The 72,089-nt window shown below is 44.0% G+C and overlaps 1 protein-coding gene across 2 annotated transcripts; it reads left to right on the forward strand.

The window, feature by feature from the left end:
- The first annotated feature begins 14,174 nt into the window (after positions 1-14,174).
- tcf21 (transcription factor 21) lies at positions 14,175-19,241 on the forward strand. 2 transcript variants are annotated; one of them, XM_085997575.1, is made up of 2 exons: positions 14,175-14,819; positions 17,625-19,241. In XM_085997575.1, exons 1-2 carry the CDS (start codon positions 14,343-14,345, stop codon positions 17,712-17,714), a joined length of 567 nt encoding a protein of 188 aa, XP_085853701.1. In that variant the 5' UTR covers positions 14,175-14,342; the 3' UTR covers positions 17,715-19,241. The 2 variants fall into 2 exon arrangements, with proteins under 2 accessions (XP_085853701.1, XP_085853702.1); XM_085997576.1 differs by having other exon boundaries at positions 14,190-14,801.
- Positions 19,242-72,089: the final 52,848 nt, after the last annotated feature.

Raw genomic sequence — 72,089 nt, forward strand, 5'->3', positions numbered from 1 at the left:
CTGATGCACCAACGTTAGTGAGTGGCTGATCGTTCCATCATCACCACACCGAAAACTGCATGTTCCCATTTCGGTATCATTCCTTTCTCCAGTGGTACTGTGACTACAGAGAAATAAGAAGTCAGTGTGATGAATATGTACAAACTCAATGAGAAGAAATGCAAAGGCCTCATGGGAGGAATAATATGTACAGTAGGGACACACATTTCAAGGGCATTCAATTATAATTTGCAATAAGTTATTTGAACTTTAATAGACCAATGATGTGGTCACATTTGGAACATCATGTGCAGTGTTGAGAACACGGTCTTTAACAGGCAAAATGATACATTTGGGAAGGTCGAGAAAAGAGCAACAAGGATAGTTCTGGGACTCAGGATTCTAAATTGTGATTAGAAGTGGAAAGATTAGAAGAAATATTTGTTACCATGCAGTGGTAGATATGTGGAACAAACTTCCATCAAAAGTGATTAATGCTACGTTGATTAACTCCTCTGAAAAACAGCTGGATAAATATCTGGCTAGGGACAGAAGTAAAAGTTTAAAGGATATGTACAGTTAGAAATGATCAAATACTCTATGGAACACAATGTTTCCTGAGCTGCTTGAACCATGGAAACGTAATGCCATGGAATGCAACCAAAGATGAATAATGTAGGTTCTGAGTTCAGATAGATAGTTTAGGCTTTCACTTGGTTACTGTTAGGAGTCAATTTATGGAATGTTCCCTCAACTGATTAAATAAATTGGGCAATGTTCATGACAGGACACATTGTTTGTTGAAAGAATAGGAATGAATGGTCAAATCACCCTTTTTTTGTTCACTACTTTCTTATGTATTTGATAATAAAGGAATCTGTACCTTTTCTGTGCATTAGCTCCATTCATTGATATTGTTAAAGTAAAATAACAGTTTGGTCCATCATATGTGGAACAGATAGAGGGATCGTTCTTTCTACATGGTCTTTCTCACTGATATCTTGCTGAATGCCCCTCTGATTGGTAAGGTTGTGCAGCATGCGGCACACCACAAGCTATGCAGACTTTATATGTGAAATCTCTCCCTCCAGAGATCAAGTTATTGACTTCAATGGAGAGTAAAATCAGGCGGGGTGTAAAACCAGCTTTGCACCCAATATCATAATTTTCCCATGCGCAAGTTATGTTAAAATTGTCCCATATATATGTTAAAATTGTCCCATATATATGTTAAAATTGTCCCATATATATTTGAACTAAGATGAATTAAGTCTACTTGTGTGTCTGGCTCGATCAGTGTTCTTGTAGCATCTGTTGTTTGGGTAAAGGGGGAAAGCATAGTTTCAGACTATCATCTCCAAGAACACAAGCTTTCAGTTAGTTATCTCATTCAAACAATACAGGTATAAATATCTAATTAAGAGTTAAGGAGTTGTTGTTGTCCCAGATATTCTGTATTTGCCATGTGCATTCTTTTTCTGGATATCACAGGTCATCGGCATGTTGTCCCCTGTATTTTTGACACCCATATCTCTATGTGCAGAAAGTCTACAACACCAAACACTTTGCAAAAGCCAGTAATGATGTAAAAATGTTACCATCTCTCTAACTGCTTTTCCATACTTTTGTGAAAATGGGTGAACATTGTAGAGCAGTGCACCAATCACCTCATGAATAAAAATGGACATGATAACTCGTCTAACGTCAGAGATATCATCTCCTGGTGATTGAAAATATCCTATAATTCAGAAATTAATGGCTGCTGTCATTTCAGAGCATTTAAATTACCTTCCAGTATCAGATATATCTTTGCTGAAGCCTCTCAAAATCCTGAACCTCAATATACGCTGCTCCGCTGTTAGGCTTATAATGTGCATTAAAATTTTATTGATTCTTTTCATTAAGGTAATACCTCTTCCTATTTGTTCTTTTTTATATGCCTGCACCTTCCTTATATCTTGTTTCTTCCCCAAAAGGATTATGGCTGTAGCGGTATATACAATTGCCATGCGTTCCGTCCTCTATGAAGAATATTTTTGTGTTCTGTTGAAGGCCTGGTCTGGGTGCGAATTATAACTCTTGCAGAGCACATCATAAAAATATTTGGAATTTGCAGGGTGTCTAAAGATAATTAGATACATGGTATTCCATGCAAAATGAACATTGGAGAGCAGTGGTGTATGGAAATCAGGCACTAGGGATCAGTGATGTATGAGAAACTATACAGCAGTCTTGATGGACTGATTGGTCTTATCTTGTTCAATGTTTTCTTGTTCAATGTTTTCTTAAGTGCTGAGATTGTCCAAATTCACCTCTATATGTCCTAACAGTATGATACTCAATTGCCTTTTTGCATTAATTTACTTTACATCCAAGAAATATACTTCTTGGCAGATACACTATTACTGGGATGTGGAGGATCACATTGAAGAAGCATACGTTGTAATGTAAGGACACTTATGCCTGCTGGAGCAATAAATTATTGTCAAAGTACTATGAGCATTTGTTCATGTTTGTTGGGTATTAGGGGATAGGAGATGGGTTCAGGATTTCTGGGGTGGCTTCTTTGGAGATATGTCTGATACTAAGGTGTAGGCTGCTGGATTTTGGATGAGTTGCAGCTTATGCAGGAGGGAACTCGGGAAGCTGATAAGGAGGTGACAAAGACATGGATGAATGTTCCGGCGGCAGTGAGGGTGAAATGAGGACAGAGGCGGGCAATGTTGTGGAGGTGGCTAGGATGTGGGGTTTGAAGCTCAGCTCAGGTTAAATCAGGACATTGAGGTTGCGCACTGTCACATTCAGAAGGAGGGAACCATGGGAAAGATTAGAGTGTCAATGGGTGCCAAACACGATGGCTTTGGTCTTGGCGATGTTAATTGAATAATGTCCTTGCTCATCCACAACTTGACATCAAATAAGCAGTTGTACTGAATCGTGGTGATTATGGAGCCAATGATGGTGCCGAGGAGGTCGAGCTGGATATTATTAGTGTATATATTAAAGCTGTTCCCGTGTCTCTGAAAAGTACTGCCAAGGTGCAGAATGTAAACAAAGAAAAAAAGAGGGCAAGGATGAAACCTTGTGCAGGTCAGGAGGAGAAGCCAGTGTAGAAGATGTGCAGGCTGAGTTGGGATATGTAGGACTGGAACCAAGTAAGAGCAGTGCCACAGAGGCACACCACAGAGAAGAAATAATGGAAGAAGATTGAGTCGTCGAGTATATTAACTGGTTGGAGAGGGCGAGGAGGACAATCAAGGATAATGCAATTACAGTCATAAACAATGTCACTGGTCACCTTGACCATGACAGTCTTGGTGCTCTAAGCATGGTAGAAACCAAACTGGAGGGAATCAAAACAGAGAGTAATTGGAGAGATGGGCCTGGAGCTGGGTGGTGACAACATGTTTGAGAACCTTAGAGAGGAAAGGGAGGTTGGCAATAAGGCAATAGTTGGAGAGGATAGAGAGATCGAGAGTGGTCTTCTTGAGGAAGGGGATGATGACAGCATTCTTGAAGGGTGGAGTCAGAGACTGAGGCAAGGATGCCTTTGATGACATCAGCCAGCATTGGGCCAAGGAAAGGTAGTTATGCGATTAATTGGGTTGAGAGATAATTGAGGGCACAGGAGGTGATCTCAAGTAGGAGATGTGTTTGGTGAGTGCAGTGGAGGAAGATGGATAAAGGCTGCACATATGAGGTCAGGGCAAGGGAATGCAGGATGGGTGGGGATTGACAGGGAAAAATAGTATATTCAAGACTGAGATTGATAGATTTTTGGGCACTAAGGGAATCAAGGGATATGGGGATAGGGCGGGAAAGTGGAGTTGAGGTCGATGATCAGCCATGATCTTACTGAATGGAGGAGCAGGCTCGATGGGCCGTATGGCCTACTCCTGCTCCTATTTCTTATGTTCTTATAGAAGGCTGAAGCAGGAGATAGGGAGGCTGATGCAGGGGAGGAGGCACCTGAGTGAATAGATTCAATCTTTGAAAGGAAAAATATCTATGAGCTTCTCACATTACTGGAGATGAGGATGGGGGAGCAGAAGAAGGGGATAGGTGGAGATGGTTTCTCATCAAGAAGAGGAGGCTAGATAATCCTAGAGCAGTAGGAGGATAGGCAGTAAAGAGGTACCATATTGCTTAAGGTGATCAAGCCACATTTGTTGGTGAGCGAGCAGGCCAGTCATGTGCCAGGTGTGCTCAAGTCTGGGCCTTCAGATTTAAGGCCAAGTCAGCCTTAAATATAAACCCAGCAATTTAAATGTTTTTGTCCCAGAATCACGGAGCTTTTCAGTACAGGACAAGCTGAAGATTAATGCTGTAGCAGTTCCGTTCTGCAAAGAATTATAGCATAAGTTCTGTTTATTCATTTGTCATCAATAAATCAGTCATTAATACTCAATTAAAGTGTGCTCATATCCATAACAATCCCTCCTAACATTAAAATAATGATATAATGTCACAAATGGGAACTCAAAACAAATGAAACATTCAGTGAAAGTTCAAATTATTAATGGATCTTATTTCTAATTGACTTGGCAAGTTTGTGAATATTACTTCAAAATGTGCAAAGATCAAATGTCATCATGAGTGGAGCTAGATCAAAAACTCCTCAGTTATGTGGGGGAATGCACTTTCCTTTAAATTTTTGCTCCTCGAGATGATGGATTCCTAGTACTGGAAAATAAAACATTTTCCATTTTAGGCAACATTAGGCACTTCAAGGCCAGGTATAAAACAGTTAGATGCAGCTCAAAATTGCCTGAACTCAGTCCTAACAAAGTGCCTGAACTCCATCGCCGAGGATCACTTTATACTGCACGAGGTGACATTTTCCTTAACAGTCACTCTGAGTGATTGGCAATTAGCAGCAAATTTGGGGCAGTTTTGACCTAAGGGGCAGAGCACATTATAAACTGGGCTGAGGCTGCTCAAACTCACATCACATCACATAGGACTGACTAGACAGAAAAGACGTTCATCCCATTAGTCTGTGTTGGATTTGAACCCAAGTCCCAAAGGTGAAAGTCCAAGGTGTCAGCCCAATGGCATCCAGAGAAATAGTTCATTAATACAATATTACGATCCCAGACTGAACATGGGTATTGTTCTATAGGGGGTAGATTTTAAAGAGAAAAAATCCTTTTGCTGGATTATAAAATCAACTTGACAAAATAAACAAAAATACAAAAATTAACTGTGCCCACAGCTCAGATAAAGTTCCAGGTATTTTGGAGAAATGTAATCAAATAGCTGACCTCGCTGATGTGCTGCAACTGATGGCCTTCATCTTTGAAAGGACCATTAACATTTTCTTTTAGCCTGATACATACGAGACTACTAATCAGCAATCCTCAGTTACAATTGACAATCAGACTCTAAGAAATTGGGCTGCATAAAAAAGGTTAGATCCTTACTACACTTTATTTGAACGCAAATATACGACCAACATAGTTGTAGTTAATGGCCCAGAAATTCGGGTCTCCACAGGTGAGTACGCGCTGGGTACTCACGCGTAGGCCCAACAAAAGTGCCGGTTTTATGCATGCACTGCGCATGCGCGGGAAACCGGAACTTCCATTCCCTTAAAGGAAGGGGTTTAGAGGTCGAACGCGTGCGCCGGAGAGGCAGTGCGTGCACTTGGAACTTCCGTTTTTTTTCCAGGTTTCTCCGGGAGGGTAAGTCCCCAGGAGTTACACTTTTAAAAGGCAGGCACAAGGCCTGCTTTTAACAAGGTAAGTGGTGAATTAATTAAAATTAAAACATTTTTTCCACAGGTTTAATATTTTTAAATACTTTAAAGAAAGGCAAGTTTATTTTTAGCTGTTAGAAACTGTAATTAATTTTTTCAAAAATGTAAATTATTGTTTAAAATAGTTATTTTATGTAATTTATAGTTATTTTAAAAATGTGATTTAAAAAAATGTATTTGAAGTTTTAGTTATGTTTTGGGGCTTATAGTATTTATAGTTTTGACAGCTCTTCCTGTCAATTTTATGAATGGGCATTTCCCTGCTACCATTGGCTCTCCATGGCCCACGTGATCCCAGGGGACCCTTCGTTCTAACTGCGCCCCTGGGATACGAACGCACTGCACGCCGGCAGTTGGAGGAGGCCCAGGATCGGAATCCCACGCGACCCACAGCTCAACGGCCGGCGCGCTAGGTAAGTGCAGGTTGGAGGCTTGCACCCGCGGGAAGCCCCCGACCCAAATTTGTGGGCCAATATAATGAAAAGTCCACGTGATGCAAAAGGCCCAAATAGAAAAATAGAGCCCTCACTGCATCAATCATTTGTTGGAACAAATGTTTACATTAGAATAATTGTGTAGGATTTATGTCTGGTAAAATAAAGTCTTGAGTAAATCAACAGAATTGATACAGTGACTGAGATTTGCTGTACACATCACCTTTTATATTTAATAAAGTTACTTAAAAGAAAATGGCTGCTCCCCGGTTTAATTCCTAGCCTGTGTTGAGTTAACTGATTTCAGTCAGGACAGTAGTGGGACATTACATGGTCTCAGCATCCCCAGGATAGGAAGGTAACAACCCCACTTTGACCACTATTCAGCGGCCACTTCTGGAAGTGAATCTGTGTGGGTGACAGACCAGGGTGCTTGGTTTGATAGTTCCTGTAATTGAATAGCCTGCTAACACTTACTAAATGGACTCACACTTGAAGAAGGCCACTAGTTTGGGGTACCAGAGAGTCACCAATGCTGTCAAACTGTACTCTATAATGACTCGCTGCCTTCAAAGAAAGGAGTGGTAAGAGGAGCAATTGGAGGGAAAAACTACTTCAAATAGCACAACATAATTGCGCTGCAAATTTGTAACTATTCTACTATTCCCACTGTAACTTTGGTGGGAGTATGTTGGAATATCCAGAAACTGGGCTGGTTCCAGGATGCACTGAGTCTTGTCCTTGTGCTGAACCTTCTGGGATGGCCTATTGGGGCTGGAGCCCCTACCCACTCCAACTATAGCCATTGGTGTAGGAGAGTGTGGGGCCAAAGATGGGTACCCCTACATTTGGAGATGCCACATATGGACCTTCAGTGGCACCCGCCGCAGCATCAGCAGCGGTAGGCAAGACTAAGTGTATTTCTCCGAGAACTGATTATTGCAGAACCACCTGGGGCAAGTCAGGATTGTAGCTTGGACCCCTGAAGAAAAGGGGGAGGACATTTTTGTTAAATTTTAAAAGTGGTCCTCTACAGGAAGGGCCAAATGGGCTACAAGTGATTCTTTGTGATGGGACCCAGCGCTCCCCTCCATAATTGGGTACTCTTTTGATGGATTTTCTGGCCTCTTTGGTTCTGGATGTTCCCTTAGCAGTGTGGGCATCTACTATTGGAAGGCAAATTAAGGAACTTCCCCCTGACCCTAGAAAGTTCCCCAAGGTCAGCAGCAGAGTTGCCACTGGCTGCATCTTGGCCCTTATGCCAACATGCGTTTAATCACTGATATTTGGGGCCAGTGATTTTTGTTAAAACAAAATGTTGCTCTTAACAGAATTATAACATATCTAAATCACCACACATAGAATTATTTTAGACAACTATTCCTAACCATGTTCACAAATTTACTTTTTCCTCCATATTATTCCTTGTCTCCCAACCTTCACCTTCAACTATGAGAGTGGGGCATGCGAGGTTGACAGTTGTCAATGCAATTTCATAAATCATCAATAGCAGCAGTGGCTGATCAGTGAGAGGAAAGGGTCAAAAGAGATATTTTTAAGATAACCAGTTAGCTGTTAATGTCATCACTTTTCAATGAACATGGAGTTACAATATATTACTACAAAAACATAGGAGAAGGCTCCCACATTTTTAGTCTGCAATGCACACAGGTAATCTACTCAATCCAATGTGTCTGAATGGATGATATACACTCTCTAATGCCATCTTATCTTTACCCTGAAGTAAAATGTTCAATTTTTATGAAGTACAGGTAGGATCGAATTCTTGGCTGATATTGGGCTAATGTCCAATTTCCACTTCTTTGAAGATCAAGTGGTAAATCTGCAGCCAACCTCTTCTGGAGTTGAGAGTGCATTATAAGTGCCAACTGTTAAGTGGTCTGTTATTTTGGAAGGAATGTGGTCATTTCTTGTGATGTGACAGTCTGCAATATTTTGGCTCAAGTTTCAGCTCTGCTGCAGTGCTTGAATTTTACATGGTCCGAAGCAAAGATCCTCCCTTAAAATCAAATGTTCAAGCCTAGACACATTTAATAGGAGCCTATTTAAGACAACTCTAGGACAATCTACAGAGGATGTTTCTGAGCAGCAGCTTGTGGGAAAATATACCATTGCATATCAATCTCACAACTCCTAAGTGGCAAAGATAAGCAGAAATTATGACATTGATAATATGAAGGCTGTATTTTTTTCCTGTAGCATTGTTCTAAAATTGGAATTCTGAGGGCTTTGAGTAAATGCTGGGGATTGCTAGCTAGTGGAGCAAATGTTGTAATTCCAGGACATCATGATTCAGGTAGTGTTTACCAGCAGAGACCTGAGGGTAGAAATTGGACCTCATTGCACCAGTTTTATGAATGTAAAGCAGGCACAGAGGGCAAATTTCAGGAACAACTGTTCTGCGGCCCAAAGACGTCCGACTCGATATTGGCTCAGGCAATTATTCAGGCATCTCTGCATCCACCTAAAATAGGCTGAGGCCTTGTACATATGTAAATGAGGGGCTTAGCGCCTGTTTTAGGCCCCCTTGCAGAAATTGCATTGCGCTGAGCAGAGCAGGAGCCAGGCATGCTGTGCTCAGGATTCTTCAGTGGCCACCAACTAAAGGTCAATCTTTAATACTAAATAAGCACAAGTGCTCTCTTGACTCCACAGTACTCATGATTGGCTCATTCCCTATTGCCTCTCCAACCCCTCCTGGAACTTACCTTAGGGCTGCTGTTGGTGAAGTAGGTGGCACGATAGTCATCTATTTAAAATGGACGAACTGCCTGTGGAATGTAAATGAGATCTGAGGCCCAATTTTGGGCTAGCCTTGGACCTCCCTGTTTGGGCACACATTGATAGCATGCCGCTGGTTAAGTGTTTGAAAACAAGTCAATACCAATTTATACCCCTAATCGTACTATTTGAATTATATTGAGTGGCATAATGGATTGGATAGTCAGCTTGTGGATTGAGGGGGGCATTGTATACAATACCATAAGCTGAGAGCCAGGGCTATGAAATGTGAAACTTGAAATTGCTGCACTTTCATGATCTGCTGTTCATAAGCCTCAGTGGTTGGGCCACCTGAATTGGAAGATGAGCTGTTGTAGTGTGGGTGAAAATCAATGAGTTCCTCTGGTACTGGTGCGTATGATCTTGGGAGGCCATGTGATGGGAGGCAGAGTCTGTCCAGTGCTGTGAGTCTAGAAATTAAAGCTTTGTAAAATTAGAATTTAAGGTCATAAAAGCAAGATGATGTGTGATATGTTCATCATGCAGTGATAGATTCCAGAGATTAGTATAAATGTGAATTTGTGTTGCTGTTTGTGACAATGAGGTTCAAGCTAAGACCGATTGAAATGAAATTGAGATCTGTTCTGTTTCAAATTATAAAATTTGACAATACCAAAAGCTTTTTATAAACACATCAAAAACAAGAAGATAATCAAAGATGGTGTGGCACTATTAAGAGATGAAGACACAATATTATAGTGCAGAACAAAGACATGACAGAAACTTAACAAATATTTTGTTGTGTCAGGTAATTATAGACCATTTAGTCTCACTTTGAAAGTAGCGAAACTGCTAAAGATCATAAGAGATAACGTTAGTGAACACTTAGAATTGTATGCACTAACCAAGGAGGGTCAACACAGATTTGTAAAGGGCAAGTCATGCTAAATTGATTCAAGGAAATTACTGACTGTAGACGAAGGAAATGCAGTGGATGTTGTACTTATAAGACTTTCTTTTAGTTCAGTTATAGTACAGGACCTGGGTCAATCCGGTGTTTTGGACTTGCCATCCATCTAAATTGCGCAATGTGATTCAGGTATAAAGTCTCTTGAAGTGCAGTAAGGCAGAAAGTTTTAGACCACAGCTTCGACCTCACAAGTCACCGTTCCCCGTCCTTCCGCGGCGGATTCCCGGTGGTGGAAAGTTTTGCTTCTCCAAAGTCCTAGAACCGACAGCCGATTCGCCCAACAGAACTGCTTCAGGCCTCAAAACCTAGAAATCTTTACCGACAAGCAGGGCTGAGGTGTTTAAAGCCGTATCATTCTCAACTAACAGCAAATCATTTGTCACTTTAAGGCCACGGGATCCCGAAGAATTGATTGGGAAATTACAACCTGGCCATCCTGTTAGACCCAGGCTTGTAACTTCCAATCGTTCTATTGCCGAGGGTAGTTGTAGAGTAGCCTACAACAGAGATTAACTGTCATTCTTTTACATATATTTTATAAAAGTGATAACCATATTGTTATTAATGGTATTAATCCATCTATACATTGAATATTGATTTCAATAATTTTGATGGTAGTATGGTCTTTGGGTTTGATTGGCACATCATCCCAAATCAAACAGCCCGCGTTATTCGATCACGTTAAATGGTTCTCAGGTGGACACCGTCAGCTACCTCTTCCCGGAAAATCAACTCTTATTAAAACACTAGTTAGTATTTTCACAGTAGTCTCAACTCAAAACCACAGGGATCGAGCTGTCACCAGCTCTGTCCGGATCGGGAAGAGTAGAAAACCTATTTCAGAAATAAAATTAAACTCTGGTGGTATATAAAGGAAGGCGGGTTAAAGATGTTTGAATGGAAGGCGCAGGTTATTGGTGTTCAGAAGGATCTCTAAGGAATTAAGGGGGAAAAATTCGCTAGCGACCATAGCGCCGGTGATCGGTAAATTCAGTTGTTAGCGCCCCAAGAGGGGGGTCGTTCCACTTCCTTCTTAGAGACTAACCCGGAATATGGGACGGTGCGTTCTGCAGCGCTAAACACTGGGCCACCCAGCGCTGCCGCATGGAAGGGCTCTTCCCCTCATTAAAGGGGAGGGCCCAAGCCCACAACTCTGGAGGGGGCCCTACCTAGACCACTGGGGAGCGTATGCTGTGCCAGCAGCCCGGCACTCAAGAGGAGTGCCAGGCTGCCAGATCGCAGCATGGACCCCGTGTTCAACATAGAAACATAGAAGGTAGGAGCAGGAGTAGGCCATTCAGCCCCTCGAGCCTGCTCCGCCATTCAATGCCATCATGGCTGATCATCCAAATTCAGTACCCTGTCCCTGCTTTCTCCCCATATCCCTTGATCCCTTTAGTCTTAAGAAATATATCCAACTCCTTCTTGAATATATTTAATGAATTGGCCTCTACTGCCTTCTGTGGTAGAGAATTCCACAGGTTCACCACATTCTGGGCGAAGAAATTCCTCCTCATCTCAGTCCTAAATGGCTTACCCCTTATCCTTAGACTGTGACCCCCGGTTCTGGAGGCAACGGGCCGTGACAAGTAAGTTGGACGATTTCCCTCCCCCCCCCCCTGCTCGCCACCTCCCCTTTACTTATCGCCCTGTGAGCCTCCTGCTGCTCCGTTCCTACCCCCTGAATCGGTTGCAGATTCAGGGGGCGCGGGCCAATTTTGCAGACGGGGCAAAAATGGGGCGTTGCACACAGTGATGGCGTTGTTACCGCTGCCGTTAAACTCCTGCTGAATTTAACGGGAGACGTTAGCGGTGCCGCGCCTGGGTGAGAACTCGTTTGTGCCCCATTAGGGGGCACTAACGAGAGGCGCACATGCACTGAATTTCTAACCCTAAGATTCACTGTCAGCTCAGTATCTGAGGTCACAGGTGCAATAACAGACACAACAAAATGTCAACATTTAATAATAAATAATGTTTATTACCACATATATTTCCAAAGTCGTGCAGATTATAAAGTGACTTAAAATAAAACCGAATTATAATTACTATATAAATAAAAGATGCCCAATGATTAATGCAGGGAATGTTCAATTAAGTATATAAACATCGAGGACTACGTGACCATTTCGGAAAGACGAGTACTAAACATTTCTTCATGACACCCCCTTCATAGTCTAACTCAGAACTCCTTTACCGTCGCCTCATCTCACTTCCCTTTGCTCAGGTTTGGATGAGCTGCTCCCAGACTGAATCTTAGCTGATGATGAGCCATTAATCTCCTCAGTCATGGACCTTCTTCTCTTCGTTTACGAAATCAATCATTTCCACCATAAATCTTATCTGCGGGCAGTCATTTCCATCTCCACCTGCACAAACAAGTCCACGAACAGAGAATAACAGGCTTCATAAATCTAGCACCGCTGCCTTTACAGTTTCAGGATTTACTGCCCAGTTGTTTTACATTCCATAAAGCACTGGTCCTGGCGATATATTCTCAGAGCGCCAAACTGCAGCATATCGCAACTCGGAATTCAAGCAGCAGCGAGGTGTGAGAGAACAGTCCCGATTAAATCGATGAGATCAGAAAGGAAGGCAACGTGATGGAAATAAGGAATCAACTAACGGGGAAATTCCAAGCCTGCACTTCACTCACCTTCTGAGCTGAATGTGTTTTGTTGCTAGCTGTCTAGAAGGTAGATTATTTTCACCGTAACACACATTAATGTGAAGAAGTAACGCAAGGTGTAATCGTCCCTCTTGGATCTGTCATGTTTCTCAGTAGCAGTTCATCAGCCAAGGTTCCCTCAGAAATTCAAAGTGGAGCTTTCGGCTAAAGTCTTAAACACAGGCAGGAGGTAGAGAGCCATCATTTACTCAAATGCAGTTCCTTTTTGTTAACCCAGGTATTTCAGACTATTTACAGTGACATCTACATTATCTATTCGTCATTCCTAATTGGTAATCGTCATGCACCTTGAGCCCTGAAAACAAAATTGACCAAGCTCGCGTTATACACAAACATTTCCAAATCCTGGTAGAATCAATGGTGTTTTTCCTGGAAAAGTTTGGCCCAATTTTTTGAAACCAAAGAACAAGCACATACAAACATCCTGATTTACAAACTCGAAAGATACTTCAGGGACACAATTGTTCGAATTTAGGTCCTGGGCCTGTTCCCCCAAATCAACACAAAAAAAGCAAAATGTGCAAAAGTATTTCTGAAACTTAAACTATACATCAACATGTTTTCTAAAACATGCCGGAAGAAAGAGAAAGAAAGACTTGCATTTCTATAGCGCCCTTCATGATCCCAGGCCGTCTCAAAGCGCTTTACAGCCAATGACGTCCTTTTGGAATGTAGTCACTGTTGTAATGTAGGAAACGCGGCAGCCAATTTTCTCACAGCAAGATCCCACAACCAACAATGAAATAATGACCAGATAATCTGTTTTTTGAGGAAATCTGTTGGTTTAAAAAAAATACGGGTTGTAAGCTTGTTCTGATCTAGGTGTCTTAACACGTTGTTTCTTTTTCCCCCAAATACAGGTGGACACATTGATGTATTAAAATCAAAACTGTGACTGGCCGAGCTCTGAATGTTTGGGAACACTGCAACAGAAATGGACAGAGCAAAGCGGCCGCTTCACACTGGGGCCCACTCGAGTACACAGCACCCGGACTGTCACACTGGGGCCCGAGTACACAGCACCCGGACTGTCACACTGGGGCCCGAGTACACAGCACCCGGACTGTCACACTGGGGCCCGAGTACACAGCACCCGGACTGTCACACTGGGGCCCGAGTACACAGCACCCGGACTGTCACACTGGGGCCCGAGTACACAGCACCCGGACTGTCACATCACTCAGAAGGGGGTTTAGTGGTATCATCACGGCGGGGTATTATTTTGATAATCGTGAAACGACACCTCAGCATCGAATAGAAAATACCTTTCGGCTATAGAATTATGAAAAATCTGTTTAAAAAAATTCACCCATTTGCAGAAAACTTTAACATAAAATATGTAATAATTCAGTGGGAATAATATAAACAAATTATGAATAATTTTTCTTACAATCTCCTTTAATATAAATATCTTGAACTTCACTGAAAAGCTATGAAAATATAAATGTCACGTTATATAGATTTGGTTTTAAATGTTTTCAAAACTAACCACAGAAAAGCCGGTTTCTTTAACCGTTCATGGAAATGTATACTCACAGAACGAATTGCGCGCATCCAGCGTCTGTCAAGATCGAGTGGACCCTCCTTTCATATCGCTCGGCCCCGCCTCCAAACTCGCGAGATAAATTGCGGGTGTCGCTCCCAGATCGCAGGGTCTTCAATCAAACTGAGCCGAGGAATTCACTGCAGCTGAAAAGCTCCACATTCCTAACTTCCTCGGTGTCTTTTCGATCATTAAAAACTCAATTTGCAGGAGATCGTGGCGATACCATGTCCACTGGGTCCGTTAGCGATGCAGAGGACCTCCAGGAAATGGAAGTGCTGGGCACAGAGGAGGAATGCGATGGGATAAAGAGGAAATCTAACAAGGATTTCTGTACCTCCAACGACAGCAACGAAGATAGCTCCAACTATGAACACGAGTCCCTAAAGAAGGGCAGAGGGGCTTCGGGAAAGAGGCGCAAGACCGCCTCCAAGAAATCTCTGAATGGGGTGACCCAGGAAGGGAAACAAGTCCAGCGCAACGCCGCAAACGCCAGGGAGAGGGCCAGGATGAGGGTGCTCAGCAAAGCCTTCTCCAGGCTCAAAACCACCTTGCCCTGGGTGCCACCAGACACAAAACTCTCCAAACTCGACACCCTCCGGCTGGCATCCAGCTACATTGCCCATCTGAGACAGATCCTGGCCAACGACAAGTATGAGAATGGCTACATTCACCCAGTCAACCTGGTAGGATTCCACCTTTTGGTAAAACAGAGGTTTTCTCATGGTTTTTTTTTTAAAGACTGTGTGTAAGTATGTATGTTCGGGAGTACGTGTTAGTGGATGTTACTATGTGTTTATATGTGCACGAATTTGTCTATTGACCCATGTATGGATATATGTATGTATGTATGTGGGTATATGAATGGATTTGTATATATGTATGCATGTGTGTGATTATGTGAATGAGTTTGTATGTCTGTGTGTGATTTTGTATATATGTATGTGAATGGGTTTGTATATATGTGTGTATGTATGTGTGTGTGTACGTGTGTGTGTATATGTGAATGGGTTTATATGTGTGTGATTGTGTGAATGGGTTTGTATATATATATGTGTATTTGTATGTGTATGTACACGAATCAATTCGTAGAGCCCTCGCCCAATAAATCAATCCTTGTGCATTCAGACCATTCGGCAGTTTTGTAATTATAAAACTGACCAGACTTTAACAGATAAGGCTGTGGCTTTAAACAGACAACTCAGAGACAGCAACCCATACTCGCTTAACCGAATCAGAAAGCCCGCTTCAATTTAGGAGTTGAAGATTATTGCAATTCTTTGTGGTCAGAAAAAATGATTTCTCCAAGCAAAGCTACCAAAAGTCGGAACCTTAAAATGAGTAATGAGAGGTTTATTTTGCTCCGTGTGTGAAGGTAAAGAAAATCCTTTACCAAACTGGGAAGGTTTTTAATGGCAGTTTAGTAAAAGAACTTTACAAAATTTACATAGAGAGTAAAATATACTCCACAAATTGAACGGGCGCAGAATCAAACTACAATAAATGACAATTCATGTCGTTGTATGTAGGTTTGCTGTAGAAGCACTGTATGCAAATTACAATTAAACGCAAAGGATTTTTGACATAAGATGTTTGATGAGCCAGCCTGATTAGCAAAATAACCTAAAATATCTCCACAGCATAAATTTCATAGAGATACAACCCTATTGTACATGCATTCCATAATTGCCCCAATAAAATATACACCGCTTTTATAGTTGTCATATTTAGTCACAAATCACTTGAATTAAAGAATAGCTAGTAGATCTAGCTAGTGATTAATTTCAAAGGGTGGGAATACATCTTAAAGTTTTTAAATCTCTCTCGGACTGGAGCTGAATTACTTTACTGTCCTATTTAAACAATAATGTTCAACCGTTTTTTTCTTCGCCTCTGCACAATGTTCTCAGCTTTTGCTGATTTACTGTTGCATTACAATAAAGCCATGAGGAAGTTTGTAAAAACACAGAGTGCAGATATTGTGAAACTTCAGTCATTGTCTGTGGGTCACACAATATCCGCTTGATACTTAGAAGAAACCTCATTTTATCCATTTCACTCAATTTCTGAAGTCACCTTCGCCCATTGTAATTGAGAATAAATAGTTTTCCTAGGAGATTTCCAAGTCTATTAGAAAATAATAAGATTATGTGGACTTTAAACAGTTCCTCCAGTGTTTAAGGAAATACGATTTGCAGTTTTTCGGTTAAAATGGCAGCATTGTTGTGAACTTCAAATCATCTTCAAAACTACAACCTCTTGAAAAATCACCTGAACATGTTCCCGTTTAGTGAAGCGAACAAGGACCAGAATTTCTCAGTAACGGTGAATTTAGGAACTCTCTATGGATATCATAACAATATTTATAATACCAGTGTATTATCCACATTTTGTCCACAATCCATTTTTAAAGCCATTAACAAAGTGATCATTATGGGTTTTTTCTGATTGCTAAACCCTTAGTGATATAGTTATTAAAAAACTTAAACGTTATAAACCGTTTATCGATAAAGGTGGGAAGATTGTAGCTGTACTGTGTGTAAGCGACACACCTTTCCCCCTCAATAGTTATTCCCTTGAAGTGTTTAAAATCGGTACTTTTTAACAGATTTTCACCTGAAATATCTTTAATTTTTTGTGAAAATTCCATTGGTTTCATTTACTAAATATTCAGACCATGATTTTATTGAATGAACCTGAGGATTGAAGTTCCTGAGATGTTATCGCGTGTTGGTTCACATGCTGGTACTATTTTAGTTAAACCGGACTATTTTAAATAATTAACCGCGTCAATTAGATCGCTTCTTTATAATATTTGAAGTGTACGAACAGGGTCTGTGGCAACAACACGCGATCAACACACAGTCTAAACCCGACCTGCTTTGATTTATGGAATGGATTTGTTGCCCGCTGAAATATTTACACCTAATACTCCGGGAAATACAAATTTAAAGCTTTTTTATTGAGCAGAAGACGTCACCGATCATCATATGTATAAATATATTAAAACAATCGCACCCAGAGCAATATTTGAAACTACATTTTCCGTTGTCTGGACAATGGTAGTGATTTGGGGGTCACTTTTGAACATGCTCAATACTAGTATTTTAACGGCATTTAAACATCTTATAATGTAAAGTATCAGCAATCAGAGTTTTCATGCTGTTTCACCCAGTTACTTTATTTTTCCCAACTGATCAGTAGTAAATGGTGCCTGGTTTCAGCTCGTTGCGTGTTCATTGTTTTCACCTCTACATTCCGGTAATGATAAATAAATAACATCTCTTGGGGCAGATTGGGTTAGACTTGGGTGGAGGTATGTTGTCTCTTCAGTTGCACGCTCCATGTCCGGTCCCCCTCCACCTTATTAAAACAGTCTGAACTATCAAGATATAAACGATGGTATAAAATGTAGAAAGCGCAGGCTGCACCAGCAAAGAACAAATTTCGTTTGGTTTCTTGTTTTAATGAAGAAATACCAATCAACATTTCTTTTCTTTTTATTTCAGACGTGGCCGTTTATGGTGGCGGGGAAACCAGAGAATGAGCTGAAAGAGGTTGTTAACACGGGTCGTTTGTGTGGGACTACAGCGTCGTGACTAAAAGAAAATGACAGTTAAAATAAAGGCGGAGGATAAATGAGAAACCCAAAACAAGGGAGAGACGGCCGGAGCCCTGTGACATCCCAGCCGGGGCTCTGTCACAAGAGAGTGTTCTTACACTCCTCGCGTGTCGATATTGTTCCAGTACTTTGCTGGTCAAAGTGCGAAAGGGATCTTTACGTCTTCACTTATAATAGTGACCAGACTTTAATGTTGTCGGGCAAGATAATGTAGGTACGTTGAATTTCAGAGCTGACTTTGATAGTCACTTGCTGTGTAAGGATGCATCATATAAAAGATATATATTTTCTTTAACCGCAGGTCTTTCCAAATCATGTAAATAAAAGTTTGCTTTATATTTAAACGTCTGGGCATATATTATATTCTTTCCTCATATTAGGCGAGGCATATTTAAATATATATATAGATATGTGCGTGTGTGTGTAAGTTACGAGCGTGTTTGCGCTGATTGATTGTCTAACAGTCTTTCCAACAGACCCCGAACCTCGACAATAGACGCAACGAAGTGACAACAGTCATGATTTGTTTATTTCTTCCACTAAAGGGATAAGCAAGAGATATCTCATGTTATTGAGTCAGGGCTCAAAGAAAACAAACATCTGCGCTAGCTCTGCATCCTTGGAGTTTGCACGATTGCTGACCCTGTGCGAAAGAAGAACAACTGATTTAAAATTAAGCTAAGAGGTTTCATTAAAAAACCTTTCAGGTATATCGCTTTGGTAACAAAGGGGCACTTTACAGCTATAGGCTTTAAGTGGCAGGTGTTCATAACAGTAACAAAGTAGGTCCCGGAGAGCAACGAACTGATCTTCTGCCAACTGCAGGGAGACCTGACTGGTTTCTAGCCGAGATGAAATTATAATGGACTATTTTCTGATTCTATTGCCACACGGAAGCATTATTTCCCATTTTAGACACTCCTATCTAGTTAGTAGCCGAGCCACATAGATTAGGAGGTTCCAGACTCAATCCCCAGTCTGTGCTGTTAGTTGATCTCAGTCAGGTTGGCAGTCGGCAGCACCTTTAGTTTAGGGAGGGGAATACGTGGTTCAGATTGCTATTCAGTAACTGCCCCCTGCTGTTAGTCCACACACGCGGACATTGGGTGAGCACAGGATCAGGGCTCAGCTGTGACTCCACCCCCTCCCCCATGGCTACTTGGGCAAGTTATCAGAGGACAATCAGTGTCTGTAGAATTATACCCCAGTCAACATCGTCAAAGAGAAAGGGGAGGGCAGAAAACTGGTGAGCAAAGAGAGAGGAAAAAATAAAATGTGATTTTAGATAGGTAACTTTAGTGCAGTGCTCCATGGACATAAGCTCATATCACATAGTAAGTTATCAATCCCAGCCATTCTTTGTATGGAAGAATCAAGCAGAATGATGGAAGGTGGTAAAGTCTAACATTACCACCTAGGCTGTTCTGACACTTCTGTTAGCAGATGGCTTACAGTGATATTGAAGAGAGCTGGAAGCTGGTTACTTGCTCACCCATGGATGATACATAGCGACCACAGAAGGAATAAAGAAAATGTATGGACTTTGGTTAAATAATGTAGGCTAATATAAGTTGTATTATTACTGTACACAGAGCTAGTGAAGCCTTTTAACCTGTATAATTGAATGTTGATTCAAAGTATTCAGATTTTGATTTAATTCAGCTTTCTGAGAGTGAAATGTATGCGAAAAGCCATCTCAGTGTTTTTGTTTGGAGCAGAATTTTCACACTTTTACAGCTTTTTAACCCTTAAACTTTTGATGGTTTCAAGGAATTCTGTTCTCCTTGGCAAGACTTTTGTTCAGTTTCTGTGAAGCTAAAAAAAGTCCACTCATTATCATAACAGTGCTGCTTAGATATTAGGGGAATTAACATAGACTTTTAAAATGAAAATAAAATAAAAGTTTTTTGAAACTTTATTTCTATTCTTCCTTTTGTAATTGTTTCTATTTGTTCTAAAATATTTACTATTGTAATTTTTACTTTAAAATATTACTTCTTTATACCATGGTTTTAACTTTATATTGGGTTTGAAATGCATTTCTTCTCCTATGCTTACACTGGCCTGTGCTCCAGTTTTGAGCTGGACCGCACACCTCTTAAATTTGTTCCCAGTTGGCTACAACCCATACGACCGTTTTTCCAGCCAGTCAAGAGACTGAACATCATTGCTAACTCTATTATCTCACTGGGATTACTAGATCAACATTTCAGATCTTTGTTGGCTTTCCTGTTCCAAGTACAAAGCATCCAATGAGATAACTGGTTGGCAGTCTAGTAGAGTCAGTGCACCAAAATAACTTATCTCATCAGTAGCAGCCCAAAAGCTATAACTGTTTTTATTTGGACTACTCTGGAAATCAAAATTCTCTGAAGTTTGCACTTGACCTTTTGTTCCCATTACACAGTGCTTTGCCAAATCTCATCTATGTGCATAAGAACATAAAAATGTAAGGGACAACCTTGACCAGTCGTATTCCGCAGATGACATTTTCATGGTCCCAAACACATAGAAGCCAATGTTCCAGATCATTGATCATCAGTGCATACCTCTCAACCTGTAAAGGGTGACATTTGGGTTGGTGCTTGGTGTGGGAGTGCAACTTTCTGTAAAACTGGCAAATCAGCTGATTTTGACAGTTTGGGAGTTTTGTCCACTGCAGCTGTTTTTCTCAGGGACATGCTGATTAAAATGGGATGTTTAAGAGGTACACATCTATGTCCTTATAACCAATTATACTGTTCTTAATCAGTCTTGCTCTTTTTAAAAGGTGTTCATCGATGTAACATTTTTGTGAGCCTGTTTCATACATCTACTCCTATTTCAATGCTTCTTTCAAGCTTGTTAATCTTGCGCTCATTCACAGTTTTGCAAATCACCTACCCACATCTGCATTATTTGTAGCTTTCAACATCTTAATGATCTGTGTCTTGTGCCCTCTCAATCTTCCTTTACAAATGCATTTCTGTAACATAAAGTGCTGTTATATTGACACTTTTGTATTGCTACAAATTACTTCCTGCTTTGCAGCAGTGCCGTAGTGACAGTATGACTCGAAGACATGCAGTGTGAAACTCCTTTGGGATGGCCTTCGCACACCGCTTGGTTTTTATGGGCCAGTAATTCCGGTCCCAACGCGTGAGTACGGACGGGGTACTCACGCGTGGACTCGTTGGAAGTGCCGGATTTCAGCATGCACAGCGCATGCGCGGGAAACCAGCATTTCCTCCAAGGGGTTCAGAGGTCCAATGCGTGCGCGCAGGACTCTGCGCGCACGCGTTGAACTTCCTTCTTTTTGACAGGTTTGCCCATGTGTAAGGGCCTCAACTTTTTAGAAATGTAAAAAGGAGACGTAAGGACTTGATTCTTTAAGGTAAGTGGTCTATTATTTAAAATTATAACATTTTTTCCACAGCTTTATTGTTTTTAAGGACTTTACAGTAAGGTAAGTTTATTTTTAGACCTGATTTCTTAAAAAATTATTTTTTTCAAATATTTGATTAATTGTTTAAAATAGTTTTTTTAAAGTTATTTATAGTTCATTTAATTAGTGGGATGTTTTTAAAATTTTATTTAAAGTTTAAGTAGTGTTTTGGGCGCCCGTAGTTTTCATGAGTTTGACAGTTCTTACTATCAAACTCATGAATTAAGTTTTCCCTCCCCTGATTGGCTGCCCAGTGCTCACCTGATCCCAGCCGGCACATCGAACTAACTACGCCGCTGGATCAGGCAAGCACAGCGCGCCGACAGCTGAACCGGGCCAGTGACAGGAATTCCAAGCAGGCCCAGGCTTCAGCTGTCAGTACGCCGGGTAAGTGCACATCGGGGGCTTGCACGCGCGGCAAGCCCCCGAACCTAATTTCTGGGCCAATGTCTGTGCAGCTTAACTCCAATATGGCGTCCGGCTGGATTAAAAAAGTACTTGGGGATCCATTCAATCTCCTGGGCACTTTATAAATTTAGGCAGAGTCTTTTCTAAAAATGTTTTCGTTTTTAAAATAGACACTCCCTCCCATGCTCTCAAAACATTAAAAAAATCAACTAGTTGGTGTGTGCAGATCTTGCTCCTGGTGGCAAGATTCCAATTGGCAACCAGGCAATTTAATTAGGTCTTGGTCATTGCAAATCACTCTCAACCTACTGTTCGCAGATACAGCAGAGTATTTGAGTTTTAAATGCTATAACCATCCTTGTCAATCCTATCCATTTCTGTTTGCAAAATGGTTGCCGCATTTATCTACATAGCAACAGTCATTGCACTTCAAAGTGATTAATTGGATGTGAAGTGCTTTGAGACATTTCTCAGAGCCATAATAAGGTGTTGAATGAATGCAAGTCTTACTTTTCTTTATCTATATATAATCTAATCATCAAATTTTAATTTATCTTAAAGTGAGGATGGACTAAGTAGTTCTGATTGGGGGTGCATTGTATGAAGCTTGGAATTCCTTTGAGACCCATGATACAGCTTCCACTGGAACCAGGGGAAAACATGATATAATGAGAAATGTGTAGCAATGAGATTTCATTGTGTAGTCGTCACTTTGAGAGAAGGCTTCCAAAGTCTTTCCCCCAGACATGTTTAATGTAATAAAACCTAGAAAGTCCTTAGTACCAGTTTTCTCAGTGAAATATCTATACAGTTAATTACAGAGTATTTGAAACACATTTTGCATAACTAAAATGAGATGTAATAATATTGCATGCAATTTTATTATATTTAGTTTTTGTATTCTATGCTTTTACAAAATATTAAGGAATTTCTTCCTTGTATTTATTTAAATGTGAAAGCTTTAAAACTGAAACATGGTATATGGCCCCTTTATATTGCTATTATTTACTCACTAGAACTTAATAACGACTTGATCTATGTGAACTAACTGCAATGTGGATCTGACTCTGAAAATACAATTTTGGTTTGTTGCTTAAAGCGTACTTTCTAAAGGCTGGCTGTCTCAACGCTGCTAATATGGCAACAATAACTCAGTGTGATATTCAAACAGTGTGATCCTTTACAACTGCCTAACAGTTTGGAGTTATGGCCTAATCTGTTTGTAAAACCTCTTTAACTGTTCAGGCTTCATGCAAGTAATGTTCAGTTAACAAAATATTCACTTTCTGTTTTTATTTGATGTGGATTTTAGTTCTGGGCGAGTAATCCCCCTTTTTCAATTAATTATAAACCTTCTTTGTTTACCTAGCTTCGGCCGTTTGCATCAAAAGCTAGTTTAAGATCTGCTCCCAGGCTACTATCATTGCCCTCTATTGTCATCTGACAAGATGCATCAGGAACTTTCCAGGCTTCACTCTGCTCTTTAAATTTCTGTGCTCTGTTCCTTTGCAGCTTCTGCTCAGCATCCCCCTGCTTGACCTGGCTATGATTAGGAACTCAGTGTAACGGGCATTTAAAGCTACATCTCTCTCTGCTCCAAGCACTAAGAGTTAAATCACTAATTCTCAGCAGCATAGAGTCCCTTACTACTGGTTAAATTTTCAATGGACAGAGGAATTGTACTCCAACTCAACATGTTTTATTGCGCCATTTATTAGTACTCTATACTTTGCATGCCGATCTTGATTGCTGCATGGTCTCAAAGAGGAAATTGTGATTTTAATTATTTAGCAGCACCAGTTTATGAAAATTATTTTTCAATATTCTGCCTATAAAATAAAGATATAAAAAAGATGGTACAAAAGGTGGACATACTTGTGTGAGAATGAATCTGCTTTAGTTTGTGGCTATGGTAGTTTTATATTCTGGTGATCAGCATGGGATTATGCCTCAGACTATGGCACTTCAATCTGCCAATCCCGGTTGTCATTTGTCAGTTTTCAGGTGAGTGCTTTAGTGGCAGTGCCATAGCACAGCACTGTTTTACACTGGGGAAGGGGGGAATGGAGATAAATTCCTGCTCACTCTACCACAAACAGGCCTTCTGTTGACTGGGTATGAAACTCTATTGAAGTTTATACCATGGAAGAGTATGTGACCTGCTCTCTTGCTAATGACAGATATATGGAGATGACATTTTGGCTCACATAAAAGTAACAAATCTTTTATTTAAAAGCCATAAAATCTGTGTATATTTATATAAACACAGTCATAGATTACAAGCTAAGCATAGTGATGCCATCCTATCCAAAATAGATTTTAGCATAAACAAACCTGGGAGTACATAAATGCAACAATTCAAAATCAGTTTCTTAACAATATATCAATATCCGAAGTCAAACTGAGAATTGGCAATTCTATTGAAACTTAATCTTTTTGAAATGGGGTAGAGTTTGCTTAAAACAAAACAGAATATTTTAAAATATTAAAATAACCACAACTATTTCAAAAACAAACTTCTAATCTTTAAATGTTATTTTGTTTCTTTACAATCAGTAGAAACCATAGCAGCAGGGAACCCATTTTCAACCAGATCCCTTAAGGCACATTGTTTATTCTGTGAAATAACTCTTTACAGTAACAACAAATCTTTTGGCCTGTAGTCCTTCTCCTTATAAATTCCGTACTACTCTGAAGAAATATGCTATTAAATGAATGTTGGTTAGATGCACTTTTCAGAGCCATTTCAAATCTTCTTCAGTGTAGTTTTTCAGGATTAGAGTTAGAGCCCTACTTCACAAATTACTGTCAAAATGCAACATGTGCTTTACATAATGCAAACATATGCAGTAAGAACTCACACTACTGGATAAATTCTGTAGATTTATTTGTACAGTGCTTTTGAATTTTGAAAGTTATGTACAGAATTGGATGTGGTGTAGGATATCTGAAGAATTGAAATCGGATAATGGATGGCCTGAGTAGAACTGATCACCAGGCCCTACTGTCACAGTCCCAATTTCAGTCTGTATGTGATGAAACTCTTCCAGTAATCATGGCAAACATTATAGTATGAGCGGAAGTGTTCGATTCCTGATGTACAAGATGTGGGGCAAAGGGCAAGGGATAACAAATTGCACAACAATGTATATGTGTGGGAGAACACCCTTTCTCAACAGCTGATAGAGGTTTAATTGGCAATTCTAATTTTTTCATTTTTCTGTGATAAAATTAAACCACTCTGACATATTGCAATGCTTGAGAGTTCTTGCCACATGCCAGCAGTTAACTGTATTTATTCTTGCATACCAAGGTACCCTTTGGCTATCCTTCACATTTTGGATGCAGAATAGGAGGGGAGGAGACTTGGAAGTTAGCAGTTTGTATCCCTCCCCTTTGTTATGACTCTCCTATTAACTGATTTCTAAAGTCCTGAGCTCACAATGCATATGTAGATAGGTAATATTCAATGTCATTTTAAATAGTTAAAAAATTAAAAAATAGCTTGACATAAATGTCTTAGCTGATCTGTAATGTTCTGCTCGTTCATTGGGAAAGCAGGTCATAGATTTCAGAGAAATGACAGTTTATGTACAGTAAAAGTCAAGCTTGCAAGGCATTCTTCAGCTCAACTTACTTCCTTTGTAAGAGACACACACGATATATCATCCAGAGATGTGGCAAGCATCTACATCATCCTGGCCAGACCACCACTGAGAAAATAAACTTGGAAGCATTATCCCAGCACAGCTGCATGGCTGCTCCAGATCTGCAGAACGTTGCATTGTAGGAGGAGAGTCATTAAAGAGATAGAAAACAAATTCCCATGGATTTTGGGATCAAGCTAATTCTTCAGCTGGATATGTGCCTGAAATTTCACTGAGTTGTCCGGATACAACATTTATCTTAAATTTTCAGTTATGCCATTAAAACTAATCATAATGCTCGAAACATATTGAAATATTTTAACTTTAGTCCAGTATCGTTAAACTTGCATCAAAAGTACAAGGTTCATAGTCAGAGGTGTACAGCCCATTCTAATCAGAGCAGATTGTAGAGTTTTCCAATCTGTTTTCTGACTTTCCCAATAGATAAGGCAGGGGAGGAGGCTGCATTGTCAGATAAATAGATGGCCCAGCGGCACAAAAAATATTATGCATTAATAACTATTAGACTGGTAATACACAGGTTCTCTGGTGGGATTTTTATATGGTGAGTTCCTGATCTTAGCGGCACCAACTGGCTGAAACACCTATTGGAAGCACTGGTACCCCCCACAGGATGGGAGAGAAAAATGGATAGTAAGTCAACCTGCACAGCTCAGTAATGGCAGATGATCTGTTTCCAGATAGAGACCTGAGAGCGGTCTTAGTTGGGCAAAAGTGCCTGGCATGGTAAGGATGTAAAAGAAACTAAGAGAAAATGAAATGAATGTGGATATGAAAAAAAAAATCTATCTCTGTTTCCATCTGGATTATGCTATTGGTACCTATGTGGTTGAAAGTGTGCCACACACTCTAAGTTCTTTGGAATGGAAGATTAATTAATACTATTTTAGATATTAGAGATATAAGTAGCTAGTAAAGTAATATTTTAATCATCTAGCAGTCTTTAAAGCTGAACAAAGTGACATAAATATTGGTCAATTCTAAATTTGCTGACAGCACAAATTTCAACATAATCAATTGCTTATCTGATTAGGAACTGGTACTGGGCGGAGTATGCTGTAGATGGAATGCACCACCAACATTTTATTTGTCCATATATTTATGATTCTGACATTATTTTCGCATCATGTCAATATTAGTGTTTAGGAGCAGCCAGATGGATTGTGGAGACTTTCTGGTCCTGTATTCTCCTATGTTCCCACGTTGTTTCTATGTTGCACTAACATCATGAAATAGGAAATCGCTCAATCACTTGCCCAACTGTCTTCATAAATCTTACTTCAGATGGACTGCTGGACACTGTTGGATAAAATAAAAACAGTTTACTGTGACAGAGAGAGCAGGTAATAATTCAAAATAACAACAGAAAATGCTGGAAAAACTCAGCAGGCCAGGCAACATCCGTGGAGAGAGAAACAGAGTCACCTCAGGTCGAAAGCCTTCATCAGGACTGAAAAAGCACAGGAAATGAAACAGATTAAAAGGCCAGTTTGGGGGCTGGGAAATGGGGATGAGAGAACAAGAGAGAAGTGAAGAGACATTAAGAGGTATTCAAAATGAGACGAGATGGTGATAGGACTAGTGGAGGGGCAAAAGACGGCTCTAGATTAGGTGTGAAATGTGCTGGCAGAATGGGAGACAGCTACCATGTGGGAGAGAAAAAAAGGGGGAGGGCCAAAACAAAGGTGTGGATAAAAAATATATGTAAAAATGTAATGGGGCCGAGGTTATGACCTGAAATTGTTGAACTCGATATTGAGTCCAGAAGGCTGTAAAGTGCCTAATCGGAAGATGAGGTGCTGTTCCACGAGCTTACGTTGGGTTTCCATGGAACAATGCAATGTAATAATTCAATGCAGCCAGGCAAACAAACCATACTGCAACCAAACAGATGGAATTTGTCCTGTGTCAATAGGTTTGACTTTGCACATATGAGGCAACTTGAACATCTTGAGTTATGAATAATACTTTACAGAATCTGCACATCACTGTACCTGGCGTCATCACACACCTCTCATTACATCTCAAGCCTCATTCTCTTCATACATAGTGATAGTTAGAAATAGAAAGAGAAGAGAACCAATCAGCTGAAAGCTGCCCCCACTCCAGTCTAATTGTACTAGTTAACCTTATCTTGCAGGTTCTCAATCTAAAAGAATAGCTTCTCCAAAACTGGCTTCATTCACCATAGTTTCTTTTCAAAAAATTTCATTGGGCTTCGGAGTATAACAGCCCACATCGCTCAGATATTGCAATGCCATCAACAATAAGCTTTCTTTGTTGACTGCAAATTTCTTCTTAATCTGGTTTAAGTGCTTAATGGACATTTCACTGTCTCTCTGGGAAAACAATTGGTAGATCCACAAAGTTTAGAACTCTGCTGCATTATGTTTCAAAATTTGCTTTTTCTAAAGTTATTAAAAGCTTTCATTTTTACAGCCAAACTCTCAAAGGTTTAGCCATCAGTTTACAAGGAAGACACAACTGTCACTCTCAGAAGGCTTGGCAGATGACATAATGGATTAATGTTCAAAAGGAAAATGTTCAGATGGAAAATATTCAGTTGTTTAATACACAGCAAAAATTCAACTTGGAAAACTTGAGGATAATGGGCTGGGCCATTCTTTGTGGGCCTAAAGGAATATTTTGGCACTAACTATGCACGAACTCCACATAGTCACTGCATAGCTGTAATATTCTACATTCATGCGCAGTAATTAAGCCATCCAATGGGATATAACAGATAAAATGCAAATTTAATAGCATATCAACTGGAAATGAAAAATGTGACCTTTATTAAGACAGTGCTCTGACAGATAATATGTGAAAATGGAGTGCAAAATCAAAGCAACACAGAAGGTAACACAGCAGAAGCTTTAAGTGTTGGAAATGCAGTTTATTAGAAGAGGATAGAATATTACAGACTTCAAAAAAAAATTACCTATACCAACTGGCCATAAATATGCATCAGCTGAGACAGCTTAAAAATAATTAAACATTTTACAGAATTAAGAGGGATACAGAAACTACCTTGATGCCTTTAAAAGGATGGCCGCAATAAGATAGATTGAAGAAGAAAGGGAAAAGATGGAAATGTTTCACCAATAAAACTAACTGCTATTGAACAGAAAGTGGCCCCACGTTTCAATTCCATAAGTGAGGGGATCAATTTATTATTCCTCAGATTCTGACAATTTTTAAATATTTTGAATTATATGTCAATTAGCATATAAAATATTAATCACATTACAATTACCAGATTCCAATTTGATGTAATACTTAAAAAAAATACCTCGTCAGATGATGTACACTCCAAAGTCATATATTCATAAAATATAAATTCATATTCGTACAAATGGTTCATCCATATTTTCATTTATGCCTGCATCTTTAGATAGTGAATCATTATTGTTGTGCCTGCACCTACAAAATACAAATTCAGCCAAACTTTAATACTGTGGGCAAGTTCCAGGTGTGGAAAAGGCTGCGATGGGGAGCAATTCTGTTGGTTGGACAAGTTTTAAAGCCCTGCAACAGCAGTTATTTTGAAAATTTAGATGCAGCAAGCTCCTGGGGAAGAAAATATGTCTGAAAGAAGTAGCATTGGCCACTGCATGACTTACCTCTCTGCTGGAGCTACCGGCATTCTTCTAAAGGAAGTGAAGCAGATGAAGGAGTCCATCTTTGGCACTGAGTACTGCAGGCCAGCAAGAGAACCAGTTCAATAGAAATAGGAGGAGGTGGCTAGTGCAAATATCTCCTCCACAACATCAGTGCAGGAAAAAGATGAATGACTCATCCACCAACCTCATGTGTGAAGCCCTTAATGATGGTTTCTCAACAGTGCAGTTCATTATAAGATTGTAGCAATTCCAGGGATATCTGCAGTGGAGCCCCCTCCCCACCCCATGCCAGATGCCTGAAGGATGCTTCTCCCATGGATGCTCAGACGGCATCCAGAATGGAGCAGGCTATCTCTTCCAGCTTTAACAGACTTGGGGATTGTTTATAGAAAACCATGATCCAGAGCTTCACTGATGTTATTGGTGACATTAGATCTACTGTAACACCAATCAGTGACCATGGCGTGGCACTGTCCAGGAGCAGGGGTATGGCTTGAATGGAAGGGGATGATGGTGCTAACTCTTAGGACATCAACACATTGGGTCATCCCATCAGCTCCCTAGTAGTGGAAGTGGCACAGTCTATAGCAGGTCAATTTCTGGACTAAGCTATTGAGATATAAAGGGATACCTCAATCCCAAGAATTATGTAGAGCAACCAGCCACCTAAATGAACCTAGAACCTAAATAAAGCAAAAGGCTAGCGTTGAGAACACATTTGTCACTCACAGTCATCAAGAAGAAGCACCATGGAAGTAAACACTAGGCACTTGCATACATGACAATAGTTTGACTTTAAAAATCTGGTATCGTTGAAGCTGTGTGTAGAGTATTCCTGCAAATGTTTTTGAACACGTTTCATTGGATGGCATGAATGGGATTTTTGTGAGTTGTCTGGAAGATTAAAACATTGTAGATGAAAACCTATTGTGAAGAGAACAAGAAGATGTAGTCAGCACTGTTAATGCAATGGCCACATTTGCAAGTTAAGGAAAAGGTGTGCTGTATGACAGCCTGGCGAATGGCTGTTGCAGCCAGTCTTGAGTTATGTTTTGCAGCCTGTTCATGTTCCTTCTGATCCCCTTCATTGTCCCTGATGTGTCTGTGAGTCTTTCTCCTCTGTGGCCTCAATGGGATTGCCCCTTTTTACATAGAATATACAGCACAGAAACAGGCCATTTGGCTAACCAGTCTGTGCTGGTGGTTATACTCCACACGAGTCTCCCATTCCATCTACCTCAGCTCAGCCTTTCAGCATATCTTTCTATTCCCTTTTCTCTCATGCACTCGTCGAGTTTCCTTTTGAAAGTATCTAAGCTATTTGCCTCAACCACTTCCTGTGGTAACAAGTTCCACGTTCTAACCACTCTGAGTAAAGAAATTTCTCCTTATTTGCTTATTGGATTTATTAGTAACTATCTTGTATTTATGGTCCCTAGTTTTGGATTCTCCTACAAGTGGAAATCTTCTCTCCACATCTATCCTGTCCAGCCCATTCATAATTCTAAAGATCGCTATCAGGTCACCTCTATGTCTTCTCTTTTCTAAAGAAAAAAGCCCCAACCTGTTCAATCTTTCCCAATAGCTGTAATCTCTCAGTTCTGGTGCCATCCTTGTTAATCTTTTTGCAATTTCTCCTGTGCTTCTATGTCCTTAGTATAGTATGGAGACCAGAACTGTGTACAGTATTCGCTAAGTGCAGCCTGACCAGGGTCCTATACAATTTTAACATGACTTCACTACCTTTGAATTCTGTACCCCTAGAAATAAATGCCAGTGTTTTGTTAGCATTTTTAATTGCTTTGCTGACCTGCGATGCTGCTTTAAATGATTTGTTCACCTGTATCCTTAGATCCCTTTGCTCTTCTACCCCATTCAGTTTCTTACTTGCTAAGGTACAGGTGATGTTTCTATTTTTCCTACCAAAGTGCATCACCTCACATTTATCTATGTTAACATTCATTTGCCACTTGACTGCCCAGCCTGCAAGTTTTCTAATGTCTTCTTTTATTATGCTACATTCTTCTTCAGTGTTAGCTATACCCCCCAGTTTGGTATTATCTGAAAATGTTGATATTAAGTTACTTGTTCCTAAGTCCAAATCATTAATGTAAATTATGAATAACAGTGGTCCCAGCACTGATCTTGTGGAACACCGCTTTCTACCTTCCTCCAATCTGAATAACTACCCTTTACCCCTGCTCTCTGCTTTCTATTTTTGGCCAATTTGCTATCCATTTAGCCATTTGTCCCCTATCTCCACATGTCCTAAACTTTATTATGAACCTACCATGTAGTACCTTATTGAAGGCTTTTTGAAAATCTACATATATGACATCTACTACATTACCTTTGTCTACTCTTTCTGTTACTTCTTCAAATAATTCTATCAGGTTAGTTAAGCATGACTTAGTCTTTCGGAATCCATGCTTTTTTAAATTATATTTTTGGTCTCTGGATGCTCTTCTATCACTTTTAGTATAAATTCCAGTATCTTTCCTATCACTGACATTAAGCTGACTGTTCTGTAATTCCCAGGTTGTGTTCTATCTCCCTGCTTGTATATATGAATGGCATTCACTGCCTGCCAGTCCTCTGGCATTATACTCTCATCTATGGAACTTATTGCCTCTGCTATCTCCTCCCTCGTTTCCTTGAGTATGTGTGGGTGCATACCATCTAGATCTGAGGTTTTATCCTCTTTTAATTTTGGTAGCTTGTCAATTATTTTCTCCCTTTCTATCCCGACTGTATCAATATTCTTTTTAAGCCCATCTTCTAGTGAAGTGCCTATTTTGTTATCTTCTTTAGTAAAAACTGAGGCGAAGCTGGGATACAATACTTCTGCTATTTATCTGTCATTACCAGTGAATTTATCTTGCTCACCCATTAGTGGCCCTATCCCTACTTTAATTTTTCTTTTTTTATTTATGTGCCCATAGAACACTTTATTATTTCTTTTTATATTCCTTGATAATGTGATTTCATAATTTCTCTTTGCCTGCCTGATGGTTTTTTTTTTTAACTTCTCTTGTAAGTTCTTCATATTCCCTTTTGTCCTCCTCTCCTTTAGTATCTAAGTACTTCTTATATGTCTTTTTCTTTAGTTTCAATTTTCCCTTTTGTTCTTTATTCATCCACAGTGCCCCATAATTAGTTTGCTTGTTTTTGTCTTTTAGTGGAATACATTTCTCTGAACCCTATTGGTTACCCTTTTAAAGATTTCCCACTGTTCTTCAAGATTTTCTCCCAGTTTATCTTCTTTAGCTCCACCCTCATTTCCTCATAATTTGCTCTTTTCCAATCTATTACCTTAGTCTTTGTCCTACTTATATCGCTCTCGATCCTAATCTTGAGGCTTACTATATTGCGATCATTACTCCTAAGCTTAAGGCTCTGCATCAGAACCAGTCTGCTGGTCCCTGACGGAGGCCGCGAATCGGCTCAATCAGCCCATGCACTCCAGCAGAGTGCCTAGCTGATCGATCACAGCCCAGGAGAAGGAAAAAAAATTAACCCAAACAATTAAAAAATTTTAGGCACTTACCTTGGCAACCTCCCCTTTAACTTTCGCCCCCGAAGCGCTGGCATCCTGAACACTGCCTCCTGCAGCTGCTGGTGTTTTTGCCTGGCAATGCTGCAAGGGGCGAAACCGAAGTTCGGGTCCGGGGTGCTGCCGGGGCGTTACGCACGGCAATGACGTCACGATCTCGGGGTGAAGGAGATCGGGGTGCAACGCCATACCGCCGCCGCAAACCTCCCACCGAATATCGTGGGAGGCGATATTCTCACTGTGCCTGGGCGGTAAGTGGTTAGCGCCCCATTATCGCCCCCCAGAGGCACAAAGGTACCCAATTTCTCTCATCTTATTCCTTCCTTTAGTTTGTCCTTTACTCTCTTTTCCTGATTCTTTAATTGTTAGGTTTCTGTAATTTCTAGCAGTTGCCCCCCTCCATGTTATTAGTTTAAAGTCTTATTTACAGCCCTAATTATTCTTTCCTCTCAGACCTTTGTCCCAGCTTGGTTCAGGTGCAGCCCGACCCAATGGTACAGCCTCTTCCTGTCCCAGGTCTGGTGCTAGTGCCCCATGAAATGGAACCTCTCCTTCTCACATCACTCCTTTAGCCATGTGTTGACTTTCCTAATCTGTTTGTCCCTATGCCAATTTGCACATGGCTCGGGTAATAATCCCGAGATTATTACTTGTGAGTTCCTGCTTTCAATTTATCTCCTAACTCCTGATACTCCCTTAGCAGGTCCTCTTCCCTAATCTTTCCTATGTCGTTGGTTCCAACATGGAGCACAACAACTGGATCCTCCCTCTCCCTTTCCAGATTTGTTTCCAGCCATTTTGACATGTCCCTTACCCTGGCATCAGGTAGGCAACACATCCTTTGGGACACTCGATCGTGACGGCAAAGAATACTATCGATCCCTCTAATTATAGAATCCTCTATAACTACAACCTTTCTACTCTGCAGCTCCTCCCCTTAAACAGCCTCCTGCTCCATGGTGCCTTGGTCGGCATTCTGGCTGTCCTTCCCACAGTCTTTCTCCTTAGCCTCACAGGCATCGAATACTTTGTACCTGTTGGACAGGAACAGTGCCTGCCGGGCCTCCTTCACTACCTCTCTTACATTCTCCTTACCCAGCTGACTGACCTCTTCCTGCACCTACGCTTTCCTCTGGTGTGTGATTGTACTCTGGAGTAAATTATCCAGTAATTCCTCCTCCTCCCTTATGTGTTTTCAGCTCAGACTCCAGCTCAAAGACTCTGAGCCGGTGTGTCTCGAGGCAGAGACAGTTCTTGCAGATGTGGTAGTCTGGGACAGTTTTGTTGTCCACAGACTCCCACATACTACAATCCCGATATACTGCCTGCACTGCCATGGCTTTATTAATTAATTCATTAATTTATTTATGTTAGTTATCTCTAGTTTATTTCTTGAACTAATCGGTCCCTTGGGTCCTAGATTTATTAAATAGGTGAATTTAGCTTGATGTTAAATAAATTAGTAATTAGTTACTGTGATTAGTTACTTAGCTATTTATCAGTTATTAGCGTCTTTAAATGCAGTTAGAATTTAATCACTTACTTAATTTTCCTTTGACTTACACTTACTTGCACTAATGGCCCAGAAATTCGGGTCTCCACGGGTGAGTACGCGCTGGGTACTCACCCGTAGGCCCAACGGAAGTGCCGGTTTTGTGCATGCACTGCGCATGCGCGGGAAACCGGAACTTCCGTTCCCTTAAAGGAAGGGGTTCACAGGTCAAACGTGTATGCCGGAGAGGCAGTGCGTGCGCCTGGAACTTACGTTTTTTTTCCAGGTTTCTCCGGGAGGGTAAGTCTCCAGGAGTTACACTTTTAAAAAGCAGACGCAAGGCCTGCTTTTAACAAGGTAAGTGGTGAATTAATTAAAATTAAAACATTTTTTCCACGGGTTTATTATTTTTAAATACTTTAAAGAAAGGTAAGTTTATTTTTAGCCCCGTTAGAAAATGTAATTAATTTTTTCAAAAATTTAAGTTATTGTTTAAAATAGTTATTTTATGTAATTTATAGTTATTTTAAAAATGTGATTTAAAAAAAATGTATTTGAAGTTTTAGTGATGTTTTGGGGCTTATAGTATTTATAGTTTTGACAGCTCTTCCTGTCAATTTTATGAATGGGCATTTCCCTGCTACCATTGGCTCTCCATGGCCCACGTGATCCCAGGGGACGCATCGAACTAACTGCGCCCCTGGGATACGCCAGCACTGCGCGCCGGCAGTTGGAGCAGGCCTAGGATCGGAATCCCACGCAGGCCCACAGCTCAACGGCCGGCGCGCTAGGTAAGTGCAGGTCGGGGGCTTGCACCCGCGGGAAGCCCCCGACCCGAATTTGTGGGCCATTAAATCCTTACCAACTCAAGCTTAACACTAACCACGAAGGATACTAAACACACAAAGTGATATCTAGGTACTTACCTATATACTTATCTAAATTTCCTCAGGTTCTGCCGCTCCTCTCTGTGTGTTGAACATGATGTCACTTTTTCTATTTCCTCTGGTGGGATTATTTACTTATTTACTGTTGCCCCTTAGTTTAAATTACTTAGCACCTCCTTCCCCCTCTACACCAAATTCCCACTCTCACCAAATTCCCATTCCCACTCTGTTTATCAGATTCTCCCAGCTCTGTCCACACAGCTGTTGTAGGCCGAAGTTGTGTACTGTGAAGTGCACAACAATAATACCTGACATTTTAGCTGGGCTGTTGGGCACCTCAAATACTGGTTCAACATGCCAAAACTGTGCTCAATGATGGATGCCAGTACCACATTAGACCTATTCTCAGCTAAAGTCCTTGGAAATCCATCCCTCTCCCTGGCAACTGAGGCTAAACCAGCCTGTTCGCAAACTTGGTGTCGTATTTGACCCCGAGATGAGCTTCCGACCACATATCCACGTCATCACTATGACTGCCTATTTCCACCTCTGTAATATTGACCGACTCTGCCCCTGCCTCAGCTGCTGAAACCCTCACCCATGTCTATGTTACCTTTAGACTTGACTATTCTTGGCCGGCCTCCCATCTTCCACCCTCCATAAATTTAAGGTCATCCAAAATTCTGCGGCCTGTACCCTAACTCGCACCAGGTCCCAATCACCCATCACCCCTGTGCTCGCTGACCTACATTGGCTCCTGGTTAAGCAATGCCTTGATTTTAAAATTCTCATCCTCATTTTCAAATCCCTCCATGGCCTCGCCCCTTCCTATCTCTGTAACCTCCTCCAGTCCTACAATCCTCCAAGATCTCTGCGCTCCTCCAGTTCTGGCCTCTTGCGCATCCCGGATTTTATTCGCTCCACCATTGACGGTGGTGCCTTAAGCTGCAGTGGCCCTAAGCTCTGGAATTCCCTCCTTCTCCGCCTCTCTACCTCTCTTTCCTCCTTTAAACGCTCCTTAAAACCTACCTCTTTGACCAAGCTTTTAGTCATCTGCCCTAATATTTCCTTATGTGGCTCGGTGTCAAATTTTGCTTGCTAACGCTCCTGTGAAGCACCTTGGGACATTTTATTTCATTAAAGGCGCTATATAAATATAAGTTGCTGTTGTTGAAATAGCCCAATTTCATGCCATGGCTCCAGATTAACTTTGATAACCCAGGTGTTACCCTGAGACTTGCCTTTGTTGGTCAAATGTTTGTGGGAAAGTGGACTGTCTGAAAATGAAGGCATTGTGACAGATGCCTGGGTAGTGAGTATTGACTTGATAATCACAACTAAGTTGAACATAGAAAGAGAAGCAAAATATCGCAGATGCTGGAATTCTGAAATAAAAATGGAAAATGTTGGAAACACTCAACGGGTCAGGCTGCATTTCTGGAGAGGAAAGCATAGCTACCATTTCAGGTTGATGACCTTTCATCAGAACATTGAAAGAGTGGGTTTCCTTCCTATTAATGTAAATGCCTTCAGCTGCCTGGGCCCTAAGCTCTGGAATTACCTCCTTAAACCTCACCATCTCTCTACCTCTCTCTCCTCCTTTAAGACACTCCTTAAAACCTATCTCTTTGACCAAGCTTTTGGTCGCCTGTCCTAATATTTCCTTACATGACTCAGTGTCAAATTTTCTTTGGTAACATAAGTAATAGGAGCAGGAGTAGGCCATTCAGCCCTTCGAGCCTGCTCCGCCATTCAGTGAGATCATGGCTGATCTTCTGCTTCAATTCCATTCACCGGCCTTATCGCCATATCCCTTGATGCCCTTACTAGTCGAAAATCTATCAACTTCTGTTTTGAATATACCCAATGACTGAGCCTCCACAGCCCTCTGGTGTAGAGAATTCCAAAGATTCACCATCCTCTGTGTGAAGAAATTTCTTCTCATCTCAGTCCTGAATGGCCTACCCTTTATCCTGAGGCTGTGGACCCTGGTTCTAGACTCCCCAGCCAAGGAAAACATTCTCCCAGCATCCACCCTATCAAGCCCTGTAATAATTTTGTATGCTTCAATGAGATCCCCTCTCATTCTTCTGAATTCAAGAGAATACAGGCCTAGTTTACTCAATCTCTTCTCATACGACAGTCCCGCCATCCCAGGAATCAATCTCGTGAACCTTCGTTGCACTCCCTCTATGGCAAGTATATCCTTCCTTAGGTAAGGAGACCAAAATTGTACACAGTACTCCAGGTGTGGTCTCACCAAGGCCCTATATAATTGGAGTAAGACTTCTTTACTCCTGTACTCAAATCCTCTTGTAATGAAGGCTAGCATACCATTTGCCTTCCTAATGGCTTGCTGCACCTGCACATTCACTTTCAGTGATTCATGTACAAGGACACCCAGGTCCCTTTGAGCATCTGCATTCCCCAATCTTTCACCATTTAGGAAATACTCTGCCTTTCTGTTTTTTCTACCAAAGTGGATAACTTCACATTTATCCACATTATATTCCATCTGCCATGTTCTTGCCTACTCACTGAGCCTGTCAAGATCCTCTTGAAGCCTCTTCACATCCTCTTCGCAACTGACACTGCCACCTAGCTTTGTGTCATCAGCAAATTTGGAAATGTTACATTTAGTCCCCTCATCCAAATCATTGATATAGATTGTGAATAGCTGGGTACCTTGTGGTACCCCACTAGTCACAGCCTGCCATCCTGAAAAAGACCCGTTTATCCCTACTCTTTGTTTTCTCTCTGTTAACCAATTCTCAATCCATGCTAGTACATTACCCCCAATTCCATGTGCCCTAACTTTGTTCACCAATCTCTTGTGTGGATAATGCTCCTGTGAAGCGCCTTGAGATGTTTTACTATGTTAAAGGTGCTATATAAATGCAGGTTGTTGTTGTTGTAAAAGCATTGTGTGACAGAGCAAATAGGGCCATATGGGTGCAATCTATAACCCCCTGGACCTTTGGGATTCCTGACACTGCAAAATTGCACAGCCTCTCATGCTGCTGTAAGTTGTTCATGAATTATTTGAAGAGGTAACATAGAGAGTAGACAAGGTAATGCAGTAGATGTAATTTATTTAGATTTCCAAAAGGCCTTCGATAAGGTACCACATAATAGACAAATGAATAAGGTCAGAGAATGCGGAGTCAGGGGACAAGTAGCAGAATGGATAGCTAGCTGGCTTCAAGACAAAAAGCAAAGAGTAGGTGTAAAGGGTAGCTATTCACAGTGGCAGAAGGTGGGTACTGGTGTCCCACAAGGATCAATGCTGGGACCACTGCTGTTCACAATTTATATTAACAACTTAGACTTTGGAATCAAAACACAATTTCTAAATTTCCAAATTGGAGAGGATAGTCAATACTGAGGAGGACTGCAACAAATTACAAGAAGACATTAATAAACTTTCAGAATGGACATATAATTGGCAAATGAATTTCAACACAGATAAATGTGAGGTATTATATTTTGGTAAGAAAAATAAGGAGGTCATATATTATTTGGAAAATAACACTCTGAATGGGGTGGAAGAGCAAAAGGATCTTAGAGTACAAATACACAAATCACTAAAAGTAGCAACGCATATTAATAAGGCCATAAAAAAAGGAAACCAAGCTCTAGAGTTTATTTCTAGAGGGTTAGAATTGAACAGTAGAGAGTTTATGCTAAACCTATATCGAACCTTGGTTAGACCACAATTGGAGTACTGCGTACAGTTCTGGTCGCCATATTATAAAAAGGACATACAGGCACTGGAGAGGGGGCAGAGAAGATTTACAAGGATGATACCAGAAATGCGAGGGTACACATACCAGGAAAGGATGAACAGGCTGGGTCTCTTCTCTCGAAATGAGAAGGCTGAGGAGTGACCTAACAGAAGTTTTTAATTATGAATGGTTTTGATAGAGTGGATACAGAGCGAGTGTTTCCATTTGTAGGGAAGAGAAAAACTATATGCCATTAATACAAGATAGTCACCCAGAAATCAAATAGGGAATGCAAAAGAAACTTCTTTACCCAGAAAGTGGTGAGAATATGCAACTCGCTACCACAGGGAGTGGTTGAAGCGAATAGTATAGATGCATTTAAGGGGAGGCTATTTTTTTAAGTATATTTGTTAATGGGATGTGGATGTCGCTGGCAAGGCCAGCATTTATTGCCCATCCCTAATTTCCTTTGAGATGGTGGTGGTGAGCCGCCTTCTTGAACTGTTGCAGTCCATATGGTGAAGGTACTCCCACAGTGCTGTTAGGGAGGGAGTTCCAGGATTTTGACCCAGCGACGATGAAGGATTGGCGATATACTTCCAAGTTAGGATGGCGTGTGACTTGGAGGGGAACTTGGAGGTGGTGACGTTCCCATGCGCCTCCTACCCTTGTCCTTCTAGGTGGTAGAGGTCACGGGATTGGGAGGTGCTGTCGAAGAAGCCTTGGCGAGTTGCTGCAGTGTATCTTGTCGATGGTACACACTGCAGCCACGGTGCACCGGTGGTGGAAGGGGTGAATGTTTAAGGTGGTGGATTGGGTGTCAATCAAACGGGCTGCTTTGTCTTGGATGGTGTCGAGTTTCTTGAGTGTTGTTGGAGCTGCACTCATCCAGGCAAGTGGAGAGTATTCCATCACACTCCTTACTTGTGCCTTGTAGATGGTGGAAAGGCTTTGGGGAGTCAGGAGGTGAGACACTCGCTGCAGAATACCCAGCCTCTGACCTGCTGTTGTTGCCACAGTATTTATGTGGCTGGTCCAGTTAAGTTTCTGGTAAATGGTGACCCCCAAGATATTGATGGTGGGGAATTTGGCGATGCTAATGCCATTGAATGCCATGGGGCGGTTGTTAGATGCTCGCTTGTTGAAGATAGTCATTGCCTGGCACTTGTGTGGCATGAATGTTACTTGCCAATTATCAGCCCAAGCCTGACTGTGGTCCAGGTCTTGCTGCATGTGGGCATGGACTGCTTCATTATCTGAGGAGTTAGGAATGGCACTGAACACTGTGCAGTCATCAGCGAACATCCCTACTTCTGACCTTATGATGGAGGGAAGGTCATTGATGAAGCAGCTGAAGATGGTTGGGCCTAGAACACTGCCCTGAGGAACTCCAGCAGCAATGTCCTGGGGCTGTGATGATTGACCTCCAACCACCACAACCATCTTCCTTTGTGCTAGGTATGACTCCAGCCAATGGAGAGTTTTCCCCCCGATTCCCATTGACCTCAATTTTACAAGGGCTCCTTGATGCCACACTCGGTCAAATGCTGCCTTGATGTCAAGGGCAGTCACTCTCACCTCACCTCCGGAATTTAGCTCTTTTGTCCATGTTTGGGCCAAGGCTGTAACGTGGTCTGAAGCCGAGTGGTCCTGGCATAACCCAAACTGGGCATCAGTGAGCAGGTTATTGATGAGTAAGTGCCGCTTGATAGCACTGTTGATGACTCCTTCCATCATTTTGCTGATGATTGAGAGTAGACTGATGGGGCGGTAATTGGCTGGATTAGATTTGTCTTGCTTTTTGTGGACAGGACATACCTGGGCAGTTTTCCACATTGTCGGATAGATGCCAGTGTTATAGCTGTACTGGAACAGTTTGGCTAGAGGTGGGGCTAGTTCTGGAGCATAAGTCTTCAGCACGACAGCTGGGATGTTGTCGGGGCCCAGAGCCTTTGCGGTATCCTGTGCACTCTGCCCTTTCTTGATATCACATGGAGTGAATCGAATTGGCTGAAGACTGGCTTCTGTGGTGGTGGGGACCTCAGGAGGAGGCCGTTATGGATCATCCACTCGGCACTTCTGGCTGAAATGGTTGCAAACACTAGGTAAGCATATGAGGGAGAAGGGAACAGAGGGCTATGCTGATAGAGTTAGATGACGGGAGGAGGCTCGAGTGGAGCATAACTGGTTGGACCGAATGGCCTGTTTCCGTGCTGTGCATTCCTATCTAATGGGGAATGAAATGAAATTGCTTTCTTGAGCAACCAAAGCATCAGTCGCTTTCTTTACACATCTATGGACAGCTGATTAGCTTATTTAGCTGATGTCCCCTGGGGAAGCCTGAATTAATCCTGATGCATAAAAATTCAGTGTGGAAGCGGCCTTTACAGCCATCCGACAATGCTACGCCTGTGACAGAGTTTAGCTGTGGATCTGGTTGGAGCATGTAACATATCTTTCTCACAGTGAGTCTTTGCAGGTATTGTTTGTCTGATCATTGCAGATATATATACTTCTGTCTGTAGATTCTGGTGTGTGCGTCCTAGTGGTTGGGTACAGACAGCCTCTAGTGCAGCCTGAACTGCCCAGCATCCCTCCATTTATCCTCTTTTCTTCTTCCATAAAGTACAGATGTTGGGGATCTGTGCATTTTGGGAAAATCTGCTGTACCACTATTGCAGCTATTGGAAAAAAGGCAGCAGGACAATAATTGCAACTAAGACTCCTAAAAAGCTAATTATCAAAACAAAGAACCCAACAAAAGAAAATGGTGCAAAAAATGATTCACAATTGTTGGAAGAAATGTTCTACTTGCCTCTTAAAAATGAACTTATAGATACAATTCAGTCCCATTTTATATGATTGGCTAAATTGCTCAGTGTAATGGCATATATGTTTCAGGCAGAAGATTCCTTGCACCAATTTAATACAAAACTGCAATTAATGTGAAAATTGGATGGAGATCCAGTGGGGTGATAGGGCGTAAAACAGGCGTAAATCCTAACAATTTAGCAGTGGAACGGCCTGCACTCAATCTACGCAGGCATTGGTCCCACTGCCAAATTTGTGGGGCCCATTTTTTAGGTGTTCAAACAGACATTAGACCCCTTGAATATGTAAATTGGGGTCCTAATGACTGTTAAAGGACCCCGTTCACAAATTGGACATCTCATGAGACAGCGGCTCATTAAAAACAATTTTTTTCCAAATTTCCTTTGGTTCCAGGAGGAGCAGAAGCGAGAGCGCTCCTTTGACTTCACCGAAGTTGTGATCGCACCTCCCGCTCCACCCCCTGCCCACTACAATAGTCCACCCCATTCCCCTTCCCGGGACTTACCAGAGAGCAGCTGACAACAAGGCAGGCAGCATGAAATTGGTCTCTCGCGTGGGGCGAGCTGCTTGTGGAGATGTGATCAGCTCTGGCAGCTCACCTCGAGTACAGAGATAAGGCCCGAGAACCAATTTTTGATGAGAGGTCATCAACCTGAAACTTTAGGCTTGATGTTCATGGGGAAGGCGGGTTGGGGGCTCTGATGCGGGTGGGAAACCGGGGAGGCTGGGTTACCCGCAGGCCCGGCCGACTTTAACGGCAGGGCCTGATTTGTATCTGATGCCTCTGCTTCCTACCCACAGCCAGCCAAATGGCGAGGCTGGCTGGCTGCGGGCGGGTAGGCATGTGGCACTAGGCCACAGAGAGGATGGAGGGAGGGATCGGGTAGGGGCCGATGCCGGACTCCGGAGAATCGGGGGGCGGGGAGAAGCAAGAATGGGGCCGTTGAGGGACTGGGGTGCAGGGGTGGGGGGGCTGGTGTGAGAGAAGCAAGATTGGGGCCGGCCACAGAAGAATCATGGCCGGGCTCAGGATCATCGGTGGGGGGGGGTTGGGGGCGGATCCGGGAAGGCGATCAGAGTCACAGAATCACAGAATCTACAGTGCAGATAGAGGCCATTTCGGCCCATCGAGCCTGCACCGACACATATCCCACCCTATTCCCGTAACCCCACGTATTTAATCCCCCTAACACTAAGGGTCAATTTATCATAGCCAAATCAACCTAACCTGCACATCTTTGGACTGTGGGAGGAAACCGGAGCACCCGGAGGAAACCCACGCAAACACAGGGAGAATGTGCAAACTCCACACAGACAGTCGCCCGAGGCCAGATTTGAACCTGGGTCCCTGGTGCTGTGAGGCAACAGTGCTAACCACTATGCCACCGTGCTGCCCATGAGTGGGTCCTCGTGAGTGGGTCTCCAATCGCAGGGGGTCGGCTAGGCAGTATCCCTGGATCCAGGAGGTAGATATAAAGGCACTTAGCTCCCGGATGCAGCAGTTAACAACATAAGAACATAAGAAATAGGAGCAGGAGTAGGCCATTCGGCCCCTCGAGCCTGCTCCGTCATTCAATAAGATCATGGCTGATCTGATCTTGGCCTCAACTCCACTTTTCTGCCTGTTCCCCATAACCCTTGACTCCCCTGTAGTTCAAAAATCTGTCAATCTCCGCCTTGAATATATTCAGTGACTCCGCCTCCACAGCTCTCTGGGGTAGAGAATTCCAAGATTCACGACCATCTGACAGAAGAAATTCCTCCTCATCTCCGTTTTAAATGGGTGACCCCTTATTCTGAAACTATGACCCCTAGTTCTAGATTCCCCCACGAGGGGAAACATCCTCTCTGCATCTACCCTGTCAGCCCCCTCAGAATCTTATATGTTTCAATAAGATTGTAATGATATCAGCAAATAGTGATGGTATTTGCCTGTTTGATTATTTATGCCTTACCAGCATATTTGCCTGATTGATTATTTATGCCTGACCAGCAGAGGTCATGTGAGAGACAAAGAGTTTAGTTTCAGTTTCGTTTTAGATGGATCTCTAAGATGGTGTCTCCTGTAATGCTGTTAACTGAGTTGAACATACTTTAGATAAAAAGTCATTCTCTTTCATGAATGTGTCATCATTGAACCCACATACAAATCGATACATGGTGTCAGAAGTGATTGAAAGAGATGAAGAGGAAAAATCTGAAGTTAAATCAGCTCTCCACATATTAGCAAGTCAAAAGAGAACATCGTTACTTACCATTGGAGAATAGCTAACGAAGTGAAAAATGGAAGGTTTACACCCACCGGCGAAGCTTCAGTTGACAGGTAATGTAGCTGAAAATTGGAGGAGGTTCAAACAACGTTTGGAGTTGTATTTATCAGCAATCGGAGCTGACGAGAAAAGTGATAAAATGAAAGCGTCAGTGTTCTTACATGTCGTGGGTGATGAAGCGCTGGAGGTGTATAATAACTTCACATTCGCTGCTGATGGAGACAAAATGAAGCTAGATAAAATAATGGAACAGTTTGAGGCCTACTGTATACCTAAACGTAACGTGATGTTAGAGAGGCACAGATTTTTCACATGTGTACAGAAAACGGGAGAGACTATTGATCAGTATGTGACTGAACTAAGAAACCAAAGCAAAACATGTGAATTTGGGGGACTGACAGACTCACTGATAAAAGACAGACTGGTGTGTGGTATTCCAGATAATGGTCTAAGGGAAAGACTGCTAAGAGAGCAAAATCTAGACCTGGGAAAAGCCATAGCACTGTGTAGGGCTACAGAGACTGTGAAGTCACAGGCAAAGGAGCTGTTCAGTGACAGTAGCTGCAACGTGGATGCAGTGAGAAAGAACGGACACAAACCGTTTAACAAAAAGAGCGCCAACGTGAAAAAAGAGGTGAGGCCAGCGAACAAAAATGAAAGGGACAATCGAAAGTCATGTAGTCGATGCGGTACACAGCATCCACCAAAAAAGTGTCCAGCATATGGTAAAAAATGCAATAGTTGCAACAAAAACAACCATTATGCCCGTTGCTGTAAGAACCAAGTGCAACAAAGCAAGGTCCATGCAGTAGATGAAAGCGAGATAGAGGAGTTCTATGTAGATGTTGTGTCTGAAAACGAAAAAGAAAAAAGAGACTGGATGTTGACACTAAAAGTGAATGACATACATATTCCATTTAAATTGGATACTGGAGCACAAGTTAATGTGATATCAGAGACTGATTTTAAGAAAATTAGACCCAGACCAAAGATACATGGAATCAAAGTGAAAGTGACAGGATACTCAGGTACTGATATACCAGTGAAAGGAAGATGCATTGTCAAAGTGACACACAAGGACAGAGAGCACACGCTAGCATTAATCGTGGTGCCAAAGGATGTGCAAGCCATACTAGGTTTAAAAGCCTGTGAGAGACTGAACCTGGTAAAGAGAGTCCTCGTTGTGGAAAGCGAAGGAGAGACAGTCTATGATGAACTCATGAAAGAGTACAACGACCTATTTAAGGGTCTAGGCTGCCTGCCAGCAGAACACACGATCAGAGTAGATAAAAGTATGCCAACGGTCATACATCCATGCAGAAAAGTTCCGTTTGCTCTTCAAAAGCAACTGAAGGCAGAGTTGGACAGGATGGAAAGCCTGAACGTGATTCAGAAGATAGATGAGCCAACTGAGTGGGTGAGTTCCCTCGTCGTTGTGGACAAAAAGAATGGAAAGCTCAGAGTTTGCCTGGATCCAAGAGATCTAAACAGAGCAATAAAGAGAGAGCACTTCAAGCTTCTTACACGTGAGGAAATCATGGCACAGTTTGCAAATGCAAAGTATTTCAGCAAGTTAGATGCATCATCAGGATTTTGGCAGATGAAATTGGACGAGGCAAGTTCAAAACTGTGCACGGATTTGGCATTGCCTCAGCTCCTGAAGTGTATCACAAAACTATCCATATGATCTATGAGCACCTGGAGGGAGTTGATACATCAATGGATGACATCATAGTATGGGGAACCACGAGAACTGAGCATGGTGAGAGACTGAAAAAAGTGCTGGAAGCAACAAGGAAAACAAACCTGAAGCTGAATAGAGAGAAATGCCAGCTCGGGGTGACAGAACTGAAATTCGTGGGAGATATCCTTAGCAGCGAGGGCATCAGACCAGATCCCAGAAAGGTGTCCGCCATTGAGAATATGCCAAAGCCACAATGCAAAAAGGACGTGCAGAGGTTTAATGGAATGATCAACTACATGGGTAAATTCATATCCAACCTCTCAGAAAAGATGGCGCCACTGAGAAGACTAACTGAAAAGAACATAGAATGGGAATGGAATCATGAGCATGAGAAGTCATGGAGCGATCTAAAGAAACTGCTCACAGAGGAACCAGTTCTGAGGTTTTATGACCCAGCGAGACCCATCAAGATATCATCAGATGCATCACAGAGTGGGCTCGGTGCCGTTCTTCTGCAAAAATATGACTACTGGCAACCTATTGCATATGCATCGCGCTCAATGACAGACGCAGAGATGCGATATGCTCAAATAGAAAAGGAGCTGCTCAGCATCACATACGCCTGTGAAAGATTTCACCAGTTTGTGTCAGGACAAGCAATCAGTGTAGAGACTGACCATAAGCCCTTGATTGCATTGTTCCAAAAGCCACTAAATAGCTGTCCGCTTAGAATACAAAGAATGATGATCAGGCTGCAACGCTATACACTGAATGTTGCGTACACACCGGGTAAGCTGATGTATACAGCAGACACGTTGTCCAGAGCTGTAGACCCAAGAGAGCCCGCAAACACCAAAATGGATGAAAAGGTGAACGCCTACGTGGACATGATCACAAGTGCACTGCCAATAGCAGATGCAAAAATGGAGCTCATAAAGACTGAGACAAACAAAGATGAAACAATGAGACGACTGAGGAAAAGCATCTTGGATGGATGGCCCAACATGAAGCAAGACTGCTCACCTGACATGGCAGAGTACTGGAACTGCAGGGCGGAACTATCAGTGGTCGAAGACATCATCTACAAAGGAGGTAAAATAGTTATCCCAAAGAGTCTGAGAAGAGATGCTAAAAAGGATCCATGGAGGACATCTGGGAATCGAAAAGTGTAAGAAAAGAGCACGAGAGGTGATGTACTGGCCACGAATCAACCAAGATGTGACAAAGGAGGTGTCAAACTGCACAATATGCCTGAAATATCGAGCAAGCAATCCAGTAGAACCACTAAAGCCACACCCAGCGCCAGACAGACCTTACCAGAAGGTAGGCGCTGACCTATTCGTATGTCAAGGGAAGGACTATCTTGTAGTCACAGACTATTACTCCCTGTATCCAGAGGTTTGTGGACTGTACACCACCACTGCAGATGCTGTGATAACATGTATGAACGCCATATTCTCCAGACATGGCGTGGCAAGCGAGGTCTTCACAGACAACGGACCCCAGTTTTACAATGCAAGTTTCCGACACTTTGCCAAAGAGTGGGACTTTGTCCACACAACGTCAAGTCCTCACTTTCCACAGTCCAATGGACTAGTGGAAAAATCGGTCCAGACAGTGAGAAGACTGATGTACAAGGCAAAAGACAGTGGAACTGACTTCTACCAGAGCATGCTTGTATACCGCACAACGCCGCTCGAGTGTGGTATGTCACCAGCCCAAATCCTTATGGGACGTCTGCTAAGGTCAAACCTACCCATCCTGGAGAGCCTCCTGAAAACAAAAGAGGGGGAGAAAGTGAGGAAGTTCAAAGAACAACAGAAAGAAAAGCAAAAGTACTACTATGACAGAGGAACACAAAACCTACCTGAACTCCACACTGGTGACCAAGTAAGGTTCAAAGACAAAACAAACACATGGACTCAGAAGGGAACTGTCCTGAGTGAAGTCCAACCAAGATCATACACCATTCAGACTGATGAGGGTGCTGTTCTGCGAAGAAATCGTCGGGATCTTCTCATGAGACCAGCCACAGCAGGTCAAAAGACTGATACTGTTGAATAACCTGATCACACGGCAAGTCAAAAGACTGATACTGTTGAACAACCTGATCACACAGCTGAGAAATCATCATCTGAGGCAACAACTCAGATTCAAGGACAATCAATCAGAAAATCCTCAAGACACGTGAAGCCTCCTGAGAGACTCATTGAGCAAATTTAAGGACTCTTGTTATAGAAGGAAGTAATGTTATCTTATTCTTTCTTCAATTTCTAGTGTATTTACATATTTCATGTGAACACACAAAACAAGGTTAAAAAACCTTGATAATGATAATGATAATGTAAGTTCATTAAGTGTTACAGTTAAAATGCAGAGTAATACAAAGAAAACATGTTGTTAGATAAAAGTAAAATACTTTTGTTTTAAGAAAGGGAGATGTAATGATATCAGCAAATAGTGATGGTATTTGCCTGTTTGATTATTTATGCCTTACCAGCATATTTGCCTGATTGATTATTTATGCCTGACCAGCAGAGGGCATGTGAGAGACAAAGAGTTTAGTTTCAGTTTCGTTTTAGATGGATCTCTAAGATGGTGTCTCCTGTAATGCTGTTAACTGAGTTGAACATACTTTAGATAAAAAGTCATTTTCTTTCATGAATGTGTCGTCATTGAACCCACATACAAATCGATACAAAGATCACCTCTCATTCTTCTGAACTCCAATGAGTATAGGCCCAACCTGCTCAACCTTTCCTCATAAGACAACCGCTTCATCCCAGGAATCAACCTAGTGAACCTTCTCTGAACTGCCTCCAATGCAAATATATCCCTCCTTAAATAAGGAGACCAAAACTGTGCGCAGTACTCTTGGTGTGGTCTCACCAATGCCCTGTACAGTTGTAGCAAGACTTCCCTACTTTTATACTCCATCCCCCTTGCAACAAAGGCCAACATTCCATTTGTCTTCCTAATTACTTGCTGTACCTGCATGCTAACTTTTTGTGTTTCATGTACGAGGCCACCCAAATCTCTCTGTACTGCAGCATTCTGTAGTTTCTCTCCATTTAAATAATGTTTTGCTTTTCTATTCTTCCTACCAATGTGGATAACCTCATATTTTCCCACATTATACTCCATCTGCCAAGTTTTTGCCCACTCACTTATCCTATCTATATCCCTTTGCAGACTGTGTCCCCCTCACAACTTGCTAACCCACCTATCTTTGTATCATCAGCAAATTTGTCTACAGTACACTCGGTCCCTTCATCCAAGTCATTAATATAGATTATAAATAGTTGAGGCCCCAGCACTGATCCCTGTGGCACCCCACTAGTTACAGTTTGCCAACCTGCAAATTACCCATTTATCCCGACTCTCTGCTTTCTGTTAGTTAGCCAATCCTCTATCCATGCTAAAATATTACCCCCAACACCATGAGCTCTTATCTTGTGCAGTAACCATTTATGTGGCACCTTATCGAATACCTTTTGGAAATCCAAATACACTACATCTACTGGTTCCCCTTTATCCACCCTGCTCGTTACATCCTCAAAGGACTCTAATAAATTTGTCAAACAGGATTTCCCTTTCATAAAACCATGTTGACTCTGCTTGATTGTATTATAATTCTCTAAATGTCCTGCTACTACTTCCTTAATAATTAATAATAATAATTTGACCACGCTTGATCAGTTCCGATGGATGGGCCACATCGTCCGCATACCCAACACGAGACTCCCAAAACAAGTACTCTACTCGGAGCTCCGACATGGCAAGAGAGCCCCAGGTGGGCAGAGGAAATGCTTCAAGGACACCCACAAAGCCTCCTTGAAAAAGTGCAACGTCCCCACCAACACCTGGAATCCCTGGCCTAAGACCGCACAAAGTGGAGGAGAAGCATCCGGGAAGGCGCCGAACACCTCGAGTCTCTTTGCCGGGAGCAAGCGGAAGCCAAGCGCAAACAGCGGAAGGAGCACACGTCAACCCAAGCACCACACCCACCCGCCCTTCAGCCACCATCTGCCCCACCTGTGACAGAGAGTGTAGGTCCCACATTGGACTCATCAGTCACCTGAGAACTCATTTTTAGTGTGGAAGCAAGTCATCCTCAGTTCCGAGGGATTGCCTAAGAAGGAGAATAATGGACTCCAGCATTTTCCCAATGACAGATGTTAGGCTAATTGGCCTACAGTTTCCTGCTTTCTGTCTCCCTCCTTTCTTGAATAGGGGTGTTACAATTGTGGTTTTCCAATCCACTGGGACCTTTCCAGAATCTAGGGAATTTTGGAAGATTACAACCATTGCATCCACTATCTCTGCAGCCACTTCTTTTAAGACCCTAGGATGCAGACCAGGGGACTTGTCAGCCTTTAGTCCCATTAGTTTGCCGAGTACTTTTTCTCTAGTGAAAGTGATTGCTTTAAATTCCTCCCTTTTGCCCCTTGATTTTCCACTATTATTGTGATTTTTTTTTGTCTTCTACTGTGAAGACAGATACAAAATATTTGTTCAAAGTCGCTGCCATTTTCTTGTTTCAAATTGTTAATTCACCAGTTTTATCCTCTAAGGGACCAATGCTTACTTTAGTTACTCTCTTCCTTTTTATATACTTGTAGAAGCTCTTACTGTCTGTTTTTGTATTTCTTGCTAGTTTACTCTCATAATCTATTTTCTCCCTCATTTTTTTTTAGTCATTCTTTGCAAGTTTCTAAAAATTTCCCAATCTTCTGGCCTACCACTAATCTTCACAACATTATATGCCTTTTCTTTCAATTTGATACCCTCCTTAGCTTCCTTAATTAGCTACAGATGGTTCATCCTTCTCGTAGATTCTTTCTTTCTCACTGGAATATATCTTTGTTGAGAGTTATGAAATAGCTCCTTAAAAGTCTGCCACTGCTTATCTACCAAAGGCCTTTGACACTGTCAACCATGAGGGATTATTGAGTGTCCTCCTCAAATTCGGCTGCCCTCAAAAGTTTGTCACCATCCTCCGCCTGCTTCATGACAACATGCAAGCTGTGATCCTGACCAATGATCCACCACAGACCCAATTCACATACGGACCAGGGTCAAGCAAGGCTGTGTCATCGCACTATGCTCTTCTCGATCTTCCTGGCTGCAATGCTCCATCTCACCCTCAGTAAGTTTCCCACTGGAGTGGAGCTATTCTACAGAACAAACGGGAAACCGTTCAACCTCCGTCGCTTCCAGTCCAGATCCAAGGTCGTCCCATCCTCTGTCATCGAATTACAGTATGCAGACGATGCTTGCGTCTGCGCACACTCTGAGGTCAAACTCCAAACCATCATCAACACCTTCACTTAAGCGTACGAGAGCATGGGCCTTACACTAAACATCCGTAAGACAAAAGTCCTCTACCAACCTGCCCCCGCCACACAGTACCGCTTCCCGATTATCAAAATTCATGACGAGGCCTTAGACAACATGGACCACTTTCCATACCTCGGGAGCCTATTGTCAACAAGGGCAGACGTCGATGACGAAGTCCAACACCGCCTTCAGTGTGCCAGTGCAGCCTTCGGTCGCCTGAGGAAGAGGGTGTTTGAAGACCAGGACCTCAAACCCAGCACCAAGCTCATGGTCTACAGAGCAGTAGTGATACCCACCCTGATGTATGCCTCAGAGACATGAACCATGTACAGCAGGCACCTCAAAGCACTGGAGAGGTATCACCGACGTTGCCTCCGCAAGATCCTGCAAAACCATTGGCAGGATAGGCGCACCAACGTCAGTGTTCTTGCTCAGGCCAACATCCCCAGCATCGAAGCTTTGACCACGCTCGACCAGCTCCACTGGACGGGTTACATCATCCACATGCCTGACACGAGATTCAAAAAAACAAGCGCTTTACTCGGAGCTTTGACATGGCAAAAAAGCCCCAGGTGGGCAGAGGAAACACTTCAAGGACACCCTCAAAGCCTCCTTGAAAAAGTGCAACACCCCACCGACACCTGGGAATCCCTGGCCTAAGACTGCACAAAGTGGAGAAGAAGCATCCGGGAAGGCGCCGAACACCTCGAGTCTCTTCGCCGGGAGCAAACGGAAGCCAAGCGCAAACAGCGGAAGGAGCGCACGTCAACCCAAGCACCCCACCCACCCGCCCCTTCAACCACTGTCTGCCCCACCTGTGACAGAGACTGTAGCTCCCGCATTGGACTCATCAGTCACCTGAGAACTCATTTTTAGTGTGGAAGCAAGTCATCCTCGGTTCCGAGGGACTGCCTAAGAGAGAGAGCCTGTCTTACCTTTTAATTTATATTCCCAATCCACATTAGCCAACTCTCTCTTCATATTTTAGTAATTGCCTTTATTTAAGTTTAAGACCCAAGTTTCTCACCCTCAAACTGAAAGTGAAATTCTATCATGTTATGATAACTCTTCTCTAGAGGATCCTTTACTATGAGATCATTAGTTAACCCTGTCTCATTACGTATTACCAGATCTAAAATAGCCTGTTCCCTGGTTGGTTCCACAATGTATAGTTCTAAGAAACTGTCCTGAATACACTCTATGAACTCGTCCTCAAGGCTACCTTTGCCAATTTGATTTGCCCAATCTATATGAAGATTAAAATCGCCCACGATTATTGCAGTACCTTTCTTACATGCCCCCATTATTTCTTGATTTATACTCTGTCCTAAAGTGTAGCTATTGTTAGGGGGCCTATAGACTACTCCCACCAGTGATTTATTTCCCTTATTATTTCTTAGCTCCACCCAAACTGATTCTACATCTTGATCTTCCGAGCCAAGATCATTTCTCACTACTGTACTGATCTCATCCTTTATTAACAGAGCTACCCCACATCCATTTCCTTTTTGCCTATCCTTCTGAAATGTCAAATAACCCTGAATATTCAGTTCCCAGCCTTGGCCACCTTGCAACCACATCTCTGTAATGACTATCAGATCATACCCATTTATTTCTATTTGTGCCGTCAATTCATCTATCTTGTTACAAATGCTGCATGCATTCAGATAAAGAGCCTTTAATTTTGTCTTTTTACCATTTTTCCCTACTCTGACCCTATTTGCTGGTGCACTCTTATGCTTGTATGCTCTGTCCCTTCCTGTCATACTCTCATTATCATTACCCCTATCGCTACCCTGCACTATTGCCTTGTCCTTTCTCTTTAACTTTCTGGGGGAAAAATTGGGTGAGTAGCGCCACCTGTTAGCGCCTAAAGAGGCAGTCAGTGGCTGTAGCGCCACTGGCTGCGCCTCCCACGATATTCAGCAGGGGCGCTAATGGTGGCACTAGCCTTTTGTGCTGCGCCGCCACCGATGACGTCATCGGTGTGCACAGCGCCCCATTTGCGCCCCGATCGCGATATTTGGTAGCGAACGCCGCTGTAGCGCCGTTCGCTACCTGCGCCCAGTTCATGGGGCCTTGCTGCGCCGGCAGAGGCGCAAGTTAAGGTGGAGGTGCGGGGCGGCCGCTTTTTCGGCGGCTGCCTGCCAGCACCTCCGTCCCCGGCCTCCTGGTCCCCCCCCCCCCCGCGGCATTGCCGGCTGTTTCCCGAGATCCCGGCACTTCTCCTTGGTGCCGGGCTCTTTAGCTGGCACTCGCGATCGGGGCTCGCGCTGTTGCAGGCCCCGCCCCCTTAACAGTGGGAGGAAGGCCTGCAGTACCGCAGTGTGCCGTGCCGCAGCGTGTGGCGCTGTGGCACGTAGCGCTGCGAAATTCACTTTCAGCACCCTAAGAGGGACGCGGAGCGCCTCGAGCCGCGCCCCGTCTCCCTCTAGGGGCACTTCAACTGAATTTGCGGCGATCGCTAATGCGGCGATCGCGGCGCAAATTCCAGCACCCAGGCGAACTTTGCGCCGCTTGGGCGCCTCAGGCCAATTTCTAGGCCTCTAAGTTTCCCCTCACCTGAACCCTCCCACCTGACAATTTAGTTTAAAGCCCTATCTACAGCCCTAGTTAATCGATTCGCCAGGACACTGGTCCCAGCCTGGTTGAAGTGAAGTTGTAACTGCCGGATTGTGTGAAATCTGTCCAGCTACAGTTAAAAACAAACTGTAGGTTAAAGAAGAGGCTTCTAGCCTCATTGTAACATTTAACTTGACGTCCCACCTCCAGGCAGCAGGTTGGCTGCCTGCGCCCATCCCGCCTCTGTTAAAACTGGAAGTGGGCGGGTTGGCTGCCCGCGTCCATCCCACCTCTGTTAAAACTGGAAGTGGGCGGGCTGGAAGCACATTCAGGTCGGGATTCACATTTTTAACAATTTAACTACCCCCCTCCAAACCCACCCCTTTTTTTAGGTTCAAACTCCCCCCCAATTAACTCTGTTTCTCTCTCCACGGATGCTGCCTGACCTGCTGAGTATTTCTAGCATTTTCTGTTTTTATTTCAGATTTCCAGCATCCGCAGTATTTTGCTTTTGAACCAATTTCTGTCAATCCTCGGGTGCCGGAAAATGAACCCTTGTATTTCTACCTCATTATTTTCTTTCCCAACTGTGGGTGAGTGATTTTGCTAAAGTGGTGTCACTCGTGCCAATATTTAGATTAGCTCAGGATCTTTGTTTAGCAGGAAATGGTGAATTGTTGCTCAAAGTCATTTCAGCTGGGTCATTAAAGGGTTGACTCCCTGATCAGGCATCGCAAGCGAAGAACGGTGGTGGAAGGGGCAGTACCTGGTTCTCTGTCCGTTTAAATTAACGGATGGAAAATCGGGTGTGGACGGCACTTCTCACTGGGAGCGGCCAGTCAGGGAATCAACCCTTTCATCAGCATCATCGAGGAGAATCTTCCTTCACTATCGGAGATCCCCTCATACCGAACTAGTTAAGAAAAAGAAAGATTGTTTGATTCACCACCTCCAGTCAATTGTTCTTGCAAATATGTTTGTGTGTGCATCATTCAAATATATATACATTGATTTATACATATTTGTGCACAACTGTAAAGTACACAACCATGTATGACCCCGTTGCGTGTCTAATTATAATGCAGTTAGAATTTGTAAGTAAACACTAAAGAGTGACTCATCAACTACTTGTCGCTTAGAAAATATTAAAATGTCAAATAATTAACTGTCAAGTGCAAGAGAGAGTTGAACATTCAAAAATTTTTCCATAATGCCAGTACTAATGTTATTCTTTTTTTCTATGCTAAGGTTTGCAGAAACTGTTCTTAGGGAACAGATCCGGCAGGAAAAACATTTCACAAACTTTATAGCAGTTCATAAGTTTAAATATCCTAATTTGGATAGGCACATTTCATATTTACAAATTCTGTACTGACAAAAAACACAGCAGCCAGCATTACTAAATCAGTTTAACAGAATTGTGATTTATTTTCATTGCGGTTATAATGACAAGATGACATTTTATTAATTGCTTTTTCTTACTCTTTCTATTTACAAAATTGCAATGTCTTGTAACCAAAATACAATAAACGTTTACAACACAGCAGGAGGCCATTCAGCTCACTGTGTCTCTGCCAGCTTTTTGCTAGGGCAATTCAAAAATCATCCCACCGCCCCACACAGTTCTCATAGCTTTGTATCTTCCTATGCGTCAAACATTTACCCAATTTTCCAGTAAAAGATGCAATGGTCTCTGCTCCAACCAATCCCTGTGGTAAAGAATTCCATGCTTCAACAATCATCTGTGTAAAATACATTTCTTCAATCCTCTCTCCTCAATCTCTTAGTTATTATACTTATAAATTGGTGACTTCTCATTACTGACTTCCCAGGCAGAGGAAATAGTCTTTCCCTATTCACGCTTTCAAAACACTTCATAATTATAAAAACCTCTATTAAATCTCTTCTTAGCCTTACCCTGCTCCAGTGGAAACAATCTCAGTATCTTAAATCTCTTAGGGGAAGGAATTTGTTACCATAGCGCCTCCTGTTAGCGCCTCCGGGGGAGCTATGGGCTTTGTGACCGGGCACGGCGATAGTACCAACGCCTGCGAAATTGATGCGGAGGTTTGCAGCAGCGGTAACCACTAGTGCCATGATCTCCTGCGCTCCGAGATCGTGACGTCATTGCCATGCACATCGCCCCGGTAGTGCCCCGGACCCGAACTTCAGTTCCGCCCCCTGCAGCATTGCCGGGGAACAACACCGACAGCTGCAGGAGGCATTGTGCAGGAGACCGGGAGATTTGAAGGCGCAAATAAAAGGAGATGTTGGTAGGAGAAAAATTTGAACAACGTTGCAATTGATTTTTTTCAATTGCTCCTGGACCGTGATCGATCAGCCAGGTACTTTGCTGGAGAGCATGGGGCTGATCGGGCTGGATCGCGGCTGCCGTTGGGGACCAGCTAACTGGTCCTAAGGCAGAGCCTGCAGCGATGGCCCTTCCCTTTAAGGGAGGGAAGGAGCCTCGGATTGCGGCAGTGCTGTACGGGACACCTCTACCACCCCACCTGTGTCCCTTAGCGCTCCAGGAAGGAAGTGTAGCACTTGATTTAGCGCTCCACTTCCTTCCTGGAGCGCAAACACCGAATTTTGAAAAAGCTGGGAATCACTAGCATCTGGCACTAAGTTTCCCATCTTTCATAAGTTAGTGCCCCAAACATAGAAACATAGAAAAATAGGAACAGGAGTAGGCCATTCGGCCCTTCGAGCCTGCGCCGCCATTCAATATGATGATGGCTGATCCTCTAACTCAATACAATATTTCCGCTCTCTCCCCATACCCCTTAATGCCTTTTGTGTCTAGAAATCTACCTATCTCCTTCTTAAATATATTCAGTGACTTGGCCTCCACAGCCTTCTGTGGTAGAGAATTCCACAGGTTCACCACCCTCTGAGTGAAGAAATTTCTCCTCAGCTCAGTCCTAAATGTCCTACCCTTTATCCTGAGACTGTGACCCCTCGTTCTAGATCCCCCAGCCAGGGGAAACATCCTCCCTGCATCCAGTCTGTCTAGCCCTGTCAGAATTTTATACGTTTCAATGAGATCCCCTCTCATTCTTCTAAACTCTAGTGAATACAGACCTAATCGACCCAATTTCTCCCCCTTAGACCCTGAATTTTCTTGCTATCTTCAGCACTTACGCCATTACTATGCTGTTATTCCGCTAAAAAGGATTGAGAAAACTCGCCATAAACGCATTATTGTACTTAGGTGGCATTAATGCGCTGGAAGAGAGTTTCTTCGATTTTTTGTCAGCTTTGCCGATCTGCCCACACAGACCCCTCGGGATCATGTGCAGAGGAGCGCCACTCACCTGGTGGCATGGTGCATGGAAATTTCCTGCTTTTACGGCACTACTGCACTCTGGGACAGTTTGACCCATATAAAACAGGCACAGCTGCCCCCCAGTTACTGATTCAGGTGGAAGTGAAGAGATAGAGAGCTTTGAAGAGTCTCCAAACTTTGCTTGCTGATCTTTGGCTTCACAGGTGCTTTTTCAACCCTTATTCCCCCCACAGTTTTGGTCATTGAGCCCCCCCTCCGCACCCCCCCCCCCCGCCATAGTGCCACAGTCTCACACCAGCTCCACATTTTCGAACCCCCGCCATGCCTCCGGCACCTCACATATTCAGAACAACTCTGTAGGCCATCTTTCTGGAGGTAGAGGAGGAACAACAGTGCGTGGAGTTGAGGAGATTAAGGTAGCATGGGAGAAGATGTTGAGAGTGAGTTCCAGGGCCACCTCCCTCCAGGTGGCATGGTAGACAGTCCTGGGTGGCTTGCTGACCGGCACACCCGGGGGTTCTATCCCTCCTCTCTTCCACCACACCCAGGGGGTCTATCCCTCCTCTCTTCCACCACACCCAGGGGGTCCATCCATCCTCTCTTCCACCACACCCAGGGGGTCTATCCCTCCTCTCTTCCACCACACCCAGGGGGTCTATCCCTCCTCTCTTCCACCACACCCAGGGGGTCTAACCCTCCTCTCTTCCACCACACCCAGGGGGTCTATCCATCCTCTCTTCCACCACACCCAGGGGGTCTATCCCTCCTCTCTTCCACCACACCCAGGGGGTCTATCCCTCCTCTCTTCCACCACACCCAGGGGGTCTATCCCTCCTCTCTTCCACCACACCCAGGGGGTCTAACCCTCCTCTCTTCCACCACACCCAGGGGGGTCTATCCCTCCTCTCTTCCACCACACCCAGGGGGTCTAACCCTCCTCTCTTCCACCACACCCAGGGGGTCTATCCCACCACACCCAGGGGGTCTATCCCTCCTCTCTTCCACCACACCCAGGGGGTCTATCCCTCCTCTCTTCCACCACACCCAGGGGGTCTATCGCTCCTCTCTTCTACCACACCCAGGAGGACTTGCAGGCATTCCTGTGAAATGTTCACAGCCCTTTGGTGAGTTGCTGCCCTGCCATGCTATCTTCTGGGCACAGATGACGTGTGACTGCTCACAGTTCTGGCAAGAGGCCCTTCAGGTAAGGCTGGGAGATGACTTGAGGACATAAAATATAAAGGGGTCGAGGAAAGAATCTCTGCAGCTTCCCCTTGATGTCTCCAAGTGCTCTGATGAAGATTGTAAACTACAGAGGCCGCACTGCTTCTACGCTGAAATTTCCTGAAGCCTAAGCTGCTCGCTTCGCTTTTACAATACAATTACAGCAGAATGTACAATACTTCATAGGCAAATGAACTCAGACAGGAAATTTGCGTCCATCTTTCTCTGCTGGTCAATGGCATAACTTTTTGGTACAATAATGGTGTGACTGTGGTACAACAGGCATCAAGAAAGTCCACAGCCATAGTTTTCCATTCCTGGCATCATCCTGGTGAATCCCCACTATACGCGCTTTACGGCTTTAACATCCTTTCTATAATGGGGCGTCCATTAAACTGGACACAGTAATCTAACAGGGAACTAGGTATAAATTCAACAATCTCTCTTTACTCTTGTATTCTATGCCCCTATTTATAAAACCAAAATTTCTACTGGCCCTTTCTCTGGGTTTATCAACCTGCACTCGCACTTTCAGGCAATGAATTATTTGAAACCCTACAGCCCCGAGTTTAACCCTGCCCGCCTGATGGGACTGGGGCGGGCAGCAGTTTAAAATAGTGGTAGCGTACTTACCGTTGCATTCATGAAGTGTTCCCACCCACTGCCATTTTAACCAAATACTTTTCGGAATCGGAAGAGGCTCCCACTGTAGGCAGGCAGGCAGGCAGGGCCCTCATGAATATATTTAAATCAGGATCCTACGATACAATTGGATCCCTAACACTATTTTAATGTAAAATTGTGGAAGTCCCACTTATTGCTAAACCCACCAGTAAAACCTGACGATATTGGTGTCTCAGAGCCCCTGAAGCAGTGTTTAAAGGGGCACTCAGCCGCAGGTCAGTGGATCCTAGGATCTTTGTTCTATTTGGATTGCCAGAAGAGTTTCCAGCTTCCAGATCGCTTCTTTCTCACATTTCTGCCCTATTACCCTCAGGAAGCTTGATCTTCTTAAAGTTATCATGGGTTTATTTATTGCCAGTTTCATTTGGGTGGATGAAAAGTTGGAGGAAGAGGAGAAGCAGCAGCCTCAGCAACCAACTCCTGGACCAGGGGGCCATGCTTTGCCAGTGACTGTCAAAGTCAGTCAAGCCCTTAATTCCTTTGCCACGGGCTCCTTTCAGTCTGTTACAGAGGACATCAGCCCATCTCCCAGTCTGCAGTGCACAGCTGTATTAAGCATGTCACCAATGCCCTGTTAATCAGGGCTAACCAGTACATCAGCTTCCCCATTAATGTCAACAATCAACACAAGAGAGTTCGGGGATTTATAGCAGTGGCTGGTGTCCCTCGCGGCCAGGGTGTCATTGACTGCGCACATGCTGCCATCAGCATTCTTTAACAGAAAAAAATACCACTCCATCAATGTCCAGCTACTGCTCCATCACAGAAACAGGATCATGCAAGTTCTTACTCTGACGTCTTCAGCTTGCATGGTTCAGACCCCTGAAGGAAGTATTCAGCCTCCCCCTGTCCTGATCGCCAGCCTCTCCCCGCCATCCCCCCAGCCTGATTGTAGACCTCCCACCATCCTGATTACCAGCCTCGCCCCAACCTTGATCTCAGGCCTCTCCCCCCAGCCTCAATCACAGGCCTCTCCCCGCAGCCTCGATCTCAGGCCTTTCCCCCCAGCCTCGATCTCAGGCCTCTCCCCCCAGCCTCGATCACAGGCCTCTCCCCCCAGCCTTGATCTCAGGCCTCTCCCCCCAGCCTCGACAGGCCTTTCCCCCCAGCCTCGATCTCAGGCCTCTCCCCCCAGCCCTCCCGATTGTGGGCCTCTCCCCCTCAGCCCTCCCGATTGTGGGCCTCTCCCCCCCCAGCCTCGATCTCAGGCCTCTCCCCCAAGCCTCGATCCCAGGCCTCTCCCCCCAGCCTCGATCTCAGGCCTCTCCCTCCAGCCTCGATCTCAGGCCTCTCCCTCCAGCCTCGATCTCAGGTCTCTCCCCCCAGCCTCGATCACAGGCCTCTCGCCCCAGCCTCGACCTCAGGCCTTTCCCCCCAGCCTTGATCTCAGGCCTCTACCCCCAGCCTCGATCTCAGGCCACTACCCCCAGCCCTCTTGATCGTGGGCCTCTCCCCCCCAGCCCTCCCGATCGTGGGCCTCTTCCCCCCAGCCCTCCAGATCGTGGGCCTCTCCCCCAGCCCTCCCGCTCGTGGGCCTCTCCCCCCAGCCCTCCTGATCGTGGGCCTCTCCCCCCAGCCTCGATCACAGGCCTCTCTCCCCAGCCTCGATCTCAGGCCTCTCCCCCCAGCCTCGATCACAGGCCTCTCTCCCCAGCCTCGATCTCAGGCCTCTCCCCCCAGCCTCGACCTCAGGCCTCTACCCCCAGCCCTCTTGATCGTGGGCCTCTACCCCCAGCCCTCCCGATCATGGGCCTCTCCCCCCCAGCCCTCCCGATCGTGGGTTTCTCCCCCAGCCCTCCCGATCGTGGGCCTCTCCCCCCAGCCCTCCCGATCGTGGGCCTCTCCCCCCAGCCCTCCTGATCGTGGGCCTCTCCCCCCAGCCCTCACGATCGTGGGCCTCTCCCCCCAGCCCTCCTGATCGTGGGCCTCTCCCCCCAGCCCTCACGATCGTGGGCCTCTCCCCCCAGCCCTCCCGATCATGGGCCTCTCCCCCCAGCCCTCCTGATCATGGGCCTCTCCCCCCCAGCCCTCACGATCGTGGGCCTCTCCCACAGTCCTCACAATATCAGGCCTCTCTCCCCCAGTCCTCCCGATCGTGGGCCTCTCTCCCCCAGTCCTCCCGATCGTGGGCCTCTCTCCCCCAGTCCTCCCGATCGCGGGCCTCTCTCCCCCAGTCCTCCCGATCGCGGGCCTCTCTCCCCCAGTCCTCCCGATCGTGGGCCTCTCTCCCCCAGTCCTCCCGATCGCGGGCCTCTCTCCCCCAGTCCTCCCGATCGCGGGCCTCTCTCCCCCAGCCCTCATGATCGTGGGCCTCTTCCCCCTCCCGATTGCCAGGGACCTTCCCCAAAGGTCTCCCAGCTGCGGCCTCCTGCCGCTAGTGTTTCCTCCTGCCCGCTGGCCGGGCTGTCAATTTTGCCGGCTGCCGGGCAGGGGAACGGAAGAAACATTGATAAGATTTGGCAGGACCTCCGCATCTCTGGCCTTGCTGTGTTTTTCGCGGGTTTTTGGCCTCGCCCGCACCCTGCCCGTAAATAACAGGGCCAGACATTCTGAAAAAACTGCTCAGGTTGGAGTTAAATCGGGGTTGAAAATGATATCATTGGACCACGATCTGCATGTTTAAAGAAGGAGCCCTTGAGTTTTAGGTGGGTGCCTTTGCCTCCTGCTCTGAAGAGCAGGTTAAAATTGAAGGTGGTGGAATCCAGGCAGGACATTGGAGGGTGAGTGATCCGGTCGATTTTAACTACCTACCCACTCAGTTTCCAACAGGTGCATAGGGTTAAAATCAACCCCCACCTGATATTGAAGTTTTACTACTTTTGCTATTCTCTTTTTGTTCATGAACATTAAACTATAATTTCACATTACAATTATTGATTTATATTTGAGTCCATCAAAATTGTCTAACTTTACCTCAATAGATTGTCTTTGTACTTTTGGGACTTGCATTTCTTCGTGAACACCTTCTTAGCCTCAACCTTTTTATGCTCAGCATTGAAACAGGTGAAGTCACCTTTCATACTTTACTGCAACGGTAACAAACTCTTTCTCACAAGATCCTTTTATCAGTCTACATACATAATCCCAAATGTGAGTACTATTCAGAGAACAGTCAGGGGTGGTTATTCTGACCAAAGGATGAAAACAGATGCTAAATGGGTGCTGTGCTAATAAGGTACACCTTTTTGAAAGTCCGGATTTAGCATGCAATTTTCGGGCTAATTGATGATTATCATGATTTGAACGTGCCTGCAGGTGTTAACCAGAAACCTGCCGGTTCAGCACTCAAGTGCTGATTAGACGTAATTTTCATGGATCTGCATCTGTGGGCTCCTCGCACCCACTTCCACTGAAGGTGTGGAGTGCTCTGGCTGGCACACAGCAGCATGTTGCAGGATGGCTCAGGGACCGAGGGAGAACATGCAAAGGTTATTGGATGCAGCACTGGAGGTCCTGGTGGAGGAGGTCCAGAGGAGGAGGAATGTCCTGTACCCACAGGGGGGAAGGACGACACCTCGTCCTCCTTGCCCTCTTGTCCGTCTCTCCTGCACCAGCTGGTACTGCACTGCCTGGCCTCATGTCCTCCTCCCATTCCTCGTCCAGACCAAGGGGGCCCCCTAGCAAGGTGCCGATGATGAAGCACTCCCTTTCTCCAGGTGACTCCTATAAGGTGTCCAATAAGGTAGAGTGGCACAGCACTCACTCTTTATAGGTGAAGTCCTCAGAGAATTTCCAGAATAAATGTTGCTAGAATGTTGGTGAAGTCTTGACAAAATGTCCCAGAAAGTCTCCAGATGTGTTTCAGAGTTCCTCTTCACAGCTCCAGCAGCAATGACCATGAAATGAGGAGTATCCCTTTAAGTAGCGCTTGAAATTGAAAATGCCGTGTTTACTCTCAAAGAGTCGGTTGCTGTTAGGAGAGGGCATTAGTCAAAGCGCTTGCCACCAAAATGCCGTGCAGCCTCTTTAATGAGCACTAGCAGGCGTTTTAAGTGTCAATCAGCTGTTTAACTAACCTCCAGGCAGCCGTTCAACTCCTTTACCAAGGTGGCATCCTGCGCTAAACACGGGCTAAACCAATGTTTCAGTTTAAGACCCACCTTGACCACCTCTTTACCTCTTTAGTGCATAAAGTATTCAGCGAAAATCACCCCCAGGGAGTTCTCCCGGTGCCCTGACCAACATTTATTCCTCAATAAATACCACGAGAAACAGATCATCCATCATTTATCTTACTGCTGTTTGTGGGCCTTGCTGTGTACAAACTGGCTGTCGTGTTTGCTTATCGAACAACAGTGACTAGACTTCAAAATTACTTCATCAGTTTTGGGATGTCCTGAGGACATGAAAGGCACTATATAAATGCAAAGTCTTTCGTTATGTGTGTTTAATTGGTGATTTTCTCATTAAGTTTAAGAGAAAGCAATTTACTCATTCATGATTGCCTGCTAAGCTCTAATTCTGCTTTGAACATGAGAGTTTTATGTTAGCATGGTAAAAGGTCAAAGTGAACGGAAGATAGCTTGTAAATCATGTGGTTCTCCTTGAAAATTTCTCTTGTTCCCATGCAGCCTTAAAAGCACTCAGTGCCAAAAAAATCACTTCTCATAATCAAACATAATCTCATCCATTCTGTTAATAAACATGCTGAATTTAATTCATCAATGGTTATATAAAGTAAATTTACATTTGTTTGGGAACTTTCAACAGACTGCTGGAAAGATGGATTCATTCTGCTTTATTAAAAAGATTAAGAAGTTTAGATTTCATTATTATAGTCTTTGGGCCCTATTTTCAAAAAGTACTTTTCCTCCCACAGTTTCACTGGAAATCACAGTTATACTGTGGAACTTTCAGGAGTTTAATAAATTTGCTATTTTCCAAGATTATAGCCCTGCTATTGTGACCTAGGAAAAATTGGGATTGCACACACATGTGTATCTGGGCCCATATTGCCAATTTTTCAATTTAAGGCCTAATCCCTATTTTGAATAAGTTACAGACACAGAGGGCTCGAATTTCCAAGCCCCGTGGAGGCGGATTTGGAGGCAGGAGTGGGGGGAAAATTGCAGAATCAGGGGGCACGAACCCGTCTCGCCCCCAACCCCCCTCCATGCCCGTTTCCCAGGAGGCGGGTACCCGACCTGTGCTGGGAGCCACCTCCCCGAGGCGGGAAGGGGATTAGTGCTAATTAACTGCCTGTTAACAGGTAGTTAACAGGCAGTTTTTGGCATAATCCCTATTTTTAGCCCTGAAGTGTGGGCTGCCCAACGACTCCAAACCACGCCAAGTTAGCGAGGCGGACCGTCGGAATGAAGAGCTTGGAGGGTTCGAAATGTCCGGTGTTCAGGTGAGTGATGGGTGCATGTGTGCAGAGGTAAGTGTGTTTGGTGTGTGTAAAGTGTTTAAATAAGTTTTACTTACCTTTACTTACTAATGCAGGCTTCCTTCCTTCAGGTCTCGGGAGTCCCTCATCTCACCGGCACAGAAAGCAGAATGGCCGCGAGCTGTCAAAAGTTGCAGCATTCAGCTTTCTGTTCTGGAGAGATTTCTAACTGAGTCTGTGGAGAAGGACTCAAGTTAGAAGTCAGATTGTCAGTGTTTGACAGCTTCACAGAGCTGTCAAACGCTGATATTTCATCTGTAAAAAGCTCTTGACAGATGAAATGTCAATCCCTGACGTCACCTGTAACTGGGTGTCCCTTAATTGGCCCGCTGAGCCCGCTGGACAGGCTCCACAAGGTCAATCAAGGGAAAATCGCGTGGGTTGGCCACAAATCGATGGAGGCGGGACTACAACCCAAAAAGCGGGCGTCCCGCCTCCATCACGTCCCCATTGACAAAATCCAGCCCAGAGGCTGCGATTTTTCCTATCGGTGTGGCTTGGGGGCAGGACAGCTGCCTTCTGGGTTCCAGTCCCGCCCCCAACGACATCAAACGCACAGTCGCGATTTTGCGTCAATTGGCCTTGTTAAGCCTACCCTGCGGGCTTCGGCCAATTAAGAGGAAGCCAGTGTTAGATGACGTCAGTTGATGACACGTCATCTGCTGGTTTTCTTAAAGGGGCCATGCACAATTTTTTTTGACAGCTGATTTTTCAGTGTTTGACAGCATTGAGGTGCTGCAAACACTGACAATCACTGTACAAAGGTGAGCCCTTGCACTCAGGCTCTCCAGTGACTCCCTCCTTAGGCTAGAACAGATGGCAGCTGCAGGTGAGGTTACAGAAGCGATCTGTCACTGGTGAGAGAGGTTCTCCCAATGAGCTGGGACTACACACACAATCCAAAATGTGTCACCTACAGAAAAAGTGTAAATGCATTAAAAATTATTTTCCAAACATTTTCTTACCTCTGAAAGTCACCAGTGTACCATTGGATCCTTCACACCACTTCTGCAGCTGTCATCAATAGAAACATAGAAACATAGAAGGTAGGAGCAGGAGCAGGCCATTCGGCCCCTCGAGCCTGCTCCGCCATTCAATGCGATCATGGCTGATCATCCAAATTCAGTACCCAGTCCCTGCTTTCTCCCCATACCCCTTGATCCCTTTAGCCTTAAGAAATATATCCAACTCCTTCTTGAATATATTTAATGAACTGGCCTCCACCGCCTTCTGTGCTAGAGAGTTCTACAGGTTCACCACTCTCTGGGTGAAGAAATTCCTCCTCATTTCTGTCCTAAATGGCCTACCCTTTACCCTTAGACTGTGTCCCCTGGTTCTGGACGACCCGACCATCGGGAACATCCTTCCTGCATCTAGTCTGTACAGCCCTGTCAGAATTTTATAAGTTTCAATGAGATCCCCTCTCATTCTTCTAAACTCCAGCGCATACAAGCCCAATTGACCCAATCTCTCCTCATACGTCATTCCTGCCATCCCAGGTATCAGCCTGGTGAATCTTCGCTGAACTCCTTCCACGGCAAGAACATCCTTCTTCAGATAAGGCGACCAAAACTGCACACAATACTCAAGATGTGGTCTCACCAAGGCCCTGTACAACTGCAGCAAGACATCCTTGTTCCTGTACTCAAACCCTCTCGCTACGAAGGCCAACATACCATTTGCCTTCTTAACCGCCTGCTGCACCTGCATGCTTACCTTCAGCGACTGGTGCACAAGGACACCCAGGTCTCGTTTCACTTCCCCTTCTCCCAATCTATTGCCATTTAGATAATAATCTGCCTTCCTGTTTTTGCCACCAAAGTGGATAACCTCACATTTATCCATGTTATATTGCATCTGCCATGTTTCTGCCCAATCACCCAACATGTCCAAATCATCCTGGAGTTTCTCGACATCCTCCTCACAGCACACACGCCCACCCAGCTTTGTGTTGTCTGCAAATTTGGAGATATTACGTCTCGTTCCCTTGTCTAGATCATTAATATATATTGTGAATAGCTGGGGTCCAAGGATCGATCCCTGCGGTACCCCACTAGTCACTGCCTGCCATTCGGAAAAAGACCCGTTTATTCCAACTCTTTGTTTTCTGTCAGTTCTCTATCCAAGTCAATACCTTGCCCCCAATCCCATGTGCCTTAACTTTACACGCTAATCTCTTATGCGGGACCTTATCGAAAGCCTTCTGAAAGTCCAGATACACCACATCCACTGGTTCTCCCTTATCTATTTTACCAGTTACATCCTCAAAAAATTCCAGTAGATTAGTCAACTACGATTTACCTTTTGTGAATCCATGTTGACTTTGTCCGATCCTGTCACTGTTTTCCAAGTGCTCTGCTTTTACATCTTTTATAATGGACTCCAGCATTTTCCCCACTACTGATGTCAGGCTTACCGGTCTGTAATTCCCCGTTTTCTCTCTACCACCTTTTTTGAATAGTGGGGTAACATTAGCTACCCTCCAATCCATGGGTACTGTTCCAGATTCCATCGAATGTTGAAAGATGATCAGCAATGCATCTATTATTTCTAGGGCCACTTCCTTAAGTACCCTAGGATATAGATTATCAGGCCCTGGGGATTTATCGGCCTTCAGTCCCATCAATTTTCCTAACACCATTTCCCTACAAATACTGATTTCTTTCAGTTCCTCCCTTTCACCAGACCCTATGTTCCCTGGCATCTGTGGGAGATTATTTGTGTCCTCCTTTGTGAAGACAGAACCAAAATATGTATTTAGTTGGTCTGCCATTTCTTTGTTCCCCATTATAAATTCCCCTGATACTGACTGCAAGGGACCTACGCTTGACTTCACCAATCTTTTTCTCTTCATATATCTATAAAAGCTTTTACAGTCAATGCATAAACAATACAGCAGACTCACAACATTCCACACTTACCTGGTGTGGTGTCCGGACATCGGGAAACCCGCAGTGGACCTGTCAAAATTTGAAAAAGCCTCTTAAGTGCCTGTTAACAAGCAGTTAAGTGCCGATAATCCTCTTCCCACCGCTAGGTGTCGGGTTCATGTGCAAATTGGGGACCCGACACCTGTGAAGATTGATTGGAGGCGGGTTGACAGCGGGTTTCCGACCCACTGTCAATTTTTGCGATTTTGCTGGATGTCCCGCCTCCAAACCCGCCCCCTGAGCGCTGGCCAAATTCCAGCCAGGGAAAGTTTGCCAGAGAGTTTGGTTGCAGTACACTTGGTTGGGGAGTTTAAATTTTGGTAAGGCAGCAGCTTTTAAAGGGCTGCAGCACACCATAAAAGCAGAAGCTGTGGTGATGGCAGAAACATGCACTAATTGTTCATAATTGCACAGCAGAGATATGTAGGCAGCACTGTTCCCTTTAATGCTGAACAGTTAGAGGTCCTACTGCAAGAGCTGCATGCTGGGAGGGTAGTCCTATGTGTGACTAAAGCTCACCCTACAGTAAAAGAAGAGGTGTGCTGGTATTAGCAGCAAGGCAAAGGTGCGTATGTTCCTGTAGTGTATGTACCTTTAAGGGGAGAACTACTTTTTACAGCTCCTGTATACTGTAGTACCGGCAGTGACCACACCTGTATATAAACCCTGAGTAGGGATCTGTACTTTAGTTTTAGAGTAACTTGCATCCAGTAAACACCTGTTAATTGTTCCTCTGCAGTCTCTGTCGATTTATTGAAAAACACCATACATCAACATTCACGGATTCAACAGTTCCTAATTTTTGCACACATTTCTTGAGGGGCCCAAGTAACATGGATGCAGCTGATAGCCCTGCTCTCTTAAAGGGGTATCCACCCAGAATTTCTTCTCATTCAAATAATATGTACATTGTGGAATGCTACCAGAATTGAGAGGTTATATCTATCAGGAAAGATTGAACAGGCTGGAGCTCTTTTCTCTAGAAAAGAGAAGACTGAGGGGTGACCTGATAGAGGTCTTTAAGATTATGAAAGGTTTTGATAGGGTAGATGCAGAGAAGGTGATTTCACTTCTGGGTGAGACCAAAACTAGGGGCCATAAATATAAGATAGTCACTAATAAACCCAATAGGTAATTCAGGAGAAACTTCTTTACCCAGAGAGTGGTTAGATTGTGGAACTCGCTACCACAAGGAGTAGCTGAGGTAAATAGGTTTATTTAAAGTGAAGCTAGATAAGAACACGAAGGAGAAAGGAATAGAAGATGTTGATGGGGTTCGATAAAGAAGGGTGGGAGGAGGCTCCTGTGAAGCATTTAAAACCGACATGGACCTGTTGGGCTGAATGGCCTGTTTCTGTGCTGTAAGTATTTTGTAATACTTTATATTGAGGGCATCATTACCAGTTCCTGGATAACAGCTACTGATGTGCACAATGATATTTCTGTGGTCAGATACTACATGAACATGACATTTTCGCTTAATGAAGACCATAGGGTAGATATTAAGAGTCCTGATGCTCACATGGTACCATATGCAACTCTTTGTAATTAAGAGAATCTTGTCAACCAATGCCTCCTTTCCACAGTAAAACTGATGAAGGTGTTACCCCTTGCAGATATAAGGGGTTAAATTGGTCTGCATCAGTAGCGCAAAATGGGCTTATACCATGTCAGCAACCGTTTTACATCCCACCCAATTTCTTTTCCATTTCCTTCAATGGAAAAGAAAACGAAGCCCAGTAAAATGGACTGCCGATTCACTACCAGCCCATTTTGTGCCAATTGTTCTCTTAAGAGCCATCGTCCAATGTTTCTTCTCCCTGAAATAATCGAGGAAGCATTGAATGTCGCACAATGAAGGCATCATGGCAGTTTATTGGATAACTCCGCCCTGAAAATATGTGCACTGCAGTCTGCTTGCTCTGGCAGATGTCTCCTAGTGTATGGAGACCAGAATTGAGCCATATCTCTGATCCAGCTGTTGTGTGCAGATCATTGTGCAGCAAATGGTGCAACTCTCTGGTTACCTGTCTTGGAAAGTAGTGTCAGCAAAGAAAGGAATCCTCTGGCATTTACAGGTAGAGGTACCAGTTCCAAGGTAGTGTCGAAAATCCCAAAAGATCATGGTGCCTCCATTTAATGGCCTCCTCTTGAGCGCCTCATTCTCATCTCAATTATGCAGTGTGCTCAGAAGGAATACCCATCCTCAACTCTTTGTAAGGTGCCATGTCGATGCCAGCAGAAACTAATAAAATGTTTAAGATCTTGATGCATTGCCCCCACTAAACCTCCTGATTAAATGGATGTATAGGTACTAGACCAGCACAAATAAAACAATTCTCATGAAGCTGCAGACAGTTAGGGGTCGATTTTAACCAGGAGCAGGTTTCTGGCATGCCTACTTTTCAGGCCCGGGGTATTTGAACACCTGGCCTCCTTTAAATGCTGGCGGTCCACTTCCCACCCACAGGCGGAACTGGTGCGCAAAGCAGCTGCTGGCCGCCAAAGCCCACTGGCAGTGAGGGGGTTTTGGGAGGGTCTCGTGGGAAGGAAGGTGGGGAAATCCGGGGCAGGGGAGGGTGTGATTTTCCTTGTGAGGTCCGGAAGAGCACTCCTGCTTCTCCCGGCCCCAGAAAGGACATTTTTTGACTGACCTGGAGGACCTCGTCGTCCTTCCCACCAGCGAACAACCTGCTTCAGCCTGGCTGGAAAGCCGTGGGGCTTTCCCCGTTCAGGCCCCGGTTAACCTGCCATCAGGGTCCTCTTCTTAGGCAGTCCCTCGGACCAAGGATGACTTGCTTCCACACTAAAATTGAGTTCTCAGGTGACTGATGAGTCCAGTGCGGGACCTACAGTCTCTGTCACAGCTGGGGCAGACGGTGGTTGAAGGGGCGGGTGGGTGGGGTGCTTGGGTTGACGTGCGCTCCTTCTGCTGTTTGCGCTTGGCTTCCGTTTGCTCCCGGCGAAGAGACTCGAGGTGTTCGGTGCCTTCTCGGATGCTTCTCCTCCACTTTGTGCGGTCTTGGGCCAGGGATTCCCAGGTGTCGGTGGGAATGTTGCACTTTTTCAAGGAGGCTTTGAGGGTGTCCTTGAAGTGTTTCCTCTGCCCACCTGGGGCTCTCTTGCCGCGTCGGAGCTCAGAGTAGAGCACTTGTTTTGGGAGTCTCGTATTGGGCATGCGGACGATGTGGCCCGTCCATCGGAGTTGATCGAGCGTGGTCAAAGCTTCGATGCTGGGGATGTTGGCCTGAGCGAGAACACTGACGTTGGTGTGCCTATCTTGCCAATGGATTTGCTGGATCTTGCAGAGGCAGCGTTGGTGGTACCTCTCCAGTGCATTGATGTGCCTGCTGTACATGGTCCATGTCTCTGAAGCATACAGGAGGGCGGGTATCACTACTGCTCTGTAGACCATGAGCTTGGTGCTTGGTTTGAGGTCCTGGTCTTCAAACACTCTCTTCCTCAGGTGACCGAAGGCTGCACTGGCACACTTAAAGCGGTGTTGGACTTCGTCATCGACATCTGCCCTTGTTGACAGTAGGTTCCCGAGATATGGAAAGTGGTCTATGCTGTCCAAGGCCTCGTCATGGATTTTGATAATCGGGGAGCAGTACTGTGTGGCGGGGGCAGGTTGGTAGAGGATCTTTGTCTTACGGATGTTTAGTGTAAGGCCCATGCTCACGTACGCTTCGGTGAAGGTGTTGACGATGGTTTGGAGTTTGGCTTCTGAGTGTGCGCAGACGCAAGCGTCATCTGCATACGGTAATTTGATGACAGAGGATGGGATGATCTTGGATCTGGACTGGAGGCAACGGAGGTTGAACAGTTTACTGTTTGTTCTGTAGATTAGCTCCACTCCAGTGGGGAGCTTACTGAGGGTGAGATGGAGCATTGCAGCCAGAAAGATCGAGAAGAGCATTGGTGTGATGACACAGCCTTGCTTGACCCTGGTCCGTACGTGAATTGGGCTGTGGTGGATCCGTTGGTCAGGATCACGGCTTGCGTGTCGTCGTGAAGCAGGCGGAGGATGGTGACAAACTTTTGAGGGCAGCCAAATTTGAGGAGGACACCATAATCCCTCATGGTTGACGGTGTCAAGTTTGCGGATGATACCATGGTGGTAGGCCAGATCACCAACAACGATGAGTCAGCCTACAGGGAGGAGGTCCAGCATCTCGTGAAGTGGTGCGCCGATAACAACCTGGCCCTCAACATCAAGAAAACCAAAGAAATCATTGTGGACTGCAGGAAGTCTAAAGGCGGAAGTCACACCCCCATCCACATCCATGGGGCTGTGGTGGAAAAGGTGGACAGCTTTAAGTTCCTCGGAGTCCACATCACGGAAGACCTCTCCTGGTCCCTCAATACCTCCTCTCTGGTGAAGAAGGCCCAGCAGCGCCTATATTTCCTAAGGAGGCTGAAGGGATGTAACCTGTCACCCCTGATCCTCTCTAACTTTTACCGCTACACAATAGAGAGCATCCTGACGAACTGTATCACAGTATGGTATGGCAGCTGTAGCTACTATGACCGGAAAGCCCTGCAGCGGGTAGTCAAAACTGCCCAACGCATTACCGGCACCCGGCTACCGACCATAGAGCACATATACCAGAAATGCTGTTTACGGAGGTCACGGACCATCATCAAAGACCCTACCCACCCCAGCCACAGTCTGTTCGCCCTCCTGCCATCTGGGAGACGCTACAAATGCATTCGCACACCAATGACCAGATTTAGGAACAGCTTCTTTCCCAGGGCTGTCATCCTACTGAACTCCACAAATAAACTCTAAAGCCTGCACATCTGCCAATGTACTTTATTATGTTTATGTTAATGTATTACAAGCCAAATGAATGTTGAATGTTTAAATGTCTTAATCTAAATGTACACTCTCGGGAGCCGCAAGCCTACATTTCGTTGTACTGCACTTGTGCACTAACAATGACAATAAAGTTGATTATTATTTTTATTATTATTATTTGCGAGGTCAAAGAAGGTCATGTACAGCAGTTGGTGCTGTTCCCTGCATTTGTCTTGCAGCTGACGCGTGGTGAAGATCATGTCCATTGTGCCCCTTAGTGGGCAGAATCCACATTGCGACTCTGGGAGGAGCTCTTCAGCCACTGAGCGAAGGCGATTGAGGAGGATTCTTGTGATGACTTTCCCTGTGGCAGACAGCAGGGAGGCTCCGCTGTAATTACCGCAATCGGACTTGTCACCTTTCTTGAAGATGGTCACGATTACGGCATCTCTGAGATCCCCTGGCATGCTCTCCTCCTTCCAAATAAGAGAAATGAGTTCACGTATTCGCGCCAATAGTGCTTCTCCATCATGTTTTAGCGCCTCGGCGGGGAGGTTCCGCCGATAACAC

Source organism: Somniosus microcephalus, chromosome 9 (genome assembly GCF_052327205.1).
Source record: "Somniosus microcephalus isolate GS21.2 chromosome 9, FLI_Smic_1.0, whole genome shotgun sequence".
Lineage (NCBI taxonomy): Eukaryota > Metazoa > Chordata > Chondrichthyes > Squaliformes > Somniosidae > Somniosus > Somniosus microcephalus.

Excerpts from the sequence above, each read along its gene's own strand:
- tcf21 (XM_085997575.1), top strand. The coding sequence starts at position 14,343 with ATGTCCACTGGGTCCGTTAGCGATGCAGAGGACCTCCAGGAAATGGAA. Across the intron at positions 14,820-17,624 it reads TGGTAGGATTCCACCTTTTG|ACGTGGCCGTTTATGGTGGC; the intron begins GTAAAACAGAGG and ends TTTTTATTTCAG.